The sequence below is a fragment of the Thermobia domestica genome, chromosome 9 (genome assembly GCF_964235325.1).
Source record: "Thermobia domestica chromosome 9, izTheDome1.hap1.1, whole genome shotgun sequence".
Lineage (NCBI taxonomy): Eukaryota > Metazoa > Arthropoda > Insecta > Zygentoma > Lepismatidae > Thermobia > Thermobia domestica.
Genome location: NC_137462.1, coordinates 134,314,005 through 134,374,952, shown reverse-complemented (window position 1 = coordinate 134,374,952; position 60,948 = coordinate 134,314,005). Strand labels below are relative to the sequence as shown.

At 35.0% G+C, this 60,948-nt stretch overlaps 2 protein-coding genes across 2 annotated transcripts; both read right to left on the bottom strand.

The window, feature by feature from the left end:
• Positions 1-11,057: 11,057 nt before the first annotated feature.
• On the bottom strand, positions 11,058-18,745 carry LOC145694135 (uncharacterized). Its single transcript, XM_081770251.1, has 3 exons — positions 18,515-18,745; positions 13,523-13,866; positions 11,058-11,243 (listed from the first exon to the last, which is right to left on the bottom strand). Exons 1-2 carry the CDS (start codon positions 18,524-18,526, stop codon positions 13,558-13,560), a joined length of 321 nt encoding a protein of 106 aa, XP_081626377.1. The 5' UTR covers positions 18,527-18,745; the 3' UTR covers positions 11,058-11,243; positions 13,523-13,557.
• Positions 18,746-31,626: 12,881 nt separating this feature from the next.
• LOC145695046 (uncharacterized) lies at positions 31,627-40,898 on the bottom strand. The gene is made up of 3 exons (XM_081771875.1): positions 40,743-40,898; positions 34,793-35,218; positions 31,627-31,786 (listed from the first exon to the last, which is right to left on the bottom strand). Exons 1-2 carry the CDS (start codon positions 40,752-40,754, stop codon positions 34,817-34,819), a joined length of 414 nt encoding a protein of 137 aa, XP_081628001.1. The 5' UTR covers positions 40,755-40,898; the 3' UTR covers positions 31,627-31,786; positions 34,793-34,816.
• Positions 40,899-60,948: the final 20,050 nt, after the last annotated feature.

The following is a 60,948-nucleotide window of genomic DNA, read 5'->3' as shown; positions in this document are numbered from 1 at the left end:
TTAAAGACTGCAAGCTAGTAAGATGCTCCCTAAGAAATCTATGGAAATTGCCAATAACGGCAGTAAGTTTTGTGCTTCCTAAAGTCTGTAATGCACGCACAGAGCTCGAGAATATCTACTGACAGAAATGAATGTTATTCAATGATTCATTTCATTTCTTTTCAGTAATTGCAAGCAAATGTTCCAAGAGCTTCATTTGGGCAGAACAGGAGGGTGTAATTTCCCCTCCCTTGAGCTTCATAAATACATATTGTTTGAGCAAATGTATAGTAATACACTAATAAAAAAAAGTGAAAAATTTGTGTCGGCGGAGACTCTCCCCCCCCCCCCGAATAAAATCTAAAATGACGCTGCTTTTAGCAACAAACCTATAGAGTTACGATAGCACATTGCTAGAGAGCTTACATTTGGTTTCAAGAGTCGAAGGTTTGATCTCAAGCCATGTGAGTTGCTGGGCGACATTGAGAGAGACAGACAGAGAGAGAGAGAGATTGAAATATGGAGACAGAGAGGAATGATTTATATATACAGATTTAGAACTGGGGGAAAATGATCGGACAGCATTCGTATTATGACGAAAATTGTGATTTTGTGAAACAGGTTTCGAACTGCGAGGATCACATTAGGCAGTTGTCGAAATAAGGTGGAGAACACTTTTGAGAGCATCAGATGATTACGAATGGAGAGAAAGATCTTGAGAACTGAGGAATTAAGAATTTAAAAAATCTGCAGCTTCCGAGACGGGTTTCGAACCGCGAACCTTGTAATTATCGAACCATGACTTTACCCACTCTGCTACGGAGAACTCTGTATTCATGCACATACGTTTCCTTTAGCTACGTTGAAAGCTAACTTAATGGAATATTTCAAAAGTTGACTTGGTGGATGCGCCGTTCTGATAGGATATAAACCTCTTGTAATTTAGTTACAATGTGCATAATGAACTTCTCCTTGTTCAGAACACTTTTTAGGGCAGTAAAATTTGTTACTAATGTATTAATTAGGTTACATTTGATAGAACCATCTGATAAAGTAGTGCCATACACTGTGCGTCATGGTCTGTTAGGTGAATGGTTAATATAAGTTACTCCTACGTGTATGGTCCGAGCTTCGAATCAAGACCATTCTTATTGATTATTTTCTTTGAGCTACGCTCACACTGTACATTCCACAAATTCAATTTTGAAGTAATGTAGTCACAGCTAGTTTAATTCGAAATTATTTTCAAATATGATATTTGTTATTTGCGATGTTTCAAACTTGATATTATATCTTTCAACCTTAATGCAACTCATTTCCCTACGGCATATCATCATGAATGTTTGCACAACGACGACAGTCAGGCGTTAATACAAAATTCAGTTCTTACTGGAATGTATGCATATATATTTAGAAAGTTTGACTCAGAAAAAAAAACGTACAGTGCAACATTGACTCTTGGAGGAATTTCAAACGAATTTACTATATGTATAAATTACCATCTCAACAATCTATTGTAGGAGCTAAGACACTGAAACCATTCCAGGGAGGGAAAAAGGTTATAAGTAAAAAAAAGTAATAGAATACAAAAAATATTGGTGTCATAGTTTTCTGGTTCGAAGAGATAAATAGTGGCTACATGATGGCACTCCTCACTTATTTGTAGCCTTGCATAAATGGAAAATTGTTTAAAAGTATATTTTACATTCAAAAATGATTGTTAAAAAAAAGCTTGTCCTTCAACATTATGTTTTATAATTATTTTCTACTGTATTTCTTATTTATAATAACATATTTTCTATATATGTTGTGTTCTATGTTATAAGTTTCTTAATTACATTTTACGACTTACATTTGAAGAGGAGCTTATGACAATTCAGAGCAGCAGGGACATACACAGAATGCAGGCCTTGGCAATCCAGAGCTCCTGCCCCACGAAATCAACTGTAAATTATATCTAATTTTAGAGATGATAGACATTTTAGTAAAACATGCCCTCAAAAAGCCTTGTCTACGCCCCTGCAAAGTAGTGAAAATTTTAGAGTGCGAGCAGTTAGTAATGTTTGCCCAGAAGTTATATCTCCGATTTTTCCGAGTGTGATATCAGTATCTGTGCATTATCACTTTTCACCCGCAGTGTATTGCAACGTACTTAAAAGAAGCTGTTCTGGATTCTTCACTGGTTCCCCCTATGACCTCATGCCAATAGGGTCAACCTTGGACATATCCACATCTAAAATATCACCTTTTATGTCTGAGATCACGAAAACTATCCATTCGACACAAATATAGGATATTTTCGATCCAAGGTGGAGGAGGCTTTAGACAAGGAGAGGTGGAGGAGGGAGGGAGTTGGATTGAAGACAAAAAATAACTAATCGATCGAGACATGTATTTCTGGATTGCATAAGAAAACGGGGCAAGAGTTTGTTATTAATTTGGACTTAGAATTTTTGTAACAATTTCTAAGCCGCGGACTGTACTACCAAACCCCATTGGAGTACTCACTTTTTCGTAGTACGTGTAATACATTTTGAGTTATTGTTAAGCCTCAATAAATACTTTTTTCGAAATTAATCTTTCTTTAGGTTCGTCGCTAAGAGATTCATCCACCTTTCATTTGATTCACTCACCACTTCCCCGTTACATAGGATGGAGTATCTTCCACTAAGGTGTTTTGCTTCTCCACATGAATCTGTTACTTCAAAATGTGATATCGAATCAGTGTTCAATTAGCGGTGCACTGTTTGCTTGCAAATGGCTCCACCGTGGCTTACAATATCACTTAGATAGAAGAAGCAATTTGGCATTAGAATATGGAACATCGTACGACCTAGAGAACAAGTATAATATCTACTCTCAACAGACAAAATTTCATTCATGAGAATGCTTCTGGCTTAGGCCCGAAATCTTCCAACTGACTTTCCTATTTATTTTAAACCAGCTTATTATTAAATGCATAACTTAGTGTCACACAATTGATTTTTTAACTTCTTACCGAAAACTCCGAAGTCGTTTCAGATTAGAAATGTTCATACTTGTAACCGATTCCGTAAATAGAATAAGAATCTCAATTCGACCTGCTTATGTTGTGTAAAAAGAAGTGGGTCGTTCGTTAAAAGGACGTGATCTAATGCAACTCATGACTCACAAACTCACTTTGCTCAGTGCGTTGTATCTTCCTTCATTCAACATATTTCGAACACTGGTGAATTTATTTAGGTTTTATTTTCAAGGTCACCATTTTTCTTCTTTTCTCATTCGCTTCTATTTACTTAAATGAGATGAGTATATCTAACAAGGGAAGTATCAATGAGCTCATAACGAAACCTACCGTAAAATTTCACTCATAGGAAGGAAGTCCCACAGAAAGACCACACACAAAAAAGCAGCTGCGTTTTTGAAGTGGAATTAACCAAAATGGCAGATTGAAATGTCGCGTATCCATGTCGACAATTGCACAATACGTTCAGTACCACCTCTTGTAAACTGTCTGTTAATAATAAAAAGTCAATAACAACAATGTGGGTACATACTGTACCTAAGGGGAAGTCGTACGGTAAGGTGAACTTTGACGGTAGCCATCTTAAAATCCGCTATCTTGAATGCAGGTGAAGTTTTGTAAATAGGAATAGGGCAATATGATACATGATTTTGGGTTAGAATTTAAGCAGAAAAACAATGGTAGCAATAGTTTTAAGATACGTGCATTTAGTAAAAAGTTACAGGTACATTTATTCTGTATGTTTCCATGTGCACAACTCCCGAATGAAGCAGCTGTCCAAAAATAAGTTGTCGCTATTGAAATGTAACTCCAACTCGATAATTTGCGTGTTATCTGGTCTATCTCCGCACCTATTCAACCGATTTGAACCAAGTTTTCAGAGTAGTCTTTCAAAAGAATTTAGTTGTGACCACCATAATTTCAAACAAATCATCAGAAAACATCTACATGGTGTTTAAACTATTCTGTACTTTCCCAATCTAATTTTCTGTCCCTATTCAACCAATTTGTACCAAATTTGCCAACTAATCTCCTACAAGTGTGTAGCTTTGCGCAACAACATTTGGGACAAATTCGGAAAATATAGAGGAGAAATATTCCTATATTTTTGTATTTTACAAATTGTTGGACAGCTGCTTCATTCGGGAGTTGTGCACATGGAAACATACAGAATATATATGCCTGTAACTTTTTAGAAAATGCACGTGTTTTAAAACTGATGCTACCATTGTTTTTCTGCTTAAATTCTAGCCCAAAATCATGTATCATATTGCCCTATTCCTATTTACAAAACTTCACCTGCATTCAAGATGGCGGATTTCAAGATGGCTGTCGTCAAGGTTCACCTTACCATACGACTTCCCCTTACGTATAGTATGTACCCACATTGTTTTTATTGACTGTTTATTATTAACAGGCAGTTTGCAAGAAGTGGTACTGAACGTATTGTGTAATTGTCGACATGGATACGCGACATTTCAATCTGCTCTTTTTGTTAATTCCACTTCAAAAACGCAGCTGCTTTTTTGTGTGTGGTCTTTCTGTGGGACTTCCTTCCTCTGAGTGAAATTTTACGGTAGGTTTCGATATGAGCTCATTGAAAGGATGGATGTAGTTGCAAGTGAAAAAAAAAAAAACTTCAGGCACTCTTGGATATTGATATCTGTAATTGTAATAATAGCAATAGGACTTACTACTTGGCTTTTGAGACACAACCTGTTTTTAGAGGAACTGACTATTGAAAAAAAATATTTTTGAGTCACCTATACCGTAATATAGGAATTATTATTTAAAAAATTGAGTGTAAATGTGTGCATAGTCATATACAGTATATATATATGCAGTGCCATGTTTTTTGTGGATATACGGATTATTATTTGTATTTACATGAATTTCGATGGGAAAAATAATTCAGTTTACGAACAGCGTTACAGAACACGAGCAGTTAGTAACCTGGATCCATTGTATATTAATTTTATTGATTTTTAGAAATATTTATCAAGATTATCACGTATTAGTGCTGGGAAGTTAGAATTTTTATCTAATGGTAAGTTAATTTTTTTTCTATCTATTCTTAGTATTTTGCAACAAACATCCTGAATCGAATTCTGGAACATTTTTATACCAGTCTTAAAAAGTTGGTCAGAATTTTAAGAATTTATTGACGAAAACTTCAGTTTCGTGTGCTGAAGTATCATCTACCTTTTAAACGGATAACTGGGTTAGTTGAACCGGATCAGTCACATTTGTAACAGAGTTAATTAAGAAACAAAAACTACAGTGCTTCGCATTTTATATCTACCGCTTTCTATTATAATGATTACTGAAGCTTGTGCTTATTATATGAATCGTTCAGAGCACAAATCAATCAACCTATAAAGCTGTGAGAGAAATATACATAAAATTTGTAATGTAAGCTTAATTACGTGAAAATTTTAAGTTGTACGGTATGCTTAATTATATGGAAAATTTAACACTGTTTTTTTCTCTTTATATTGGACTACTTTACCTTGATTTGAAACTTTGAAATTTTATCTTATATTCCACTGAAAAATATCTGTAGTTCAACAAGGAAATAATTATATGGGGTAAATGTGCCAGTAGTAGGCCATTTAAAGAGACTTTTAAATTTTTTAAAGTATAAAAAGTAAATTTTTACTAATAACTTTTACTGCATATAGCATTTCAAAGAACAGCGTTTAAATTTTGCGTTTGTGTAGCTCACATAGGAAATCTTTTATAAATAATTACACAGTTAAAAGAAAATACCAGAAATCCTAAACAAAATACCAGTACTCAGCCTCTGAAAACCAAAGGGCAGCCATTCCTTTAATCAGTACTCAACCACACTATAGAATTGATATTTTTAATGGAATTTAAGAGGCAATTCTCCAGTTATCAAATTAAGGGACAAATATATTATACACAGAGTTCCTACAGAGAAAAACTACGTGAAAAATATATTGAGATACAGAAAAAAAATACTTCTTGTACTTACCATAAACTAAGAAAAATGTACCTCGGCCTAGACTGGCCTATTTAAAACTAATATATAGGCCTATTTATGTTTACATTGATATTTATACTTAGCTATGACATTAATCCTTTAACCCTTTAGTAGGCAGTGTTGCTCTCAAGCATCGCATTCTATTGCGTTATCCACACGAATTATAACTTCAGTGATCATTTAATTGGCATTATTGCTTTCATACAATATTCATATACATGATTTGCGGGTCGCTTCTTTAGATACTTCTAATCTTCGTCAAATTTAGTATTGTAGAAGCTTTATCTAATACGTTCCGCGAAAGTTATTTTTTATTTTTTTATTTGTGGTTTCTTGTTCTGTAGGAAAATATTTCAATGAAACTGTTGAGTTGACTTAAGTTGATTTAGAGTTTAACGTCCCTTTCAGCAGCGAGGCTATATGAGACGTGGAGCTACTGATTAACGTGGAATCCGAACCACATGAGCTCCCGCCGGAAACAGAACCCGGGTCTCCCATGCCAAAGGCGCGTACGCTAACCGCTTAGCCACCAAGGTCAACGAAACTGTTGGTAATTACTGAGCGTATTCTTATGTTATTTTACCATAATAGGGCAATGCTGCTCAGTAGCTACACATAAAACCTATTTTATGCATCCTGTTGCTTTGAAATAAACACCATGTATTTTGTAACCAAAGTACAAATATACTTTAAAAATTACAAAATTATGATCAGAAATACATGGTTCAACCATAAAAGCAAACTAAATATTTTAATGCTAATGCTATAGCTATCAATGCTTGCCCATTAAAGGGTTAATATGAAGTTCATAAGTTCACATTCAGAACACATGAACACTTGTTTAGTAGCTTCGTACGATAATTAAGGCACGTGCACTTTAAGTGGTACCAGTGACCACAAAAATCACACCCAATATTTTTAAGTGTGACGTTTTCACTCCACTATGAATGTCGTAGGCCGACTTTTCTCTCTTTCGTGAATGAAAGTAGGTGTTCTTTATAGTTCTTGACCTGATTACGAATCTGAAGTCAAGTATGCTGTATCAGGTCGGGTTGTTGAGAAATTTGTAAATAAAGATTAAAAGGTGCTTTTTAATGTATTAATTTTAATAAATAGTGTGACTTTGATGTAAAAACAAGCTGTTGAAAAAAATATATACGTGACACATCTGGACATCAGAAATATAAACGAATATGCATATCTTTGTATTTTGTGGCATTTCCATTCATATTAGACTGACAAACAATGAATAGGGACAAGGGGATTGTCGCAAGTTGATTAAGTACGTATATTAAGCCTTTATTAGAGTTTGTATAATATTGTACATTTAATCCTGGAAACTAATTTACTTGGCGACAAAATGTGCAATTGTATAACCCAAAATGCAACAAAATGAGAGATGTGTAAAAACAAATGCGACATTTTGTATGTCCAACTGCGGATAACTCCTATGCCCCTAACAATGAAAATTACAAACTTTCCACGTTTAAGTTAGGCAAAGCCGCGGCTGAAATCATTGCATTTATACATTGGCACTCAAACGAAAAGAAACACTTATGAACCTTGCCTCTTGTGTGATATGGGGAGCGTGTCACGTGCCAAGTTCCAGCAGAAATCTGCGAGCATTTGCACACCAGATTTTCGTTTCTAGCGCTGCTCCAGGAACTGAATGGATTGGTGAAACCTCTCACCGTGCTCATCAGACACGGATCCTAGGTTTTCGGGAAAGAAAGATAGGTGACTATGTAGAAAATGCACTTTCAGTAACATGTTGCATCCCATAGTGTGCAGGTTTGACAACAACTCCTTCACTAGTTGCACATAGCTCGCATTTTTGTTATCTCCCGGAAAGTTTTCTTAAAAGAATTCCAGGTTTTCCGTTCCACCTCAGTTAGTTTTGATTCGAATATGTCATCTTTCATCAATTAACGTATCTGGGTCCAATGAATACACCTTCTTTTAGTTTAGTGTCTGATATTTTTGGGAACTTTTCCTGGAGATACTTAAATCCTTGTCCTTCCTTCTCCAACCCTTTCACGAATACCTTCATAAGGCCTAATTTAATGTGCAGGGAAGGCAGAAATATTTTCTTGGAGTCAACAAGGGGTTTCTCTTTCACATTCTTAATTCCGAGAGTCAGGGATGTACGAGTAGGTCATTCTCTTTATGTGTAGTGCAGATCCCTTGTTATACTGTCCCACTCACACAGAAAACAACAATACTTTGTATAGCCCAACTGTAACCCTAACACCAAACCAATCACCTTCAAGTCGCCACATATGTTCCACTGATGCTCAGCATACCTCAGTTTGTCGAAAAGGAGTTTCACATTTTGATTTGTCTCCTTCAAATTAACGGAATATTCAATTGGAATGGAGGGGTACGTATTACCATTGTGGAGGAGAACACACTTTTTACTTGCTTTTGACGAGTCCAAGAATAAACGCCACTCATCGACTTTGTTTGTAATGCCTGCATCAGTCCTTCCACGTCAGTACAATATATTCAATCATCACAACTGCTGTTATTTGAGGAAGTCATGTTGTCTATCACGTTAAAATGTCACTTTCGTTTCCTTTTGAAGAAGGTTCCAACCTTGAAGTCTTGAAGCTAAGAGTTCAGCTTGTTGTTTGGGTAGGGGCAAGTTTCTAATAAGGTCGTTCAGTTCCTTAATCGTTATCAAAAGTGGTTCTCTGGTACGTGCATTGTATGTAGGGTCTTCACTCTCAGTATCCATAACATCTTCACTTTCATCAACATCCCTGCTGTCTACTGTCCACACGTCTGGCGACACTGGCACAGGAAAACCTTCACCATGTGGGATGGGTCTTTAGCTGGTTGTAGATCTGGGTATTGTACTAATCATTTACCCTTGAAGGTTATTCCCTTTACATTTGACAGACAAAAGTAACAGTCGTGTACATGATCACGTAATTCAAAGCATAACATTGGTGTAGCAAATGGCATACACTTGTGAGAACCACGTAACCAGCCCCTTAGATTTACTACACAGGATTTACAACAGAATTTCGCTGCCCAGAGTTTGCCTACGTCGACTTTCGATGAAAAATACAACTTATACGCTTTTTTCACAACAGACGTTATCTTAGTGAGCTTCGGTTTTGAAGTTATCCGTCCACACACATAACAGAAGTTGTCAGGATCATTTTTACACTTTCTAGGCATTTTCAAAATTGTACCACTATAAAACACAAAACACAACACAGTTTTCAAATGTTACCCAGTTCACAACAAAAGATCCACAAGTTATGAGTGACAAGAACACGTTTCAATGTTGTTTATCTTCTATTAGCACAGTACGTCAACAGAAAACGCAGTTCGCCACACCAAGAAGCAAGGAAATAAACATACAATATTGATACTCAGTTGTTTCATCGCCGTCCAATGTTGCCAGGCGTAGGTGGGAAAAGTTAAGTTTCCGACGGTAAAGTTTCCACTTTTCCCCGCAACATTTTTTGACCTTTCGTCTACGGCGGGGGCTGGAAGTAATGTGTTTTCCATTAATGATCGTTTGTATTTTATATATTGCAATGTATGAATATCGCATGTTGTTTGCAGTGTGTGTATATATATCAGTACACAAGCTATTGATATTTGACACAGCAGAGATATACTATTAAAATCAGTTGCTATTGGAGGTAAATACTGCTTAACATTTATTGTTATTATCATTTTCCTTATTTCCCCCATCTTGTAACCCACTTTCTCTCTCTACCGAGCCCAGATACTTTAATAAGCATCTTAAGTGGACAGCCTTCCTACTTATTTCAGTCTATTTCATATTTATACCATGTTGGAACAGTTCAGGACTTTGCATATTATACATTGAGTTCTAATGACTATTAAGCTACTTCAGCGAGTTTCTGTTGATAATAACATGAGAGTAATGCTTTGTATAAATTCAGAACATATAGTTCGCGTCATATAACCAGACTTGTATTACTAAATGTACTTTTCTTTTGTTTTGAAATAAATTGTTATTGAAGTTTGAGCTGTAAAGTATAATTAAAGTTACGATATCCCTGAATGGTAGTATAGGGAATTGGAGTTCTGAATTCCTAAATGATGCATGAGTTAGGGTTGAAGCACCGTTAATATGATCCTGAAGCTCTTACCTTCTGATTATGAGTACATCTTATTTATTTTCGCTCTACCACTTTATACAGGACTGCACACAGTAGATATCTCGAGTTCGATTCTATTTGACATGGATTTTCCCACACTTTCGTTAACAATTGAACGGCTGGTATCTTAGGGCCTATCAGAGTAGAGTCGTGAGTTGCGGATAACTCTTCTCGACTCTTCACTGGGAAACTAATGAAACTGCGCTGCAGAGGTATGTCTCATCCATTCGACTTAGACGTGAATATCTTCAACTGGTTAGAGGATTAAAGTGAAATATCGGAAGCTGTTGTTTGCATGGAGAACTCAGCTTAATTATAAAAAATGCTACTCTCATTTTTAACCACCCTTGTTAGGTGCAGCTTAGTAATTTCTGCAATCAACGGCCGGCTACTCCAATAAAACACGCTCCAAAAATCTTTGTAATCAAATACATCTCTGTGTTAACATATTTTGTGTATTTAATACTCCAGTAATGTCTATATATAGATATAGTGTCTTTTTTTTTATTTTCAGTTGTTTTGACGATCAGTCAAATGAATAAGAAATCTTGTGGCAAAGTAACTCAATGTTTAATGCTCGTTATCTCTGAATTTAAAGTCTCTGAATAAATTACAGTCCGTGAACTTATAGTGGAAACATCATTCTGTGATATTCATTTGAATCTATAGTTTTCTCTAGATATAAGCACTCCACAAATTCTTTCCTAATTAATTACTCACCTGCACTACCACTTGTCTCTATTAGCATAATTGCGAGACCCAAATACGAGTATAAAGAAAGTAAATTTAATTTCTAACTTCTATTTCTATAGGAACTATATTAACAGAAAAATCAACCAATTAAGCTTGAATCCTAACTACAATTTATATTTGACATGTTGGTTGTTTAGGGACTTTAAATTGATAAATATGTTTTTTTGTAATAAGAACAATTTTATTTAACTTAATAAGGTGGGGAGAATTTATAATTTTTGTGTAGAGGAAATAAAGTGGAAGAACACATAGAATTTTGTTTATTTACATATGCAATAAAAGAAGAATGCATAATTTTCATTGATGAATATGATGCCGTGAATCACCATGAAAAATATGGCGTTGAAGTTTTAACCTACAATGAAAAGAAAGGAAAAAATAATTGATTGGTTAGTTTAATTTATTTGTGTGATTTATTAACTAACAAACAAGTTTATTTCATCAAAAATTACTAAATTATTGTTGAATCATTACTGATTATATATGAGGGAGATATTTATAATTCAATAAATAAGATACTTCATATTCCATTCGTGTTTATGTCATTTGATTGATATTTCAAACAAGCTACCTGCATTTATCGTCAGAGCTGTACTAATTCAGGGACATGTTCTACAATTATTTACCATTAAAAGAAACAAAAGCAATAATAATATTAAGAAAACTGTTAATATAAATTTGAATTAAACTGTAACTTGTAACAATATTTAATTGTTAAATAATGAATATATATACACATGAGGGATTCCAATAAACACTCGCCCGGGGCGAGTCGTTCATCGGTGCGGGCCAGTATTTAACATCATACTGAAAGTAAGTAAACGATTTCTATTGTGGGATGCGGGCTAGTAGCTCTTTTGGGCTAGCAAAATTTTGTTACTTATTTGCATCTCTGATATATATATGCAACCTAAGTTGTATTCATATTGGTGTAATTATTTTACATCAAGTCGATAAACTAGAGCAAGAATTATCTGAAAATATTATGTTCTTACTGAATTTATATAAATGTACACAATTTCTAAGCTCTGGTTAGTACGGAAATTAGTGAATTTTAAGATACAAGATTTGATCCTACCAAACAAGCAAACCAAAAATAATAATAATAATAATAATAATAATAATAATAATAATAATAATAATAATAATAATAATAATAATAATAATAAAAGCGTTGTGAGAAAAACAGATAACGTTGTAGGAAAACAGGATAACAACATAATAAAATCATTGCAATATTTTAAATCGATTCTAAGCGCATTTGGATGCATTTGTTCAAAATAAATTCCTACATTTAATTGATTATAAATTTTCTAAAGTTTATTTAAATGTTAAGAACACTTTTTTTTTAATCTTATCAACTATTATTCATGGTCATGGAGTAAAATTTGAATCGTCTATTTCTGGAACAAGGTTATGATTGCACAAGTTAAATATTGTGTGCACATTATCAAAATTGATATAGGAATTAATCTATGGGTACGATCAATTTTGTCTGTTGGAATGTTTATATTTAAATTTATTTAGTTTTTTATGTATAAATCTAAGAATGCTAAATACCCTAGCTACCCTTCCTGCTGATCTAGTGGCGCTTCTTTGGTCCTGGGTTCCATTCCCGACTTGACAGCCTTGAAATTCAAACGCATTATGGTGGTTCGAATTTCAACTTAAAATAAACATTCAAGTCCCATATAGCTTTGGTAGTGAAGAGAGGTGCTAAACTCCTATTTAACCAACCCATACCCTAACTGTGCTGGTTTACATTTCCAGTGAGGTCACTGAAGCCAAGCAGCGTTGAATTTTGTTAGTACTTGGGTGAATGATACTCAATAGACTTAACATTGGACAAAAGACTCCGAATGATATCAAACAAAACTGGTAGGCGCATTTGTATTGAGTGCGTCTTTGTATAGTCACCATGGAAAACAGATTACTCGGAATCTTCTTTCCATAACTGTGAAGTGAGTTAACAGGTTATTCTTTCAGGTTTATTCCTTTTGGAGAGGGAGAGAATTAAAAAAAAAAAAAACTTTTTCTTGTAGAGAAATATCTATTCATAATATAACTTCTAATAATTTTAAAGTTACTGATAAAAAGAATCGCGTTTGGTTGCTATAAACTTCCGCTGGTGGCTACACATTGATTGTAAAAAGTAATGTTTCCTGTTCATGAAGAAAAATGAAAATTTGATACGGAAATTGTTTCTGATAAAAAAAAAAAATGTTAACAACTATAGACTGCATTACATTATATTAAGATAAGAAGAAAATAAAAAAACGAACGAAAATATTATTTGGAATTTTAATGACCCTTTTACCGGTACTGAAGTTGTGTTTGACGCAGACTTTGCCACATCACATAGAATCTGAACAGTGGTGACTCATAAGGGAAGAGAAGAAAACTTGTCTAATGCACTAATTCTGTGCACAAGAATTAGTATATAAGTTTTCCCCCTTACTTTGAAGTAACAAAACTTTTTAACAATAGGACTTCCTCACGAGACGCCACTAAATCTAAATACACAAAATCGAACTTGGTTCTCCCATACCATACCAAAAGTTTTGAGTTCTTAATGTGTAGATCTTATAGATTTCTACCTACCCTTAATGTAACTAACGTTGCTTATATACTTACCAATTAACGTGATTTATGTAGTTTTACGTCTTTGCTTAACCGTAGAATGGGGCAGCATAGCCGACTGGAGCATGAGCAACAGCGGCGACTGGAGCAGCATAGCCGACTGGAGCATGAGCAACAGCGGCGACTGGGGCATGAGCAACAGCAACTGGGGCAGCGACTGGGCGGGCAACAACAGCTTGGCCAAGATGGAGGGAGTTAACATTGGCGTAGGAAGTGGCTACTGGAGCGTGGGCAACAGCGACTGGAGCATGAGCAACAGCGGCGACTGGGGCAGCATAGCCGATGGGAGCAATACCGGCTTCAGTAAGGGCAACAGCGGCCAAGAGAGCGATGCACACCTAAATGAAAGAAAGAAAAAAAAAAACGTAAATCTAAGTTATATGAATACGTACTTAATAAAAACTCAAAATTTCGTATATTTTATCTCATGAATATAATACAAGAAACACTGATAGCTTTTATAGTTTGTTGTGAGATGTGTAAAAATACAAATACTTCGCTGATCAGAGGCAGCAAGTTAAGAAAAATAAGTTTTAAATTTAAAACTTTCAAGCAAAAGTGCGTCCATCCATGCCACACCTATTAATGAATAAACTATCAAAATTATTGAATCAATTCGAGATAGATTAACAGTAAATTCTACATAGCAATTGTTAACATTATAAGCAACATGCAGAAACTGTTTCTTTGTGAAATACTTTCGAACAATGAATACCAAAGTGTGTGATATTGATTATTTTGTTAGAACATAAACATGGTTAGATTATAGTACAAGTTTTCAAAGCAAACAAATGTTAATGAAAAGTTAATATTTAAAATACATATCTAGGTAGTTCTGCCAAATTGTGAGCTTTTCTTAGTATTACGCAGTGAAATAAGAAAAAATAAACTTAACGAGCATCTCACACTATTATTTCATCTTCCATTTTAGTAAACCATTTAAGTAACAAGTATCAGTGGTTAAAAAAAAAAGTTTTCAATGATCACTATTTGGTAATAATATTTTCAACTTAATGTAACTTATCTTAATAAAAATTGTGTTGTAGAGATGACTTAAAGATTTGTACATAAAATGATAATACTGTTAATTTTTTAAATATTCACTATAAAAACTTTATGGGATACGTTTTTAACTCCTACTACATAGAAACAGTTTGACATAATTCAGAAATCACTTCTATTAGTTCTTTATAAACTATTTATTATTAATAACTGATTTGTTAAGTGTAATTTTAAATTTACTTCTGCTTGAGTTAATTCCATTAAAATTCACACGTCTTAAAGTTGGACATCTATCGTATAACTTAGAACTTATTTGTTTTAAGTTTAAGGTCGCACGATTATGCACCGAGGTTAAGGGAGACTTTGATAATGAGATGGAAAGATATAATGATAAATTTGAAAGAAAGTTCTTGGTATTCTGTGGAACGTTTCTGCTTCAAGTGCGTAGAGAAAATACACGGAAATTTTGGAAGAAAATTTTCTACAAACTTTGAACTAAATATATATCTAGATTGAATGGGGCTTATGCAGAGTCATTTTGACGTATGGTTAGCATCATACTAAAAGCCTGACTACTGCAGGAAATATATTGTTAGTCGATCTATTTAGTATGACACTAATCACGCGTCAGAATGACCGTGCATAAGGCTTAGTATTTCTAAATAATGGCAAGCTTTGATTACCTTCTGAACTAATAGTACAAAATGCTTTAGAAAAATAAAATCTATATTCTAAAATATGTCAGATCTTTCGGAGACACTTGTTTTAGAGTGGAAATTCCAAAGTGCTCTCCAAAACTAGATTTTACTTTTAAAATAACTTCGAAACAAAAGTTGACCGATTTGAATGTTGTTTTTGATAGGACAATCTGTTCTTTGTAATTCACGAAAACTTTATTCAAATTGGTGAATGTATTGCAGAGTTGTTGATGGAAGAACATTTTGATTGTGTAGAAGCAATTGCAATGCCGGATGTACAATATTTTCAGAATATATATGATTGCTTCACTAATTGCTTGATTAGAGTGCAGAATTCCGTTTTAGCACTGAAGCTATGTGGACAGGACATATTGCTTAACATGAGATCAGAAACCCTTGCTTGGTGTTCTTGAAACTTATACCCCTAATGCTCTCAAGGGCATTGAAGTCAGAACCGGGGCTGAGTTGATATTCCGTTTTCTTTGAGGTATCTCTTTCAGAAGCCCTTGAGACGTTAGCAAGTTCTGTAAATTTTCTCTAAAATTTTCTACAGTGCCTTCTTTAAAGAAATTAGTTTTGCGTAAGTTAGTTTCAAAGTTTGTTTTCTTACCGTTTACAAGTCTTGTTACACTCAGAAATAAAGCTCATTTCGATTTTCCTTCTGTTGTCTTTTCCTAAATAGAATTACCTTCCTAATGATGGATAATTAAAACGTTTTGTCTCATATCTAACCCACTTGTATCGTTAAGATGCATAATTAAATGTAAGCCAAATTCCAAATATATTTATTACCTGATATATTTTAAGGTTTCTGATGACTATACAGTTAAGTGAGATGTTTACTAACATATCAATCAAGTAGCAGGTATATCTAAACTTTAAATAATAAAATTGCATTTGTTTTTCCAAATTCAGAATAGTAATAATCTCGAGTTATTTTTTCCTGTCACACAATCTTTTAATTTGAAGAAACAGCCTGAATGTCGTCAAAGGTTAGGACACTATCTATTGAACTTAAAAGACATTAAATTTCCAATCACAAACCTAATATGAGATGTAAAAATTGATGATTGACCAATAAATAGGGAATCTCATTTAGGCGCCTAGATCCTCAGACGGTTAAATGAAAAGCTCTTTGGACCACTCATACAGTATTATTGGGTCGATGCATAAGTTCATTGTGGTTTTCTTTTGGGTTGGTAACAATGTGGCGTGAAGCGATTGTTTATCGTTATTCCGTTGTTTTTCCGTAGTTTGGAGTTTGTGTGTTGAGAAACACAGGTTTTCTTGATTGTGAAGATATTATTGTATACATTTCAGACAAACTAATATGGAATGTCAAGTTGAGAAAAGTGATCATTTCCGTCACATTTTACTCTTCGAGTTTACCCGAGGATCCAGTGCAGCAGAAGCTGCGAGAACAGTTTGTGCAGTGTACGGGAATGAAGCAATTGCTGAAAGAAAAGCACAGAAAAGCTTCTCTTGACCAATGGCTAACAGATTTCTTCCAGTCAAAACCAAAACAGTTCTACAGGCGAGGCATTGAATTGCTACCTGAACGCTGGCACAAGGTCATAGGTAATGGAGGTAAATACATCACTGAGTGATTGTGAGTTAATGTGAGAGGCAGTAAAATGTATGCAATTTATTGTTACACAAGTAGAATATGTTAATGTTATGTTTATGTCGTATTTGTATTTGAATTAACAGAACAGCAGAATAAAAATAAAATATAAAATATAAGAATCGCACGAACTTATGCATCGAGCCAAGTTGCATCGCTTACATTATTATTTCTAGACTAATGAATGGAATATAAAACAAAGGGAACAGTACAAAAGATAAAGATCTATTGTCCTCAAAAAGTGAAAAGGATTAGTACTATTAAACGAGTTCAGGAGATTATATATAATCTTCAGTTAGCCTTAGCAATATTGTTTCTTAAATGAACAAGACGATATTTATTTAGAAATATTGGAATAAAAATTGAATTTCTCTAAACAAACTGACAGATATTTAATTTGCACGCTAGAGAAAACAGTGGTGAAAATATTAAGGTTCAGTCCTCTAAGCGCGTATCTCGTTTAGAAACCAACTTCCAACTTGGTTTCTCTCAATCCAACAATTGTTGTTAAAATTCTATTGACGACATTCACTCCATTTCCATCTTGCTAATGTCAAAATTTCATGGACGCCATAAGGACGAGAATTGGCTTGTCTTGAATTTGAATTGAGTGTTGTTGTCTCTTTCAGCACCTAGGTTATATGAGACGTGGACCCAGGGCCGGTTCCAGGATTCTCTGAGAGGGGGGTGAACCAATAACTACCAGTACATTTGAATTAAATTTGAATTTTTTAAAAGCCTTTAGGCATGTGTGATGTGAATGAGGAATTCCTTTGGAAATGCTAAATGTCTACTCTCGACGAATTCTTTTCCTTGAACCTTCAGAAAATTGACTTAAACTATTTATTTTGCAAAACGCACTGCTAGCTTTTCACTTTAGATAGTGTATATATTTACGCCCACCTTTGCACCCCCCTAAATCCGGCCCTGCATGGACCTATATGGGACTCGAACTACACGTGCTTCTACTGGGAATTGGGCCTGGGTCTCCTGCACCGAAGACGAGCATACTAACCATATAGCAAAAGGGAGTTTGAAGACGACTTATTACTTGGATGTTATAGAGTTAGAAATTAAACTAACTTCTCCTATCAACTGTAAAACTGTCGAAAGGGCATTATGACCACGCGTGGATTGTCGATGGATCAAATGATGTCACCGTCATACACGGATTATAAGCCCATCCCATTGTAGTCGAAAGATCCATGGGTAATGTCACCCATAGGTTAGATTTATTTCCAAACAATATATTATAATGTATTATTTATAGATGGTCCCATATTACTCGGGTTCCATCACCACAATTCCTTGCTTTCTACATAGGTCTGATGATGCTGGTGTAACATCGAGAGCTCTATGCCTTTATCGAAGGCAAGCGACCACGGACACGAAAGGAAAGAGTTCGTCTACACATATGCACATGCCCCCTCCCAGTAGCATTAGAAAAAAAAAATCACTTCAACATGTCCTCTGAGTATTATATACCACACTTTTGCTTTTAACTTGATAACTTTGCTGAGTCTGTTAACGGTAAATTCAACACTGTCCAGCAACTTCACACTGATTCGTTATTTGCAGCGTAGGTTTTAAAGAAAAGCTCCACAACAGTTTTCACAAAAATCCATGCACGAGTGCATAATGGTATCCAAACAAAGAACTCACCAAGAATTTCATGATGAATGTGTTGAGTATACGGTGGTTTTTACGGGCTTCGTAAATTGCAGTGTATTGCACACAGAAAACTGATATCGAAATGGTAAAATTCGCTTCTTTATATATCCTTGCAAATTGGAAGGTTTTTTTCAGTTTACGAACCGGTATGGCACATTTTGCACGTCAACAAAAGGTCTCTTTTAAAAAAAATCCGGACCACGCCTACATCTGGTTCCATTTACCCCCGTTGTTAAACTGTTTTTAAAACCTTTCTCTTTATACCATAAGAAAATTCAGTCATATTCTTAATTTAGCCATGCACGAGCAGGTGTAGCAGGAGAGTACGAGAAATAAATTTTAAAAAAATAATGAAGGCTACATGTATATAGAAAGAGAGAGAGGGAGAGAGAGACAAGTATTATGTATCTAAATGTGTGTGTACGTAACATTTAGTGCTTTGGATATACGCCCTATATTTCTGTGTGGTATATACAAAACTGATTTAACTGGAGCACTTACCAACCATACCAACAGAAAGAAGTATGACCACTTTCTTTTTTTAAAAAAAAAAAATGTTTGGTCCAGAGGGGATAATAAAAATGTCCTTTTAAGAAATATTGAAGAAGTTAAAAATAAAAGAAAACCGGGGACAATAGTGGTTGCTGTACTCACTATGGATGATGAAGAAAATACCGCATTTAACTGGTGAAAAAGGGAGAGGTATTATAGTTTGTTTGTTCCTAAAATTTGGAGGTCAATGTGAACGTGGTAAGCCTATGAGATGGAAGCTGAAATTATGAATGAAATCATATACTGAACACACATACACACGTCATTCTCTTTTCTTATCTTGACGGTCAGTAATTTAATTGTCTTAGAAGTTTTATAACGTTGCTCTTTCCTCTTTCACTCCATGTCCATACAAAACGGTTGTTCCTATTGTGATTCAAGATAAATCTATGTTAATCACTATATTTTACAATAGGTATCTCTCCACTGAAGGAAAGCAAAAGAACCCTTTCACAATGGACGTGACCTTCGGTCTGAAATTGAGTTATTTGGGACAATTCGAATGATTGCAAATACAAATACGGTAAAAGTATTCGTGCTATACAGGGAGAAGCATGAATAATGAGATTGATTTTTAACAAGGTCAATAATTGAGTTAAGGAAGCACGTTTTAAAAGGAACTTAACAGTAATAATATATCACAAAGGTTCACTTTCGATGTATTGATGATGTAAGTGAAGTAATTACAACGCAAGTTCCGACTGCATAGTGCTTACGCTTGTCAGCTATATACAATATACAGTTCGAGGTGATTTATTTTATGCTACCAAATTTTTCTTTTATTGAATTTCCGTGGGTTTTCTCATGGATACTCCAGTTTCCTCCTACATTTTCATTTCCCTTAGCTTAAAGGGCATAATCGTTGGACATTTAAGCTGAAAGATTTTAATTTCATTTCTTCTACTAAATTAAAATGCAGACCAGGCGTGGCAATTCTTTTTAGGATTGAGGGCTACTTTTCATTTCAGAAATCACTGCCGGTCTACGTACGCCAATATAGACAAGTCTTTCCCAATTATAATAAAACGTAAGGATCGTAACCGTCTTTACTAGTAAGGCGGAGGGTGCAGTTAAAAAGTTGTAACTGTTTATTCTTTCCTTTTCTCCGTTCATTATCTCCTATCTCCAGCACTAAATAACAACCATATATGGAGTGTTAAGAACACAAGGGAATCAAGTCGACTTTTTGATCATTTGGGACACTCATCTTTAAGCATCTTTTTACGGCATTAAAAGATTCATGTCCAGATATATTGTAAATAACGTAGAAAAATTATGTAAAGAAACACTGCTAGCTTTTCGATGTATTTAAGTACACTGTGCAAACATTATGTTTCTTTTTCTCACAAGTTTGGTAACGAAACTTGACTCCCTTGTGCTCTGAATTCCCAATATTCAAAAATCTAATAGATTCACAATATTCACCTAAACATCAATTTGTTCCCTCACAAGAACTTCTACAATTCAAATAACGCGTAAACATATTACTACCTCTTGCTACAGAATGAAGTATTTTGTTGTATTATATTTCACTGTAGTTCGCAGTGGCGTAATAAGTCAATTACAATTCTTGATGTTTACAGTATTTGCTGCTTTGACAAATTCTAGCTATTTGATATTGATACTTCATACTCATTCATCAATGTTGTATAAATTATTGGAATTGTTTAGGATATCGTATGTAAATTCACTGTTATTTAGATGCAAAACACAGTGCAATCATAGGAAGATTCATTGTACCAAGACTTTTGAACTTATACGAACCACAATGCGAAGATCTAATTTAACAGACTATGAAAATGCCTAGCCCCTAAGGTTGCTGTAAACTGTCTGCTGCTCTACGATGAGAAATGAAATGATTTTTTTTGGTTTAGTTTAACGTCCCACGTTTGTACCTTTTAGAATAAATGAGATAGATGGTTAATGAAAGCGAATAATTGTGAATGTTTTTTTGTGTTCTTCCACTGGAAGTCAAACCCAGTACAACGTGTACCACAGACATACGAGGCCAGTGGTGTAGATAACGGTAATTTGATTGTGTCCAAGCTTTTAATACAGTAATATTCCAAACAGATTTTGCTTACATGCAGTTTGTTCTATTTGCGATCTCCAGTGTTACGACTTTTTAAAATTTATTACAAATAAAAATAAATATAATCAGTCCTGTTAAAAAGAAACTTTTCGAAGATACTCTATATTTAGCTCTTCAACTGATCTAAGGAAATTTATTATACACTCAGGGTATAACTAATTCCCTAAACTCATGTGTAGGGACAAATATACAACTTCTGAGGATGTAAGTTATTTTATGGGTGGAAAGAGAGATAGAGGGAGACGAAGAAGAAAATGGATGAATATGATTAAGAATTACTTCAAGGAGAAAGGTCTAACAGGGAAACAAGTCCATTACTGGGCTTTGTGGAGAAAGCTCATCATAAACGTCGATCCTACATAAATCGGATGACATAGAAAACATAATGAAGAAAAAAGTTATTTGCTGTATTTTTATCTTTCTGATTTCTTGTGTCTAGCAAAATTTCTCGTCTGTGGGTGTGAAAGAAGAAGTGTATGTTTAAGATTTTAAAACACATAGTACTGAACAACTTATCCGAATTGCTAACGCGCACACTTAGGTGTGTGTGGTTCCTCTTTTAGCTCCCGGTAGAAATACTAAAATTTTCCGATATTGGCCAAATACCATGATGTAACTGGGCACATACCTGAATTAAGAGATATCAAGCTCCAGTCCAGGTCCATAGAAATTATCACAATTGGGTTCCTATGCGCTTACTACGCATCACCCAGTCGAACAAACGGCATCTGGCTGGACATAAGTTGTAGCGAAAATAAATTTAGTTCAGTAATTTCTTCCATCTATAGCTAAATCTCATCACTATTTCAATAACGTGTGACAAAAGAGAACTGGAAAGAATATGACTATGGATAGCCATATGGTGCACATATCAGTCGATGGCATGTGGTCCGTCTATGTCGATGGCATGTGTCTACTTTTACCCGAATACGAGAGACCGTGCTATTGACCATCCTTAACACTTCTCACATTGCGCCAAAGGATTCTGTGTTCACTGCTGTCAAGGTTTATCGTTTGCGTACTTTTGATCAATCATAAAGTCAGAGCATATCTCAAAATTCTGCTGATGGAATGTCTGGGAATTTCACCCTGCAGGAATACTCTGCACACCCATTGAACATTAATGAAATATGCCTTTTTAGATTGTGTGTGCGTAACTTCCTTTACGTTGATGACCACCATTCCACGATTTCTTGAATTCGAAACAGGGCCTCTTGAAATTTGGCTTTTTCCCTATTTTGGACAGCCGTAGCTCTGAAATTATGCACTTTTCCCCACAGGTCCATAGGAACTTTTTGACTTAAATATATATATATATATATATATATATATATATATATATATATATATATATATATAATGAGTTCCGTATAACATTTTTGGCAGCAAAGAAACAATTCTAATTCTTATTATTATTTACCTTACTATTTTAAGGGACACGAAATGATAAAAATAAATTATTTTTGTATAACAGAATCCAGTGTGAGAATGAAAAGATAAATGGTATAAAAATAATGATATTAAATAAAAACAATCACTAATTTTTGTTGTTCCATAGACTAAGATAGTAGTTGTTTTTTCTTTAATGTAAAAAAGAAAAACTTTTTATTAATTATTCAATATGTAATAAAGTTAACATACGGACCATAGAGTGAGCAGTATGACAAAAAAAAAAAAAAAAAAAAAAAATACAATAACTTTAATTCTCTCAGTGTTTACTTTGTGATTCACATTATAGGCAAACGCTTTTCTTAGATATTTTCTATTGTCCTAAGTCAAACACTAGTTTTCTTCCACCATTTAAATAAGCGGATGATATTTATCACTGAATTAACTATATGTGAGAGGACAAGAGAATCATGTTATAAAGAAATACCTATTTTGTTTATTTCAAGAACATCCCACTTCTGTAATAAAATACGATTTGAAGCATCGTATTATGAGTCACATTTCGATTTTGTCTAGCAAATTGTGATGCGGTACCGCTTAAAAGACACTTATATAGAGAGAGAACTATAGAGATCCATCAAATAGTTACATCAATTCTTTGCAAATGGCAGTTTCAGTCAATAGATACTGACACTACCGGCACCTATTAACGTAACAATCAATGTAACGGTTTGATGGATTCATAGAGCAATGCTAATGGTTCCAAGTTAATCTACAATGTCGCCACACAGGTCGGTAGCCAGCCCAAAAATGTAGGGGGGCCCGGCTGAAGTTAGGGGGAGCCCGATCCAACTATATTATAGTTTGTTTGCAAGCCTACCGTGAAAAATTTAGGGGAGCCAGCAAAAATTTAGGAGGGCCCGGCCGCCCTACACTCCCCTGGATACAGGCCTGTCGCCACATAGTGAAACATTGATTCTCTGTAGCGGCTGAAGAAGGCCTCGGAGTGTACACCGTTATATAGCATTTTTGCCTTATTTTGACCTGTAGAATAGCGCTCTGTAGATGGGCGCCATTTTAGAACACCCGATATATATATATGTGGGTGTTTGTGATGCTTAGGCAGTCATTAGCCTCTTAGATAGGTTCCTGACTACGCCTCTGAGCTGAACGACAATGGGACAAACTGTCCCTCAGGCACGTGATTGATTTGCAACTACATCCTTTATCAACTGTGAGACTATGCATGACTAAATCTCGTGCACTAGAGCCACGAACACTGACTGCTTTATTATTATTAAATTCCCGCTACCGGGACATTTATCAACATAATCTTCTAATAAACTAATTCAATTTTTCACTCAATCCACAATACGACAGGGACACGAACACTCCAATCGTAAGGCGAGCTAATAATCCGACCATGTTCTACAGAAGTTTTCGAACTCCCAATGGGTTTTGTCTCTTATGATTGTCAGCCTAACGCTTCAGACTGCTCAACTACATTCGGTCACTAGATTTTATTATTTTTAGTTTAACGTCCAAGGAGTACGCATTGAGGCTAAAGGAGACAGAACTAATCCATTATACAAAATGGGACAAATAAAAGTGGCCCGGACGAATGGATACGATTGGACGTAAATGTATGCAATGCATGGAACCTCACCACGTGAAGTGCACACCACCGGTTCAGATCTTAGTGCGGGCTGTGTCAGTGTGAGTTGAGCAGTGCACAGGTAAGGATGGTACTCACAGTGCAGTAAGAGGGTTTTCGTTGTGGAAAGTTACATAGCTGGCCACCTTGGTCACCTGATGTATCTGTGTGCGATTACTTTCTGTGGTGAAACGTCCAGTCTAAAGTGTATCGCAACAACCCTCATAGTCTTCAAGAATTGCAGCAGAACATTTCTGATTAGATTGCAGCAATTCTAGCAGCCTATCTTCAGTCTGTATTCTGCAATTTGCTGACCAGAACCCAAAAGTGCCAAGAGATGAATGGTGGTCATTTTCACCATCTGCTATAAAAATATTAGCGAACTGTTGCCTTTCCTTTTCTGTGTTTTTCTGTACCGTGGAGCTCTGTTCTCCGGGCCACTTTTATTTACCCTACTCTGTATAACAAAATTTAATTTTCACGAAGTAAGAGATGTTAAAATATAGTTGAAGAAATCAGTAATGTCAAACCGTTCAAAGTCCAGTTCATTGAAAAAAAATATTTTGCCGCATATCAGTGCTTTAAAAAAATGAAGCGAGTATTGAATAATGTTACCACTTAAAAATAGGTTTCCCCATTCTTACACATATGTAGTGTGGTTATTTGGTTATAATTTCCAATATGCAGAAAACGCTTGTAAAAGTTGTAAGTTTTTTTTTTTTTTTTTTTTTTTTTTTGTGAAACAATCTTCAAAGTAGAAACATCTGCAAACAGATAATATCCGCAAGGTTGATTCTACATTTCAGAGTCGAATGTTTAATAACTATTCTGATATTTAAAAAAATATTCTACCCACTAAGTACTTTAAAATGTACAGATATAAACCTTCGTATACAGGCAATGGAATATGTATATGTACACCAAAAAATAACATATTTTCCCCTAATTATTGTGGAAAGAAAGAAAGATTGTAAAATTATGTGGACAGTGATTAAGGAAGAGAAAGGCCAGTCACGAACAGGCAACACAACTTCACAGCCTATAAAAGAGCAATCGCTCAATTACGTTATTTTAAAGAAACCGGAAAAAGAAACACACCTGAAATTTAGTATGGACAATTTCCTCACTTATCATCCACTTCAAACAGGACAGAAACATTATGTAATAAAAATAGTGAATGATATTTGTATATTGTATATACTTCTTGTGTGCATGTTTTAAGCTTAATCTTTAAGTTGATGCTGATCACATGTAATCTCTACTCATTATAAATGTGAAACTGCTAAGTGAAATACTAAGTAGAAAGAATAAGTATTGATCCTTTAAACCAATCTCCTATTTATTCCATATCTCCCAGGTTTCATAGTTTTACACACTATCCAACAATTCCAAATACATCAAGCATCTGTAAACCACTAAATTACATGTAAATACCAATCACATTTGAGCAAACTACATTAAACGAAATTCTCATAGTTCAAAATAGAATTACATTCTTTGTACAGATTCTCTCCGTTAGCAAACTACAGAAAGATTCTACATACGTACTATTGAAGCATTTCTTGTCCCCAACAAACATAATTCTTTTAGTATAATTCTCACAGTGTTTGTGTTTTAGTTCCCACAGAAGACAATACAAATAACACCAGTAAAATATCATCCTTCGGTCTATAAATTACTTTGTCAATAACTTAGAAAGGAATTAAGAAATTTTAGTGTTGTTTTTTGGTATCAAACAAAGAAATATGTTCCTTCTAAGGGAAGAAAATCACTGCATTTACGAGTAAATTGGTAGATTAATTTCTCAGTTATTGGCAAAAGAATATGTACGGACTGGAGTGAAATGTACTTTCCCTGGCAAGTGTGTGTTTTGTAACATGATAAAAGAGGATTTTTTCTAAAAATCCTAGTTATGTACCAGAAAGGATATGTGTGTTGCAGAGATGAACACTAAATTAGATTAGGTTGGTTTGTTGGATGGGGCTTAACGAACTTTTCAGCACCGAGGTTATATGAAACTCGGATATACAAATTAATGTAAGATTCCCTGAGCTTCCCCTAGGAATCAAACTCTGGTCTCCCACGCCAAAGACGTGTACACACACCATATAACCACAAGATATCTCAAACATAATGATCCCACATAATGCAAGTAAATATACTATAAGGTGCAATAAAGATGTATAGTCAGGATCTGAATGAGACAATACGAGCTTTTATATCAAATCGACAATTTCTTTTGGAGAGGTATGAAAGGGATAGGCGGTTGAAAGCATATTGACACTAAAAATTACGCCATGGATAAGTAAACTGTAGAGTAAGATTGAAAGACTTACTTCTCTCTCATTTTCTAGTTTTTTTCTTTTTAATTTTGATCACTCGTATAGCTCTCAGTGAAAAATTTGGTAATTCTTTTCGTTCCAATTTCGTTTTTCCTTTGTTGGTTGGGTTAGAGTCTGAGTTTGTTTCAGCACCGAGATTCCATAAGACTGGACCAACAGCTTAGTGTGAGATGAGAATCACACGAAGTCTCACACGTCTTCTGTGGTACTCATAACGTACAAACCACAAGAGAGTTGTTCTTTAGTTTTCTACTTCAAAGTCTGAGTATATTTATTCTATTCCATGAAAGGCATTTTTTTAAAAAAATATATTACATTGTAATTCGTTTTAATAAAGAGTTAACTACTTAAGTGCTTTGAATACCCTCGTCTAAAACGAAATGGTAAATTTTTAATGTGTAGTTTAATTTTAAAGAATATATTACTCGACATTTTGCAAAATGTTATAATCGTTTTGCCGAAGTTTCATGTTTAACTTGACCAAAGTTTTGAACAAATGTGAGTACAGTTTTAATTATACATAGTCAATAAATTTATCGAAATAATTCTTTAAAAATAATTCAAATATATATATTTATTAATTTTATAGAATATACAAACTGAATAAATTCGTTTCACTTTAAAACATTAATATAATATACGGTGACAATTGGCTTTTGGGACAAATTTAGGAATAAAATTTACACACTGTAAGATTTCTGATTCATTAATCGTTTTTATTAGTACTTTTTTTATATTGAATCGTATTGATCCTTAACCGAAACAGAAGAAGAACTTCTCAAAGTCAAAATGAATTATGTCCTTTTCTATATTTATTTAGTTTAAATTTAACTTAATTTGATTTTTAGTTAAGCGTTCCTTTCAGCAGAGAGGCTATATGAAACACGAACCTAGAGCTTAATGTGGAATCCGAACCACATGAGCTCCCAGCGGGAATCGAATCCAAGTGTCCCACACCAGAGGTGCTTAGCCACGAGGAAGCTCTAAATTTAAATCAAAATGCATTCAGGGATATAAATTGTTAGATTTGCTAGCAGCAGGTAGATGTTAAATCTTTAATTGCTTATTCTTTCTGCGTTTGTGTGAGTTACAGACAGAATAAATACTTGAAGAGGTAAATAATTTATATACCAATTCAGCATAAATAATTTATATACCAATTCAGCATACAACAAAACCAAAATCTATAACCAGTTTGTTATATAATAGTCTTCATTGAGTGAACTTTAAAGCAATTTCCATCACCTGTGCGACAATTATTACTTTTTTTGTTACATCTCTTTGCATTCTTGCAGGTACTGTACGGCTATGTACAAGTTGACGTATATATGGTTTGTGAGTATTTATACAAACATCAGTGGCATTTCTACTATTAGTAAATACATCATACAAGACAGTTCGCTGCCTTTGTATTTTATCGTCTGTATAGCAAGTCTAACGTAACTAACCGTGTGTTTAGAACAAACAGACACACCCAATTGGTGGGTGAATGCTAAAATTATGTAAGATACGGTATCTAATTATGCAAATTGTAGGCAGGTCAAAATCTCATGCTCTTGTAATATACCGTATAAAGTATGTAATTTATAAATGACAGGAAGAATATGAAATATTTGATTTTGAAGAAATGAATGAAGCCAAGTGCAATATTTAATGGAAAGGTGCATATTAAATGATAAGATTAGTTCAAGAGAGCAGAGGAATTAGTTATGTGTATTGTAGAAGTTTTATCCTATTCTGCTGTACGTATATTAAAACCTATTCTTGAAAGTAACCTAATTTTTTAAAACGTATTCGTATAGTGTGTGTTTGTGTGTTGGTGCGTAAAGCAACTAACTGGTTACATAAGTAGTTAATTTTAATTACTGACTTGTCTCAATCTTTCCTTCTTTCACTTCCTCTCTTTATCTGTCCTCCATATACAGTTCAGAGTTTTTTTTGGCGTGTAGGTGGATAAACACCTAATGGCTTCTTTTAAACAAATCATACTTACTTCGCTCAATTAATACATGTACTTAAAATAAAATGTGTTTATTTACTTATTCGAATTTTCTATTGCAATTTATTCTTTTTGATTTATTTCATTAACACAATTAATACCTTACTACTCAGCTATGGGATAATCGCCTTGCAGTTTTTTGTTTGTTCAGCGTTTTTTTTTTCTTTTTACCAAATTGATGCTAATGTGTTAAGATATAGATCTTAATTATAAAGTTAAATCCGGTACGTAATCAATTACAAACAGAAATTTAATCTAGATCTTTCATAGTGCCACGAAAACTTTAAACTACAAGGTAGCTTAATCAAACTGTAAAAGAAAACTCTTAGACCATATAGTTAATTGTAGCTTCACTGACTAGGTATAGACAAGTGGTTAGTGCTCTTTCTTCACAATAAGGAGGTTTCGGTTTCAAATCTAATGGATAGTTTTTTTGAATTAGGTTCTTCCAATAGTATATCTTCATTTCACCTGGCGGAACCAGAATACTATCTTCGATAATAGGACCTGGTAGACTTCTTTCCAACATCTTTTCCATTGTTCACATTATTTTTCTTAATTGTTAGTGATGCAAGAGCAAATAGGGTCGGCATGCTTTATATGCATATGTATTTTGCTAAATACAATAAGACATGTAGCTGTTTATTTTACTGAATTTTTAATTGAATCCATTTATATATAATTCATTAAAAAAATGATCAATTTTAATTATACCGGGTGGCCCAAAAGTAGGTATACAGACTGCATCGATCAAGTATGACATTTTAATTGATTAAGATAATGAATTTACTTGCTTTGGTTTGTTCCGAGTTTAAGGTATAAGTGAAAATAAATTAAGAAGAGATAAGGAAGAAACTAAGTCAATACCTGTATAGATGATATAAAATGATAAATGATAGGTGAATGATATAAAATGTCATGACCGATTAAGCCATTCTGTATATGTTTGTATAGGGCTATATCATGAAAAAAAAAACATAACGCCAATGTTGATAAGGACTCTCCCGTAATATTATTGTTAGAGTACACGCGGCACGGGAGACCCAAGTTCGATTCCCGATGATAGGAACTCATGTGCTTCAGATTTCATGTCAAGTTGGAGGTTTACGTTTCACATAGCTTCGGTCATTATTACATTATCTCGCATTTTAGAAAAAGGAATGAGAAAAACTAGTAAAATTTTAAAACAACTTTTGAGAAATCAAATTGTGAAAGAAAATTTTTACGAACTGTAGTTTTAAAAAATGAAACTATGCTTCTAAATTTCGCTGATTTCAATCCCTATTTTAGTGGTTGAAGAGAATCGAGAGACAAAACATCTATTTTTATTTTAAATTCATTCACTATCCAAGAATTTTAAATTCATCAACAAAATATACTTAAGTACATCATTACGCATTGTAAATGTTTAAAATACATCTAGTACCTTAAAGTATTATCCATATCCCATACATAGAATTGCGATCCTCTTTACTGACTCGAGCAGACTTTATTTGCTACTAACATTAAGTAAACAAACAATATAGTATGTAAAAAAATCTGATATACAAGTGGGATTAATATTTTCCGTGGTTTTGAAGATCATAGTAATTCCCACAGTTATTTGAAAAAACGAAATTATTGTTGTATTATTATACCTAACATACCAGGAGGTACTGGAAAGTTCAATGGCATACCCTATGCCACTGAACGATTTTAACAAGTTTTTATTTTGTTTGAAAGCTATATGTTTCTATAGGTTTAAGACACAAAGTCAAAGTACTGGAAGTAATGTACGTATTTTTGTTGCAGGTGTGACGTGAAGATGACGGATCAACAAGTGGAGTTTGATGATGTCGAAACCTAGAGCAATCATCAAGCTTCCCTTCCTCCAGGAAAAGTTTCCAAAGACCATCCATGATGAGATGCTACAAACAATGGAAGTCCATAGCTCACGTTATGCTATTTCAAGAACTAGGTTGTCAAGTTTAAGACACGACATTTTGGCACTGAAGATGAAACCCGAGCTGGTAGTCTTTGTGTTGATTATCTAGAACAAGGTAACACCATAATCAGGGTTTACTATACATCATTACTAGATAGGCTCCAGGGCTGAAGAAGACACGCCATGGAAATTTGTGCTAAAAAGTTATATACTTTTATGACAATGTATCTCCTCACAAGAGCAATGTTGTGATGGACAAATTGGCTATATTAAGGTTTGAAACCTTTAATTACTCACCCTATTTACCTGACCATGCTCCAGGTGACAACCACCTATTCCCAATTTAAAAAAAAAAAACACAGCCACTATTAGAAATAAAAAATCTGCAACATTTCTGAAGCGATTGCAGCTGCAAATGTGTGGTTTGATATCCTACCGACAAAACAATAGAGGGATTAAATAAACTGCAGCACCGAAGCAAAACTGCATGAAATTGAGGGAGGAGTATGTTGTATAAATTCATCATAAAACTGAATTGTTTTTCTTCGGAAAGCCAAAAACTTCTCAGTGCCCTTGCATGAAAAGTCGAAGCACGGTGACTCAATAGTGGAGAAGTCATCTCTGGTTCGATGGTCTCTTCCCACGTAAATTAGTAGTGGACAACATCTTGTTCGAGAGTTTCCTTGAAGTTTTCGGGTTTCATATAACATTCTTCTCCCATCATTTTTTTCATAATCTCCCATTTACGTTAATAATCCATCTCCTATAACGTGCAGGGCGTAAACGTTGCATGTAAAACGAGAAGTTTTCTTGTCATTTCACGAACGGTTGAAAAAAAAAAAAAAGATCATACATGGATATGTCAATATAAATACTGTGTCATAAATGCTGGATAGTATTACACGTTGATCACATTGTACAGTAAAGACAATTGAGTTGAGTTGAGTTGAAGTTTAACGTCCCTTTCAGCAACAAGGCTATATGAGACGGGACCTACTGATCAACGTGAAATCCGAACCACATGAGCTCCCGCCGGAAATCGAACCCGGGTCTCCTACGCCAAAGGCGCGTACGCTAACCGCTTAGCCACGAAGGAACTCCAAACACAATTGAAATAATATCTAGGTAATAATAATAATAACAAAAGAGAATATAATAAAAAGTATATAAATATATTTATATAACTCTTAGAATTATTTACAGAAGAATTTATTTATATATAATTATTTATTTATTTTTTTATGACGAAGTCCTGGACATCGATTTTTTTGGGTGAAGGGTTTTTAAATGCAGAGAAGAAGAAAATTTCATCTGAAAAGAAGAGAAATGAAGACAACGAGTTTATTACAGAATTGTCTATAAGCAACTAAGTAAGAAGAAACAATATATTATTCTTGATTGATTCCTTTTAAAAAATACAAATATCAATTAAGAATCGTCTCTATTTTACTTGTGTGCACCTACAGTAAGTAGAGCTTAATTTTTAGAGTATATTTATTTAATATTACATCTTACATGTGGAAAAAACATTATTGATAAGGAACTGTCTTACAGACAGCCAAGTTCGATATGTTATGCAAAGCCTTAACTGGGTTTGAAATCAATGCAACAAATGCATCATAGTGGTCCTATTCTACGTAAATTTTCTAATTAGGTAGCATGTGCTCTTTACTGGCTAGGAAGTTAGGTAAGAATAAAGCATACTTTTCAGACATAATTTTCAACTGTTGATCCTGTAAAATTAGTTGTAAGCATTACGTAACATAGTATTTTTTCCTAAGGATATATTAGTTTATGTGAGAAAATTAATTCAAGTCTGATTCCCGGTGGGATTTTAACGTAATTCAGATCCCACGTTAAACTGTAAATGCGTATCTCATTAAACCTCGGTGTTGAAAAGGGGCTTTAAAACTAAGAAAACAAAAAGTGAAAATAAGTCATTCTTATGTAACTATTCTTAAAGACTCTTTAGAGAACTAATAAATCCCTCGTTGTGGCTATCTATATAGGTAGAGTTGGATTCCTGGCAGGAGTTCATGTGGTACTGATCCCACATTAAGATGTAGGTCCACGTCTCACATAGCCTGATTGCTAAAAGGGACGCTAAACTCAAACAATATTCTTATGTTTACCGGTACATTTATGTTTAGTACTTTTTACTCTGAACAATTATGAATCAGAATATATTCTTCCTGTAACAATTAAAAGCAATGACAATTATAAGAGCATCTACTTCATTTTGTGTGATTTATACTTCATTTTGTTAATCCACTAAGTCATTAAGTCGTCTTTACCGCATCTTCGACTGGGAGAGGTATATGAGACATTTTGTAGGATATTTGAATAGGTATCCAACAAATGTGCCGGGAAATTGCGCCAGAGCTTCGAAATTGCCCTGTACCTATTCTCACTACCCACACAGAACAATATGTTTACGTAGAGACATATGAACAATAAAAATAAATGAGTTTTTCGCTATTGAATAATTATGACAAGTCAACAAGAATCATGAAATATTGGTATAATCATACTTAGCAGTTAATGTGAGATATAATTACTATTCTTTGGAAATATTTTTAGTATGACAAAGAAGAATAAGAATAGTATTGCGGACTTCGCTTTTGTTTAGGTGTCCACTATATTGCGAATTTTATAAAATAATCAAATTATAGGCTATAGGAGTTGAGTCGATTTTGAGTTTAACATCCCTTTCCGGAGCGAGGCTATATGAGACGAGACCTACTGACTAATGTGGAATCCGAACCACATGAGCTCCCTCCGTGGATGGAATCGGGGTCTCCCACGCCAAAGGCGCGTACGCTAACCACTTAGCTACGAAGGAGCTCCAAATTATATAGAAAAACGGGTTCCTTAGTGATTACCCTCATAGCTCTTCTTTCCTTTAAAATCTCTTCGATTCAATAGCAAACTTTCGAAAAAGGTAATTTATTGAAATAACATTGTATTTTTTTTTTAAATCTCTACTCTATAGATGGCGCAAAATTTTTAAGGGGATGCAATGTTAACATTCTTGTATAAGGAGTTTCAGTAACACACTTCTTTTAAAACAATAATAAAGAAAATTAGATCTGAATGAACATTTGTTTCCAATAGTAAACCTAAAAAACATTCAGCATACAAAGAGCTTAATTTTAAAAAAACGTGCACCACAGGTATTTGTTAGATGTACCATAAGAATTCAAAGGCAATTTTAACGTAAACAACTGTTGACCTTATTCGAAACCAATGTGTACACTTCGTCCGTAATTTAGTAATCTGAAACAAGAAACTCACGAAACGTGGCGTGCTTAGATGTTGGCTAACTTCGGATATTTGTGGTGAAATTGAAATGAAAGCCTGAGCGGTCATCCAAGGACGTCGATTTCTGTAAATTTGGGGGGCATTCAGGTGCAGAAGGCATATATGAGGATTTTAAGACAAATTGCATTCAAATGATGCCAAATATTGTATATGCATAAATACAATGAGGGGGCCCACATAAGCTTTGGGGGAGCTGGGCCCCCCAGGATCATCGTTTCTTTCGGCTCATGGGATGACCTTCAAGGCTTCGTGATAGAAAATTTAGTGGTTCGGTCCAGTAGGTACATCTCTAATACCCTCGATGCTCAAGAAAAGACACTAAACTTCAATTCATCAATGTACAATAGTTACTCTTAGTTTTAGCGGGAAATAAGTGGAGTTCTTATATATGTTCCAATGTGACATTAAGAATTCTTTTAATCGTCACATTATACATATAACACTTAGGATATTTTCTCTTTGCAGACAATGTGACACTATAGGTTAAAATTAGGTGAACTTTTTCCATTTCTTATATATACTAAACTATCCTTAGTTTTTGTCAGTTTTTAACAAGAAAAAGCCATTAAAGCTAGTATCGATAAAGGACTTTAATTTAATGTGAGCCATAAACACTATTCATTATATCAAATATCATGGGTCAACGATTTTTATGAGACGGGGCATTAATTTAATGTGAACGGTAGAAACTTTAATTCAGCTGCACAAACAAAAGCTTCATGAGCATATTAAAGTTCTAGTTTTTATTAATAGTTGAAAACTACATCAGGAGGTCGATTATTAATGTAATGAATTGTAACTTTAATATGCTCGTGAAGCTTCCATCGATATAGCTACATTAACGTAAAATGAACTTTTGCGCTATGTTTTTCTTGGAAAAATTCTTAAACCTGAAATATAATGAAAAACATTCATAGTTCATGTTAAAATCTATACTAGCCGTGCCCACTCCTGCTCCGCCTTAAATATAAATAATAACAGACAGAAACTACTTACCAGTTCATCGCTTACGAATTTTGTTTAACCCAAGTAGCCGTAGCTCTTGACAACTGGAGCAGCAGCGTAAGCTGGAGCAGCAACAGCGGCGACGGGGGCAGCATGAGCAACAGCAAGAGGAGCAGCGACTGGGGCGTGGGCAACAGCAAGAGGAGCAGCTACTGGAGCGTGGGCAACGGCAACTGGAGCAGCGACTGGGCGGGCAACAACAGTCTGGCCAAGATGGAGAGAGTTAACATTGGCGTAGGAGGTAGCGACTGGGACGGCGGCCTTAGCAACAACAGGAGCATGAGCTACAGCTAATGGGGCAGCATGAGCGACAGCTACTGGAGCAGCGGCATAAGCTGGGGCAGCAATAGCTGGAGCAGCATAGCCGATTGGGGCAACTCCGGCATAGGCAACAGCAGCCAAAGCAAGAACGCACACCTGGAAGAAAGTAGAGAAAGGACATACAAATTTAGATTATTTAGATTATAACTTTTAATTGCAGAATTCAAATCAACATATTGCTACAGTTATTCAGTATGAATAATACTAATGCACAGAAGAAATGAATTATTTACTTTCAGAATAAATGTTATGGCTTGAAAATTCTTTAGTGAAAATAGTGTAATGGAAGTCCTGGTGGCATTTTATGAATAAGAAAAGCCACACATATAACTCAACATGTTCTTTTTTCTCGAAGCTCTGTCCTCCCTTGCTGCTATATGGTCAGCATACAAACCTTTTGAATGGGAAACCGTTTACGATTCGCATCGGAAGCTAATGTGGTACGGATCCCACATTAGACTGTAGATCTACATTTGTGGGTCTATAGCCTCAGTGCTAAGAGGAACGCTAAGCTCCAAATCAAACAACCGTGTCCATTGTTCGGAAACTTCCGTATTCTATGAAGGAAAAAGACATTTATGTTAAACTGTAAACTTAAGATTATTACCGATATTTTATTCAATACTTTCGTACCAGTATTTGTAGCGTTTCAACTTACATTCACTAGTTGACTTTGTTTAAACATTGATTCTCACTAGTATACTTTTATGTCATAACAGCTTACAGCCAGTTGTTGGACCACTTTGTTGCCGAATCCAACCATGTACACTAGTGAAGGTGGAGCATTACTGACCTTCCACCTACCTTAAATCATATTTTCCTCTTTGAAATAACATAATGAAAGAGCAAAAGTATAGACGTCGAAACAGTGCTTTACCCACTCCTGTCGGTTTCGGGGACAGAAGGGAAGAATGTAAAGCTCTAGGGAGTATATCTAGTCAAACTTTGGGGAAAGGTTCTGCAATTTTGGCGGAGGGAAATATCCCCTAAGATGTCTGGGAAAAAACATTGCATAGAAATTGCATCATTACTGGGGTGACTGTATGTTTGGATTTAGTTTGACGAATATCGGCTAAATCCTGAAGCTTAGGCTAAAGAGTAGGAATAACAATTCAAAGAGAATGATGATCGAAGAATTGCTGGCAGAAATAGGAAAACAGGAGAACCGTAACAAAGAAAAAAACTCACGGACGCGATATTGCCCACCACTAATGCACATAGTCTAACATCATACTGGTAAGCCACTCAACTGTAAAAAAGGTTAATATTTCAGCGAGAAGAATTTGCCTCTGTTACAGGAACACACAGTATTAGCACAGTATAAGGTATTTCTTTAATTAGTTAGATTTGATTCGATTTCTAGTTTAACGTCCCATTCCGCAGTGAGGCTATACGTGACGTGGACCTAGTGATTAACGTGGAATCCTAACCACATGAGCTCCCGCTGGAAATCGAACCCGGGCCTCCCACGCCAAAGGCGCGTACACCACTAACTGCTTAGCTACGAAGAAGCACTCAGTTAGATTTGAGTGTAGTGTTCCATTCAGTAGAGAGGCTATATGAGTGGTGGACCTACAGCTTAACGTGGAGTCCGAACCATATGAGCTCCCACCAAGAATTGAACCTGGGTCTCCCACGCCAAAAGCGCATACGCTATCCACGAGGGAACTCATAAGGTATATCTGAAATAAATGCAATCGTTAACGCACGTCCCAAAGTTATATCCATTAAGATAAAGGATAACTGTAAATAAATGACTATGAAAGAATTTGAAGGATAAGAATGGGAGGATACGGAAGAATCCTGAGAAAAAAAAAACATGGACGCGATGTTATTCAACTCCAATTTCTCGTGCCTATAATCAAACTAATGGTCCCTAATAACAAAGTTGAGAGTTCTAGCACTAAACCACCGTGCCCTTCTTGCAGTGAATATCTCAGTGAAGGTTATTCAACAGAAACAGAACTCGGTACGGAACTACCCAATGCACATATCACGATCTCGAAAGGAAGGGAAACATTTGTAGCCTATATACTTCTTAAGTAAGTTGTTTTCAAATATAGTTTAAAGTCATAAGCTTCATTTACGATATTTTCTTATTCAACTAAAATTATGTAGATATAATTACTTTGGTTGAGAACATATTGTGGAAACTTCTCGGTAGAAGCTTCTGAATCTGTAAACGCAGGCAAGGAGCCAAACAAATTCCCTTTCACGATTAGCTTGACTTCTGTCATTCTGAGTGCGGATTTGACATTACATATGCATTTCAACGCACGAACCTACACTTGGATCTGTATAAAACGATGGGTTGCCTGCGACTTGATTTATAATCATCATGAATGCGTGGAATATATGAGTGTCTTTTTTAGAAGATCCAGAAAGAAAGTTCATAGCTAACACGGAAAAAGTTTCAACATTCAAACTGAAAGGGAAAGACCCCCTTCTACGTAATATGTTACATAATGGGAAAGTATGTTTATATACTGTGATGTCGCTTACAAAACTCATCCGACTATTTCAATTTAGAAATCTTTTATGTTGTTTCATCTTGGGTGAAATTATGTAGTTTGTTTTTTGGATTAAAAAAAAATCCCGTTTATTGGTGGTTAGTTCAAAGTAATGAATGAAAAATATTCACTATTTATGCAATAAATAAATAAATAAAAATAAAAATAACCAATACAGCTACTTTCGTTTGGTTCCATGAGTATACAACACTGAGGAATAGCTTAAGTACCGGACCTACTATCAGTGAGTACCGGTACTTACGAATTTACATTCATAAAATTTTTGCTCCAGACTTGAAAAGTTATTTTTCCAAAACAAAAACGAAACTTACCATTAGTATTGTCTGTTATTATGGACATTTTATCTTTTGGAAACCATATATATTCAGTTGGATATAACACTGGAGGAAATCGAATAACTCTGAGGCAAGTGACATACACTCTGTATGTTTCTGCACCACAAAATCCATATAGTACATCTGATTTGAGATGACTACTTTAACTTCCTGATACTATTCATTCGCATGCTACAGTGGTTCAACATGACGTTACACTGAGAAAAATCCGTTCTCCGGAAGGCGGTATATTGCACAAAGATACGGAATCCTCTTGCTTACTACAGAAATCAATACGGAGCATACGTTATCCATATGCTACATAGGCACTGCCCTTAGATGTTACATCATGCCGTTGCAGGATGTCTGACATCTAACAATTTTCCGTATATCACATGCATATACTTATGTTACATTCCTCAGCTGTATGTTATATACGTCCATTTGTATGTGAGATCCTGACCGCCTATATTGTTTCACATGCAAAGTACGTATAGATGGAACACTTATACAGAAAGTATTATAAAACACGCGTCTTCAGTTATACGTCTGCTGTACGTTAAGTTCAAAAACTACAGGAATTACTCATGTAACCTACGTTTTTAAGTACGCCACCTACAACTTTTTTCTCAGTGTAATTAAGAGCATTTTTACTGAAAGAATAAATGGTATTGGGAAGATACATGCTGAAAATTAAAATGCTATTTACATTAACATTTTGTTTAAAGAAAAGTATACTATAATATCATAAATACTAAGAACTTTGTATCAAAATTAACAAATATATCTATATCATTTTAGGAGAGCTGTAAGCGTTAATTGTTACATTACTTTTCGCTTTACGGAACCACGGTGGATCAGAAGTAGAATGCTCACCTCTAATGTTTGCGGTCCCTGGTTCAACCCCAGCTCACGCCACGTGAGTTTTGTTGTAGACAAACACCATGTGTGAGGATATTCTTTAATTTGTTCCGATTCCTCCCATTTGCTTCATTGCACTATTTCATTCATTGTCACCCTCTCCCTTAGCCTCGGTGCATAAACGTGAGACGTAAAATTAAAGATTTTACTACTTTTTGGTTTACAAAAGTGATTCTCTTTCTTAAATAACTTTGATAATCTATTAAAAAAGAGAGATACTTTTTAGTTTAATGCCTCAGGGCCACGTCTTCTACGATATGATATGGATCATTAATGTGAGAGAATACTTAGAAACATATTATTAAATGGGAATATTGCCGGAAATGAGATATTCTACTTCTCTAGGAATGCATAAGCGATATTATCTACTACAGGGTCATAAATATAGCCTAACTACCACAGCAGAAATGACAATTTTACCGCTAAACCACCCTGCATCCCTATTTATTTGTATGATTCGTATCATAACTTCAACTCGCTGGATTACTGAAATACGGCAAACGTCTTTTTTCAATAAATCCGTATAGAATCCTAACTAGAAGACTACATACTTGGCTTCTCGGTCACTATGACCTAAGCATTTTCATTACTTGATCGAGAAACGTATTTCAAAAATGATTCCTTGCGGTACGTCGCTCGGTATCTGCTTCAGGCAATTAAGGAAAGCGATTCAGTGAAAATGTTGGAAAGCGTGAGATTATGAGACACTTGTGTTTACAGAGTTAAAAATCTTCTAATAATTCAAATGCATTCATATTGAGATGCACTTACCAAACAATTGTGGTAGCCAAAACATTTGTAACACGAGACCCAATTCCATTGTGTTGTGTAACAAAGAGCTGGTTAGGGAAGCTTACATTTGTTTGATAAATGGTCTATACGTCGGTTTCCATTATTGCTTTTTCTGGCCTTTGTTTAAAAGGTTGATGGTTAGTTGTTTTTTTTTTTAATTTCAGTAGATTTTCAATCGCCTTAAAGGCTAACGAATGATTTGCTCTTTATTTCAGGGCATCCGGTACGGGAGATCCGGGTTCGATTCTCGATCGGGTTTATTGTCTCGCCGCTAAAAGGGACGCTAATTCCCAATCCATATTTTCATTTCAGGAAATCAATCTCAGAAGCACGCACTCATCAAAGGCAGGTATATCATTTGGTTATACACTCATGCCTTAGTTGGAAGTAATCTTGTAATCTAGGAAGAACGATAAGATTCGAGTGGTTTTCTTTAGGAAAAATATTAAGAATGTTCATGAAGCTATGTTCGACCAACAAACGACACGAATAATATATTGAAATTACTTTTATAATATTGGTAGATTCTTTGGAGTTATAATGTCTCTTTTCGACAGAAAAGTAATATGAGATGTGAATTGCAACTTCACATGGCTTCCAAATTATATACATTCCAATTGGGAGTAAAATTATTTAGAGTATCGATGTTCCGTTTAGTTAGAACCGAAGCACTTCATTTTCTGTAGCTTAACGCAACATCGTGAGATTTGAAAAAAAAAAAACACAAATCGCACGTAGGCACGATCAGATCTTTAGAGTCTCTTCCGAAATACCAGCGCTTTAACGAAAGTTCTCTTGTTCCGTTAGTTGTTCATCCACTCGTTGAAATCACCATGCACTAAATATAATGATTTCAGTTCGAATGTCGTATCTGGCTTTCCAGTTTTCAAAACATCGTTTCTGATTCACAGTTAGCACAGACACACATATAAGGATTTCACACACACGTAGAAGAACGCGCTGTATTGGATTCTTACGAGAGAAATAGATAGAGCGAGAGAAACAAGAAACAGAAAGACGGTACTGTGGAAGCAAGAAAATGAAATTTAATGGGTCACTTACCAAGACCTTCATGATTGTAAAATGTGTGTTGTTGAGGTTAAAAAGGAAATGAGATATATAGTTGACGTAAGCGACGTTGAGTAACTGATGTAGATTCTGAAGCTGAACTAGAATTTATAGCTTGGGCATCCCGCTAAGCCACACCCTCCAATAATCCATTTTGGCAACGCCTCCGAAAGGTGATCTGCATGTCAAGGTGCTCGTTCTGTAACACCTTTCCCTAACCCTTCTTCATCAAACAACCACAAATACAACAACAAGAAAAAACAACAAGAGCACTTTGAAGGAGAAGGAGGAAGGTGAAACCAGAACAATATTGTCATTTGGTAGCCAGTGTTGTCATCATCAATCAAGATTACCGCATAGAAGTTTTCAGAAGAGAAACCTCAAAGATGAAAGGAGTGTATTGTGAGCATATTAGGAATGCAACTAGATCATTATGCACATTTTTTTTAAAAAAAAAAAGAAACAAAGAGGAGAGAGAAGAAGATAAACAGATAATTTGAACTGGCAACACTGTCTTTTCCTAGAGCAATTTTCTTCCAGGTGAAATGTATAACACTTATAGACTTGTCAAGCATTTGAGTCATGTCCAGACATTTTTTCTTTTTTCATTTTCTTATTTAAAAAAATACTCTTCTAAAAGACTTTCGGCCCTCAGGTCAGCACCTATTCCACGATGTGAAGACAGTTAGTTAATCATATACACAAGAACCAAGGACACTTGTTAATGAACTAATGATAACCTATACTTTTTATATCTTCAGGAAAAAAATAGTGCACAAAATATTTATGTAAAGCTTTCCTGACAAGTTGTCCCTCAATGCATCAAATACCCTTAAGCATTCTAATAGAATATATAGGTTAAATACTACTTTTAAAATGTTAATAGTTAAATTTATCCTTTCTACAATTGGAAAAAAACTTTCACGGTTTTACATATTGTATTTAGTATATAAACAAATAGATGATCGTATGGTATACTTTACTAGAACGTTGCACGATTGCAGACATATTTTGTGAAATGCACAACATGGTTTGTGAGAAAAATCTAAACATAGTAAATGTAAACTTAAATTACACAGCCACACACAAGAAAATAAAAGTTCTGTGCTGCGGACCTCAGAGTATGCATTCCATGTATTTTGTTACACAGAATCCAAATTTCGAAACCCCAGGACGATTGACTGCGTCATTTTTTTCATGGGTGAAAAGCTTGAGTGTTTTTAGATGATAGGGGAGACACACGTCTTTTAGCCATAAAACAAAATTAATACGGTCCTGGGGATTCGAAATTTTTTTATTCTGTGTAACAAAATACATCGCATTCATACCCCGAAGTCTTCTGCACAGAAAATTTTTCTGTATGTGTTACGTGTATCCTCCCTATCCAAAATCGCTAAAATTGACACGATCAATCGTCCTGGGGTTTCGAAATTTGAATCCTATGTAACAAAGTACATCAAATCCATACTCTGGGGTCTGCTGCACAGAACTTTTTTTCTGTTTGACTGTGTTACATGTATTCTCCCTATCCAAAATCGCTAAAATTGACACGATCAATCATCCTGGGGTTTCGAAATTTGAATCCTATGTAACAAAGTACATCAAATCCATACTCTGGGGTGTGCTGCACAGAACTTTTTTTCTGTTTGACTGTGTTACATGTTACATGTATTCTCCCTATCCAAAATCGCTAAAATTGACACGATCAATCATCCTGGGGTTTCGAAATTTGAATTCTATGTAACAAAATGCATCAAATCCACTCTCTGGGGTGTGGTACACAAAACTTTTTTCTGTATGACTGTGTTACGTGTATCCTCCCTATCCAAAATCGCTAAAATTGACACGATCAATCGTACTGGGGTTTCGAAATTTGAATTCTATGTAACAACATACATCAAATTTATACTATAGGGTCTGCTACACAGAACTTTTATTTTGTGTGTGTGTATGGCTGTTATTTTACACCAACATTCTTTGATCAAAATTCTGATAAAGCTTACAATAAATTATCATACACTCTTATAAAATTACCTTAATTTTTTTGATTAAATATCTGGCCACCGGGGACGACATATTTTCATTGAAGAATTTATAGTAATTTCTTTGTATAAAAACAGACACAGTCCAATTGAATAAATGGTGCGAAAAATATGGCTTTTTTAATATTCGATTCAGGATAACATGCACAGAAGATGCAATATGGAAAATGAGCTTTATTTTTGTTCTGACTAAGAAGAGTCTTAAAAACATTCACGAGATTATGAGATGTTAGACTAAAAGTATTTAATAACCCATCAAATTGTTTTACGATTAATCCAGAAAAAAATAATATACAATATATTTAAAAGTTATTTTCTAAGGAATAACTTAATACGCACTCAGTTACTAAAAGGATGTTAACAATTCCAAACTTTCAAAATAGCATTTGTCAAATGCTGGATAATTGTTCTAAACTACTGAAATTTCACCAGAAATATCTATTCTGGTAAAAGGTCTGTAAAAGTTAGGGTAATTAATTTCTCCGCGAAACCATCTGTTTTTAAGAGCGTACTTATATCTAAGCAAAATATAATTTTGTAACATCTCTTGCATTGGTAGTCGACACGGAAAGATAGAGCAGAAAATATATGATTTTTTTTTTGTAATTTTTAACCGTCACCTTTTATTGTAAACACTATGATACAGTTATAATAAAATTCTTAAATTTAATAAAAGTTATTAAAAAGTTTAATAAAAAAGAACGTCCGGAAACATGGCTGAGTATCTAACTATTGTCTTTTCTAATTTGTGTAGTTTAGGTTGGATTTTTGTTAGTATGCTCTACGGCTTAGTGCAGCTGACCAGACCACGTTACTTAGTTGGAAATATTTCACGGCTCAGTGCAACCGACCATGATAGTGTTTAGTACGACCCAGTGTGGCTGACCAAAATGAGAAGAGTTGGGTATGGTCAATCCCAAAACAGACTGACGCTAAAGTGTTTGTTGCTCTTTTTAAAGGTGTATTTTGGGTTTCTTGTTGAATCCTTGGCACTGGTGCTAGTGTACGTTTTTCTTTTCGTTGAAATGAGTTACCAGGTAAAGTACACTCATGTCCAAAATTATTGTCGCATGTCTATAAATGCTTTGTTGTAGGAATATAATTTGATAACGAATTCGGTCGGTATTTCTTATAATGTTAGTATGTGTATAATCGGCAAAGACATGTATTTGGTAAATTTCATGTCAAAAGAGCAGTAAATAAGAACAATAAAACGAAAATAAAACTTATTTGTCAATTTAGCAACATTTTGTTTTACTCATTCTAATTTTCGAATTTGAAATTCTTTTCCTATAAAATTTACCACAAATAGACTATATACAGGGTGGTCGTGCATGAATGTCGGAAAATTCGGGAGATGAATCTACAGGTAAAAACAAGCAAAAAATGTTATATGAACATTGGGTGAATGCTGCTTCGTTTGGACGCTAGAGGCGTCTGAAATGTCACCTTCCGAGGCGGCAATTTGCAATATCTCAAGAACGGAGAGAAATACGAATGTCGGGTCAAAACATATCAAAGGAAACCCCATCCGAAGAATCCAATTATGCATAAGTGATGGCGAAGCAGTGGCGGCGCTAGAGGGGGGCACAAAGAAAGTGAATGAAACATGGAGAAAAGTGAGCAATTTACACTGAAAAATTGTAGGAGGGGATGTTACTTGGAACATGCAACAACAAATGTTAATGAACAAAGGCAACAACAGCTAGTCTGTAGGGACATCATGGGAGGCGGATTGTAGGAATACAGTATCTTTGTAATGGTGAGAAATAAGAATGTTGGGTCAAAAGATATCAAAGGAAATCTCATCCAAAGAATCCAATTATGTATAAGTGATGGCGAAACAGTGGCGGCGTCAGGGGGAGCACAAAGAAAGTGCATGAAACGCGGAGAGAAGTTGAAATTGGTGAAAATACAACTATTTGAGAGCAATCAGGAAACAAGGAATACAACTCTAGGTGTACTGTATGATACATGTCCGATGACAGAGGGCGCATAGCTACAGTAGGTGAAACAAGAGGGCGTGCAGAGCGTCGCGTAGTAGAGTTAGTTATAGGAGTAGTGAAAGCGTGGGTAACGAGAGCGTTCGCATCGAAGGTGCAGAGGACAGCACACAGTTCATTCGTACTGAATGGGGCAATGACAGTAACAGCACAAGCGTTTTAGTGCTAAACTCTACAGGCAAGGCAGTGATCCATGTGTATGTGGTTTACTTTGTGTCTTCTGAAACAGTGTTGATGTTGACAAGCGCGGGACGGACAAGTGCTATGTGTAATGCACCACAATGAATAGGGTAGTATACACTAACGCCGAAATGGCAGATATGCATTTGATGTACGGCTTAGCGGAAGGTAATGCAGAAGAACCACGTAGGTTATATGCGGAACGCTACCCAGATCGACATATTTCAGCACCGGGGATGTTTATTCGTATTCATCAGCGATTGCGGTACACTGGGTCATTCCTTCCCAACACAGACATTCCGAGACGACGACGCGTTCGAACATCCCCACTGGAAGAGAGGGTACTCCGACATGTGACCCGGAACCCGAGTATTAGTACCCGACGAATAGCAAGGCAGTAACACGTTTCGCATCAAGTCGTGCTAAGCATCTCGCATAGTAATAATCTCAGACCATACCACGTACAACGAACGCATGCGTTATACGATGGTGACTATGAAACCCGACGACGTTTCTGTCGTTGGTTATACCGCCGCTGCCGTGTATCACCAGCCTTTCTGACACAGGTATTGTTCTCGGATGAGGCATTATTCACACGGGATGGAATCACAAATTTCCACAATGACCATCGATGGGCACTCAACAACCCGCATGCAATTGTAGAGACTAAGCATCAACAGCGTTTCCAATTGCATGTATGGGCTGGTATTATTGGCTACAACGTTGTGGGACCACACTTCTTACCACAGCGATTGAACGCAATATCGTATCTCCAGTTTCTGACTCGGAACCTACCTATTCTGCTTGAAGATGTGCCACTGAGGACACGACAGTGTATGTGGTTTATGCATGATGGCGCCCCTGCCCACTCATGTCACACCATTCGTGCATATCTGAACAAAACATTTCCACGTAGGTGGATAGGTCGTGGTGGAAGACAAGCATGGCCCCCACGTCCACCCGACCTGAATCCCCTAGATTTTTTCCTGTGGGGTTACGTGAAGAGTCTCGTATATATACGGTCCCTGCATGATGTTGAAGATCTTCGCCAGCGTGTATGTGCTGCATTTGCCACATTACGACAAACGCCAGCGATATTGGCACCAGTCAGGGAATCATTACGCTATCGTGTAACTGTCTGCCTCGAAGAACAAGGAGGACATATTGAACAGCTCCTATAGAATGGCATTATGTTGACCATGGTAAGTACAATACCTCTTGTTTTTACAGTACACTGGGTCTCATCTTCCATACGTGTTTTTTTACGATCTGCACGTTTCATCACTAAGAGTGTTTAATAGTTTCTTTCCAGCTCCCATGCGCCGCCACTGTTCCGCAGTGCGTGTGCATAATTGGATTCTTCGGATGGGATTTCCTTTGATATCTTTTCATCCGACATTTCTATTTCTCTCCGTTAAAATAATACTGTATTTCAACATTCCACCTCTCATAGTGTCCCTACAGCGTAACCACTGTTGCCTTTGTTCATTAACATTTGTTGCTGCATGTTCCATATAACATCCGCTCCTACAGTTTGTCAGTGTAAATTGTTCACCTTTCTCCGCATTTCATTCATTTTCTTTATGCTTCCCCTGGCGCCGCCACTGTTTCGCCATCACTTATACATAATTGGATTCTTCGGATGAGATTTCCTTTGATATCTTTTGACCCGACATTCTTATTTCTCACCATTACAAAGATACTGTATTCCTACAATCCGCCTCCCATAATGTCCCTACAGACTAGCTGTTGTTGCCTTTGTTCATTAACATTTGTTGTTGCATGTTCCAAGTAACATCCCCTCCTACAATTTTTCAGTGTAAATTGTTCACTTTTCTCCATGTTTCATTCACTTTCTTTGTGCCCCCCTCCAGCGCCGCCACTGTTTCGCCATTACTTATGCATAATTGGATTCTTCGGATGGGGTTTCCTTTGATATGTTTTGACCCGACATTCGTATTTCTCTCCGTTCTTGAGATATTGCAAATTGCCGCCTCGGAAGGTGACATTTCAGACGCCTCTAGCGTCCAAACGAAGCCGCATTCACCCAATGTTCATATAACATTTTTTGCTTGTTTTTACCTGTAGATTCATCTCCCGAATTTTCCGACATTCATGCACGACCACCCTGTATTTCCCGATTATATACATAGTATCAGTATTAAATGTACCATGCAAAATCAAATTACCATGCAAATCATTATCAAATAATATTCTTACAGGAAGACAGTTATAGATATACGACATGCGACAATCATTTTGGACATGAGTGTACATTTTGCTTTTGTTGACAGGAGCACGTGGTTGGCACACTTCACCATGAATAGGCACATTGCAATATTATTAAATTTGCCTGTATTTGCCTATGCTAATCCAGAATTTGCGCAACACAAGAAAGCTTTAAAAAGCTATAAATAAGGATTCTGTAGGTAAGCTCTCTCCCATTAGCGATAAAATTTAACTTTCTACCAATGTGACATGCCTCAAGAGCTACCACTGCTTGCACTTGAAACAGGTTTTCTTGAAAAGTTGCATGTTGGTATCTGCCGTACAGAAATTTTATAAACATTAGTTTAGCCAAAAAATGGATCACCCAAGGGCATCATATTTGTAACTGCCTCCTTTGAATTTGAGTGTATAGTATCAGAAGATGTAAAAGTATTATATAGGTGAAGCACGAGTATTTCATATAAAACGTCCAATGCTTAGAAATCACAAACAGTTGGAGATAAAATGATGTAACAAAAGGTGAGGTAAGAAAATGCGAGAGGGGCCATCGAATGTAGCACTCTGCTTGCCCCATAGAGCTTCCCATCATGGCATCTCGAAAGTCACTCAAGAGATATATAATATTTTACATACTGGGAAATCAAACAAGTTTTGTAGAAAAAAAATCATGTAGGCTATCATTTACGAAAACTGTGAGTTTTATCTGACTATACAAGAATTCAAAATTTATTGGTGATTACTTTGTAAATGGTGCCGACACGAAAAAGTTGTTTATAATTCCATGATCCTTTGCATAAAACATCAACTTACATACCATGTCATTTAATTATTTTTTATGCTCCTTGACTCATGATAAGGAATCAAGTGGTACAATGGGGTCATGATCGGGAATAAACTTGACATCTTGCGTGCTTCTGGTCTTCAGTTAGGGAATTATGATAGTACGAATTACCATTAGTGATGTCTTCAATTCTGTCCTCCGACCTTATTTGCACACTTTGGACCCCATCTTTCAGCAAGATAACTTGAATCTCCATAGCATCAGGGCAATATAGCGTCACCATTCGGGATGCACTACCAACCATAGCCAGCTACCTATGTGCTATCAGACACATGTGAAATGTGGTCGGAGCGTGAGGTGACGCATAATCGCGGGTTGGGCTCCGGCAATAATTATCGTTCAACTATAACAAATTCAACAGCAAACGTGGAATAGCATACTTCAGATACACATTCATCTATACCCAGACAGCTGTCTGTTTGCTATTAAATTGAGTTTGTTATGTTTTTAAAAGTTATCTATAATGTATTCCTGATGTTAAACTAGCGCAATATTGAGGTCAGTATAAGATATTGTCAACTTTTTCTTTCGTACCAACTTCGGGTTAGATCAATAGGCATTCTTAAATGCATAGGTCTCCCAGCAGTGCATATGCTATTATTTTTGTAAGAATTTAGTGTCTTCTACCATATGTTCAAGAAAATAAAGGAACAAGAGTTATCATATTAAGCATAAAGATTCCTTATATGATATTAATAATATTTCTTTGTTTTAATACGGAATAAGCTACGTGATAATCTTAAGTTGATGTAAAACATTGCCAAAAACAATGAATAATTGCGTATTTATGATACGAAAATATGGTCGTGAATTTGTTTCTCGTACAGCGCAGTAGATTTCGTCATTTCGGTTATTTGAAAGATTCAAATCACTTTGTTGTACCACTTTTCACTTGAATGCATTTTTGCATGTATTGAATGTATGTGTTGAATGTCTGTCTCGAGAAAAGGTGGTTTTGTTTCCATGTCTGTTTGTTGCAGATTTTCATACAATAGTTTCATTGTTTCGTTGTCATTGGTTCCATAACGCATGTAAGCTCGTCAGAAAATTCACAAACATTGAAATTTCTTTCATAGTATCATTTTTTTTATATATTTTTTGCATATCTATAATGAACTTATGTTTATAATGAACTTAAGAATATTCATGTATTAGTCAATGGGAATCAAGCACATTGTGGCTATTGAAGTGAAACAGAAGAAGCTCTGACGGTTATAAACCACCATTAGAAGAAGTTCAATGTACGGCCCATTTCAATTCATTTTTCTGAATATTCCACTTTCTGCGTATCATTTACTTGACACTATCCTTTGTTTAATTATACATTTTGTACTATATATCAATGCATTGGAGTATATAGATATATTAAACACTTATAAAAGTGGTAGTTAGTTTTAAAGTATCACTATCAGGAGTGCCATATTAAAAAAAAAAAAAGTTCGGGTGATCTAACTTATAGGGGCTCTGGGCTACTTCCGGGGTTAGGGGACCTTGTTCCGGAAAATTTTGAAAATTGACTCTCCTGAAAATGTAATTTTAGATATTTTTAATGAAAATTAAGTGGAAAATGTTCAAGAATGAGATTATGATGCCGTCTTAGAGTTCGTTAGTTCATTCTCAACGCTAACGCAGTGGTGCTCCTCCTCATATCCATGACGCACCCCCCTCAATTGTCTATCCGTAGGTGTTCTTCCATGAAAAAAAAATCTTTTCGATTAATATTTACACCCCATGAAACATATTTATATAGATTTTTACCCCCCCCAATATTTCAATGATGCAGTTTACGTCATAGCCCCCCTTTGTGGGCACCCCTGGCTAACGTTTGAATTTACTGATTTTGAAAAGAAAGAAATCAAATGAAGTTAGTAAATAGAACAAAGTTTATTCTATTTTCATATAATGATTCCATATACAATGCAACTAATTGAAATGAAATATTCTCTCCAGTTCAGACATTTTCCTTCTCCGCTCTATGAAAAAATCATTATCAAAGAAATACAGGGGAAAATTAGTATTTTCCTTTCCTTTCCTTTTCTTTTCTCTTCTCTTTTCTTATTTTTGTTTTTCGCTTGTGTATGAGAGTTGAGTACCCCAATTAAAATCGGGAGTTCAAGCACCATAACAGTATGTTGTCGACAACCCTATTTGCGATTACGTAATTTTATTAAATTTTAAGTCATAAAAGTTATAAGAAACACCTGTCCGCCATGGCAACTTACCCACTTGTTTTGTCTCAAGCCCATATTAGAAACAATTAGTTTTACACTTAACTTCAAGTAATGTATATTTTTGTACGTATTTTCTCAACATTAACTCATTCGCGAGTTATTGAAAATAGGTCGTCTTGATATATGGATTCACTCCTGTCCCATTATCTAATCCATGATATTATTTTTCTATCTTTTTAGATTCTTTCTAGCATACACCTCTCTATGTATCATTGCGGTGCAGCAGAAATTATGATGATCAGTAAATAAAATCAGACGTAGATTCGATAATAAAAGACAAGAAGTGCCAAAGGAAGCATCCATATACAAGGCAGTATAACGATATATAAAAGCAATGCGGGGAGTTATGTGTAAAAGAGTTACTCAAGATGTTAAAGATGGTTATGGGGAAAATTTGGGAAGGCATTCATCCAGCAGTGGATTGGCAATGACTGACTATTTTATATAGGGCACGTTCAGTATACAAGGGAATTAAGTACATTTTGGGTATTTTTGGACATATTTCATCATGAAGATTTCTATCTGAAGCTCCAGTCAGGCTTTAAGGGATCGATGCCAAAATAATGTAAATACTTTTAGAATGTAAAAAAACAATGTAAATTTTTCCAAGTACTTCCGGGTGCCTTACAAACTTCATATCTTCTTTTCTTACAACTTTGGCTACTGTATTTTATTCTCTTGTGTTTTGAACGCTCCATATATCTGGGTATGGGCGGTGAACATTAACGTATTTACTTTCACCAATAAGTTTTAATTAAAATGCTTCAGGGTATTGTTGAATGAATTGCAAGAAGTAAAAAAACACCGAAAACTATAAAAATTTCCTTATTGCAACGGATCATAAAATCATGAGCAGTCATTGTGAAGAATGAGTAATGATTTCTGGAAAACAAGGATGCAGAAGTAATTAATGTAAAAAAATAATAATAATAATAATAAACGTATATTTACTATTTCCCTCTACAGATATATGGAACCAGTGTTACAACCAAAGTTATGCTTACAGGTAATTGAAAAATATATAATGTTACTTAGGTAAGAAAAATAAGTTTACAGTTTACTATTGGTATCTTGTTTTTATTTATATTTAAATTATCTCTATTTATATGTAAACATAGTATTTCCCTTTTTCCCTCTCTTGTGTTTTCCACAAATAGTTACGCCGTCTCTTGGTCAATGAGTTTCTTCGCATTTTTTAAAGACGTTGTGTTTGATCTACATAACTTTTATTATAATGATACTCTAATTCTAAAGAAAGATAAAAACAGAAAGTAAAACAAAAAACGTAAAAAGAAAGACGAAAACATCTTCTCAGGACAACAATCTTTCGATTGGTTTGGCGCAGTTTTCCAGTCTTCCCTATTCTGAGGCAGATATTGCATATCCATGTACTTTTTCTTTCCTACATCTTGTATTATTGATTTAACCTAGCTTTCCAGTCTTCTCTATTCTGAGCCAGACTTTTTATTTCCATGTACTTTTTCTTTCCTACCTCTTGTATTATTGGTTTGACATAGCTTTCCAGTTTTCTCTATTCTGAGCCAGACTCTTCATTTACATTTACTTTTTCTTTCCTACATCTTGTATTGTTGGTTTGTCATAGCTTTCCAGTCTTCTCTATTCTGAGCCAGACTTTTCATTTCAATGTACTTTTTCTTTACTATTATACATCTTGTATTGTTGGATTGTCTTAGCTTTCCAGCCTTCTCTATTCTGAACCAGATATTTCGTTTCCATGTACTTTTTCTTCTCCACATTTTGTATTATTTGATCCTCATTTTTCAGTCATGGCCCTTCTCTAGATATTTTTCTTTCTGCCATTTCCTACATACTTAATAGCGTAATTCCTCCATGTCTCACAATGTGTCTAATTATCCTATCTTTTCTTCTTTACTCCTCTCTTCTCATACCACTTCCTAAACTTTTTTTTTTTTTTTGGTGATACCTTGTCCATATATTTACGATAATTTTCAGCATCTTTATTATAGCTGTAACACCATAGTTCGGAGAGTCCCATACTCCGTTTTTTCTTTTCTCCGTAGAGTCATATCTTCATCAATACGCCACACTCTATCACTTCCTCTTATATGATTTGACCAGTCTCTTCTGCAATTTTATGTCGATGTTTTTGGTTAGAAGCTTTTTAAATTTTTTCGAATTCCTTCTACACGTAGCTATTCTGGATTTTACATTCGTATTGATTTTTTATTCCAATTTTTTTTAGGGGGCGCGGTGGCTCAGTGATAGAGCGTTTACCTCTGGTACATAGGGTCCCGGGTTCAAACCCTGCTTCCACTAAGTGACCTTTGTGATGGACAAACACCGTATGCGTGGATTTCCACGGGGTTTTCCCGTTTCCTCCCACTTCATTCATTCCACCAATCCATTCATTTCTCATCATTACAGTCTCCTTTAGCCTAGCCGGCATAACTGTGGGACGTAAAACTCAAACATTTTTCAATATTTTTGTATTGTTAATATATAATTATTTTTCTTTGAATTTTCGTTTTATTTTTTTAAAAAACATATGTTTTAGTTAATTTTTTCCTCTGAAATTTCATGAGGATAAAGTGTGCAGGACGTAGCTTTATACGTCATCCACATGAATAGCATAAGGGGCATGATGGATTATCAAGTAGAGTGCTTACATGTAGTGCGAAAGATTCTTAATTCGATCCCAGTTCTCGCCAAGTGGAATTTGTGGTGGATAAACACCATGTACATTGGGTTTTTGAGGGTTCTATCGTTTCCCTTACTTTCGTCATCCCACTTTTTGTTCAAAGTCTCCCTTATCCTCGGAGCATAGCCGTTGAACGTTAAAGTTAAAAGTAATATTTTTTTCCGAACAAATATGAACCGACTTCAAAAAAGCAGTAAAAGGCAGAAAATAATAATAGCACTAAAATAAACAAATAATAATAATAATAAAGCCCTTGAAAGCAGATTTTTAAAAATTATTGTCTTTAAAAATGTTGGAAGCCGTTTTAAGCTGAACAAATTATTGCCGAATATAAATGTATTTTAATGATAAGATATTAGTAGGGCCTATGTTTGGCTTGGCACGACTTCAAACAATTTTAATAGATAATAGTAACACATTATTTTCTCGCTTTTGAACGCTTTATTTATTGTCTGCTTTTCAATACCATTATTATTTTCTGCTATTTAGTGCCGTTTTTAAAGTTGGTTATTTTTCTTTCAAATTAAAAAAAAAAAAACTTTTTTCATTTTTCCGTTACCCGATTAGTTTAGTTAGACACCTAAACTAAAGGAAGTGTACCAACTCTCTATAAAATGAGAATGAAGCATGCATAAAGAAATATATAATTATTAATCATCAAAATTATTGCTTTGTTATTATTGTTATAAGTTAGAGCCTTTATTGGTAATATCTTATTACATTAGTAAAAACACACCATAATATCACGAGGTGTAAAAAAAAAGTACGTTTTTGTATACTAGATAATGTAGGTGTCCCAAATTGCAGGGCATGTCAGTCGTAGCGTGTCCGACTTAACGTCATTTGACAGTTGAGGCTAGTAGATTTGCAAAAAATATTTTGATTCTTAGAACCAGGCGTGATGTACGCGTATTCCGTCGCACAGTCGGGCCAAAACAGGCAATTCTTGGCAAAATTTCGAAAAATGAAGTAAAAGATTGACTCGATATAATTTGTTATAATGAAACCTTAATACCGCACACATAAGGTAGTGTGTAGGAAATGAAGTGATAGCAGCTCGCAATAAGCTCATGGAGCATGTAAACTTGGTTATCCACCGAAGACGAAGAGGCGCTGCTTTGTGACAGAAGATTGGAAGTTGACTTGAATGCGACTATCCCTACATTGCTTATAGATATTCAGTGGCTGGTAAATATGATGACACAATCCACATATATGTATCGTTTTGTACATTTAGAATGTTGATGTGATGTGTAGTACTACTTTATGTCATATTTGGAAAATGCTGTGGTACTAAAAGCATATAAACTATGGTCAAACGACACAATGGCATTTTAGTAGAAAAAGTGGCATAATACCGGGTGCATCAAAAAATGTATACACACTTTGAACCGTCATAGAAACTGTATTTCCCGTGGAAGCTCGTGAGAGAAGACACGTCAGTAAAAAATGAAAGTTTTTTTTTGCTTGAAACTACCTCACGAGCCGCCTATGAGGGAAGTGGATGCCTAAGCAGTACTTCCCATAACCTATTCTTCTTGTGCGAAAGAAGAACATTTCAACTAGTAGATCCTACAATACTCCCAAGTTATGGGGACATATTTTACAAATATCAACCATTGATTATCATTTTTCTTACAAATAAATATTTTGAACAACAAATAGAAGAGCCTCTCGAAACAAAATAAATTGTTGTCAATAAGAACTAACTCCTTTTCTTTTCTGTTCGTTCGCTTGCAACTGAGTGAAAGAGTAGTAAAAACAAGAAAATTAATCAGTGAGAATGATATATAGAAAGGATACCAAAGTTATAAACAGTTTCCAGAACAGATGTTAAGCGTTTGCTATGATTGCCACGTTTCAAAGGGTGAACGCCCAATGTTATCTCCAAGAAGTTGGTTTCGAAATCTTTTTCCCTGTAAATATGATTCAGTTATTGAGGACATTGTGAAACCGGCTTTTTATGATTGATTTTACTCCATAAGGAAAATCTGTAAACTGGGCTAGATTATTGACCACCACCACCTATTCTATAAAATAAGCATTTAAACTATTGATCAATTAAGGAGATGCCGGAGTTAGGTTTTTATTGGTGAATCTGAAGATCAGATCTTTAAATATAAACTCTGGTCATCTATATTCATAACATCATACAATCACTGGAACGAAATCGCTGTATCGTGGTCAAGGCTTTATTCTCATGTAGATACATTTAGTGGTTATTTCAGATTGTCTGCGCGATGAAAGAACTCAAAATATAGAAAGGGGAAAAATATAGTATGAAAAATAAGTGTCTTACAGCAATTTTCACCAAACTTTTTCGCTCAAGAAGTTCATAAATCATTATCAAACCTGGAACGACGTAGAAATAATCTGACAAAAAATTTAAATATCTTAACATTTTAAAAAAAAATGTGTTCTTAAAAGAAATTAGTGGACATAATTTCTTGTACGCTATTTACCTTAGATTTAGTGGTAGATCTCTTACTTCTGGTACATGGCGTCCCTGATTCGCTCGCTGCAAATGGGTTTTATATTGGATAAACACCGTGTACGTGGGTTCTCTCGTTGTCACCTATTTTCTTCATCCCACCAGATCATTCATTAATCATCATCATCATCATTATTATGGACTCCCTTAACTTCTGTGCATAACGGTCAGATGTTCAACAGTATGAATCAAGTTTTCGAAGGATACCATTTGCATGTGTTGTTAATCGTCATTAATAATCTCGATTACTGTACGATTCTCTGATTTTAAAGGAATTAAACCTAAGATTTATTTTTAGTACAGAGAAAGTTAATCGAAAAATGTGATGCCGACCTAAATATATACACATTTTCATTGATAATTGAAAGGCCACAGACCAAAATACTGGTAATTCACATTCAACACGAACGGGCCTCATAACGGCTAATAAAGTTAAACGGTTCCGAAAGGCTGTCAAAGAAGGCCTTGTAACTAGGGCTACCGGATACGCACTTTTCATCGGACATGCCCTCTTTTTCGAGCCATAAAAATAATCCGGGCAGATTTATAGAAAAATAAGGATATATGTCCTATTTTGAGGGGAGGGGAACAAAGAACTATTTACACATCAAGGTTCCTAATTAAGATGGAGATAAGCTTTTAAGAAATGATATCTAATGTAAATATTTTCGACATGACAAAAAATGTTTCGTTTCTCAGAGCCACTGAAAGTTGAAGAATTCTTTTTATCTATTTCTAGTTGCAGCAACAGTGTAAAAAAATGACAATTTGTTTTGGAAAGCAGTTGTGGACAAAAGATAGGACTACGGTCCGAGATTCATCAGCCTTATTTTACCATCACGCTTCATGTCCATCAATTTTTCATTTTAATTACCACACTACAAGATAATTATTAAATGAAGTTATTTTAGTCATATAAATGTGCATGGGGCCTGAAGAGGAAAATATTCAATTGAGGTTATGAGAAAAAAAGAAGAAAAGATAAGAGTCAAAGTTAAGACTCTGAAAATTATAATTATTGCAAAAAAAATTCACTTGTGTACAATATTTGTTGAAACTAAGAAACTACCTTCTTAATTAAGGTCATCAAATAAAACTTATGTTAGTGATACAGATGAATAATAGTATTAGTTATCATTTTGTATTTTTGTTTGGTTCGTAAGGCTAGATTCCATAATAATAATAATAATAATAATAATAATAATAATAATAATAATAATAATAATAATAATAATAATAATAATAATAATAATAATAATATTGAACTTGAACAATTTTGTTTACAAATTTACATATAAATAATAAGAAAATAGTTTAATGGCTGATTCTAATACGATGAAGTCCACATGTACTTTTTAACTGAAAGTTTAATAAGAATCTGAACAATAACACAAGAGGTGCAAAAAGTACAGGCAAGTTCGTCAGTCTCAAAAAGTGTTGATATGAGGATGGATGAGCCAAGTTCCTTGGCCACTGCATCTGAATCAAACAGCTGCAGTACCAAAAGTACATTACATCTCGTTTCTTAACAATCTACTAAAACTGGAAGTGGTTAAAATTCAGTAGAACTTATGGTTTCCATATTAATCTACTAAAATAAAAACGATAGAAGCAAGAAACGTTTTTTTTTTGTTTTTTTGCAATTAATTAATGTTCTCAGAATAGGTATCATCTTCTCTCTTCACCCTCTATTCAAACCGGAAATGACAAAAATCAACGACTTCCGCTTTTCACATTGATCTCCATAGAACAAAAACGGTAATAGATAGAAAGAAGCGGTTTTTTTTAATCAATTAAACGTGCCAAAACTATTTCGTCTCTAGTCTAATATATCTACTAAAATCGAAAGTGGTTGAAATCAACCACTTCCGATTTCAACGTTGATTGTTAAAGAGTGAAAGCGGTAATAGTTTGCAAGAAGCGGAGTCAATTAAACGATATCCACTCTACTATCTCTAATAAAACAGGAAGTGTTATAAATATAATACCACTTCCGTTTTCAATAATAGGGCCTAATTGAGAAAATATCATACCATAAAAACCAAACTCCTTAACGAGTAACGACGTGTACACATGACACTTGTACTTGTTATTATCTTTTACGAACATCATTGAAATTGTAAATTGTAAATGAAAGGTGATGAAATATTAAATACATCATTTTTAATCATGAATTATATAATACAATGATTGTTGACCTGAAACACTATATTCATATTTGCGTAATCGGCCTTGTCAAAGTTCAGTTGTATATATTAGATTTTGTTGGAGTGCCATTAAGAGGTTTTGAGTGCAACCGTTCCTAAAATATTAAAATCTCTTGAAGTCATATGGTAGACCAACTTAAAATGTAAACAAAGAAAATAAAATTGTCCTTCTGAAACAAAATTACAAAATCTTCAAAAGAACGAAGTGTGGGAATTAAGGATTCGGATGTAGACAGGGCTAAAATCGTCGCAAAATCAATAATAGCTGTTCGAGAAAGGAGATGCGTTACTCTCTCTAAGGAAAGCCGAAAGCAGCCATGTGCAACTGCCGGTCCTCGGGCCGCTCCCGGCTCACTGAGCCCTTTATTCCGACCCGCCTGACTCGTTATTGAAAATGTGTTTCTTATGTAAACTGAGCTGAAAGTCTTTTCTTGGATAACTGATGTCCGCCTTGAAAATATGCTCCAGTGTAGAGTGTACCACCTAACATTGGCAGACTGGTCAAGTGTTCCACTAAAATAGTAAACAAATAGATTTTTCTGCTTTCGTTTAGTAAGTAAATATTTTGATTATTGTTATAACAATTTTTATGTTCCTGTGATATTAGTGTACGACGAACGATTTTATAAATTAAATATGGCTATTCAATTCTTGTGAAAAGTGTTGTACATTAGTTTGTATGGCCCTAGACGCCATGGTCCACTTCCTATTCCAACTTGCACATGCCTGGCTTAAACAATGTTACTGTTGTGTTTCATTTACAAAGTGTTTTGGAAATTGTTTCTTATGGGTAACTAATATTTACAGCGATAGCGCTTCGTATTAAGTTCTAAGCAGGTTGTGATGCTGAGTTTACTCTTATTTAATAAGAAGTATTAAGTTACTCCCTTGTATTAGTGTGTTAATTATTCAGGTAACTTGCACGAAGACTTCAGATCGAGGTAGTCAGCAGCAACGAATTGGAAATTTAGATTTGAGTCTATTTGGGACGCTTGAAGACATAATTCGATACTGCCTCTGTGCCAAAACTCGGGGATAATTAATGTCCATAGGACCTACATTAATGTCTAGTCATTAGTAGCTTCTTTACCATTCACCCTATCTGAAGCCAAATCCGGTCATTTTAAGGACAGGAGAAACAGAATTTGGGAGTCACTTCTTGAACGGGTATCTTGAGTTGGGTGTATGATGAACATTAATCCACTAGTGGCCAGTGGCGGTTGTCCATCGGAATGAGGGCACTGGACCGATGCAAGAATGTGCTAACGGATGGCTGTGGAGGTTCTAATCTTAGTACCGCTTATCAAGACAGAACCGGAGAAGATAAGCCAAAGAGCCTCGTATCACGTTACCTAAGAACGAAGCCCTTCCCCGATGCTCGAAGCCAGAAATTGAAATTGAAGAATCTTTTTCAACGAGAAAAAATGACTAATTCTTCTTTTACGTAACAAAAATGTAATTGCTTCCTCTTTTTCATAATCCACGTTTTAAAATAGCTTTCATGATAGCCAAAAACAGAAAAGGAAAGTAAGTCTCAGCTTATTGTTCTGTAAGTATCCCCATTTAAAATAACAGAGACAAACGGTTAATGCAAGTAACTGATGATGGAAGAATTGCTCGAATGAAAATGTGGGAAGAAACTAGGTACCCCGAGTAAACACATGAAAGCGATAATATGTCTATTTAATGTAATTAATATCTAGTTAATTCATGCAAAATTCTTTTACTAGCTCGCACAGGCAAATCCTGAATTTTACTAACATCTGTCGTTGAAATCTTCGTTGAACGGTAGAACTTAGGGAAAAGGAGAAATCTATAAAAATAAATGAAACTTAATAACGCTTGAGTTACCAGACCTATCTTGATCGAACTTTCATCATAGATAAAGTTCGGACCTGGGATGTTTTTATTATTTCACTTTTACGGTGCAACCTAAGGGAGGGGGAAATATACAGGGTGGTAGGTAACTCCACCGACAAACTTTGAGAGGCGATTCCTTATACGAAATGAGAAAAAAAAGTTCTAATAAACATGGGCCGTAAAGTGTCTCCTTTCAGAGTTATGGTCCATTGAAAATTCGAAAAATCATTTTTCAAAACTCCCTAACTTAGAAACTATAGGACCTATCCCAAGCGGTTTAAGGAATTACAAAGGAACTAGTATGTTCTCGAACTAAATATCCATGATTTACCATCCTCCGTTATCGGTGAAAGGAACTGTGAAAAGGAAGTTGAAGTAGGATCTATAGGGATACTCCTTTAAGTACTAATGGTGCGTTCGTTACGCTGGTACCGGTGAATTCTGAAACATGGATATTTAGATAGAGCGTATACCAGTTCCTATGTATTTCCTTAAACCGCTTGGGATAGGCCCTGTAGTTTCTAAGTTAGGGAGTTTTGAAAAATGATTTGTCAAATTGTCAATGGATCATAACTCTCAAAGGAAGCATTTTTCGGCCCATGTTCATTAGAACTTTTTTTTTTCCATTTCGTATAAGGAATCGCCTCTCAAAGTTTGTTTGTGGAGTTACCCACCACCCTGTATATGTAAAAAGAATAATAAAAAAAAGTAACCATCTTTGTGACTTCATCACGCTTTAACCACAAGACCGATCTTAACCAAATTTTCAATATGGATAAAGTTCAGACCTGGGGTGGCTTTTATCATATCATTTTGACGGTAGAACTTAGGGGAGAGGGGGAGGGGAGCGGACAGATATGTAGAAATAAATAAAACTTAATAACTCTTGAACCACCCAACCGATCTCGATCAAATTTTCAATATAGATGAGGTTCGGGCCTGGGATGGTATTTATATATTAACTTTGACGATAGAACTTATGGGAGGTGGTAGGAGGGGGAGATATATAAAAATAAATAAAACTTAATAACTCTTGAAACACCGCATCAATCTCGATCAAATTTTTAATCTTTATAAAGTTCGAACATGAGATGATTTTTGTCATATTACTTTAACGATGTAACTTAAAGGATGGGAAAGACATTTACAAATGACCGATATTAGTGTCGAATCTATAGTTTTTGAGGTCGCTGAGATGAACAGTGACACTTCTGATGTCATTTAAATCCAAATTCAGCCCCGCAAAAATTGTGGGAGGGGTATATATATATATATATATATATATATATATATATATATATATATATATATATATAATCAAAATGACCAATATGAGTGTCGAATTCATACTTTTCGGGGTCGCTCAGATGAACAATGACACTTCCGATGCCGTGGCCCGCAACATGGGGAGGAGAGAGGATATATAAAAATCATCG